The sequence below is a fragment of the Polypterus senegalus genome, chromosome 14 (genome assembly GCF_016835505.1).
Source record: "Polypterus senegalus isolate Bchr_013 chromosome 14, ASM1683550v1, whole genome shotgun sequence".
NCBI classification, from domain to species: Eukaryota; Metazoa; Chordata; class Cladistia; order Polypteriformes; family Polypteridae; genus Polypterus; species Polypterus senegalus.
In genome coordinates this window covers 118,660,032-118,732,120 of record NC_053167.1, presented here as the reverse complement: position 1 = coordinate 118,732,120, position 72,089 = coordinate 118,660,032, and the positions used below count along the sequence as shown (strand labels likewise).

The 72,089-nt window shown below is 39.7% G+C and overlaps 1 protein-coding gene across 1 annotated transcript; it reads right to left on the bottom strand.

Annotated features, from left to right (window-relative positions):
• Nucleotides 1-37,461: 37,461 nt before the first annotated feature.
• On the bottom strand, nt 37,462-71,662 carry uchl5 (ubiquitin carboxyl-terminal hydrolase L5). The gene is made up of 11 exons (XM_039735230.1): nt 71,398-71,662; nt 61,836-61,899; nt 53,908-54,013; nt 52,457-52,582; nt 50,138-50,199; nt 49,767-49,897; nt 49,112-49,175; nt 46,202-46,304; nt 45,498-45,611; nt 41,728-41,826; nt 37,462-37,708 (listed from the first exon to the last, which is right to left on the bottom strand). The coding sequence occupies exons 1-11, from the start codon at nt 71,471-71,473 to the stop codon at nt 37,664-37,666; spliced, it is 990 nt and encodes a 329-aa protein (XP_039591164.1). The 5' UTR covers nt 71,474-71,662; the 3' UTR covers nt 37,462-37,663.
• Nucleotides 71,663-72,089: the final 427 nt, after the last annotated feature.

Here is a 72,089-nt window from a genome sequence, read left to right as displayed (position 1 = left end):
CTGCAATTAGATCCTATCAGACAGTTGTGGCGAGTGCCCTCTTCTACAAGGTGGTGTGCTGGGGAGGGAGCATGAAGAAGAGGGACTCCTCACACCTGGACAAACTGGTGAGGAAGGCAGGCTCTGATGTAGGTATGGAGCTGGACAGTTTGATATCTGTGGCAGAGTGATAGGCACTGAGCAGACTCCTGTCAATCATGGAGAATCCACTGCATCCACTGAACAGGATCATCTCCAGACAGAGGAGCAGCTTCAGTGACAGACTGCTGTCACCGTCCTGCTCCACTGACAGACTGAGGAGATCGTTCCTCCCCCACACTACGTGACTCTTCAATTCCACCATAGGGGGGTAAACGTTAATATTTTACAAAATTATTGTCTGTCTATTATACCTTCATTGTTATCACTCTTTAATTAATATTGTTTTTTTTTATCAGTATGCTGCTGCTGGAGTAATAAAGTATCTATCTATCTATCTATCTATCTATCTATCTATCTATCTATCTATCTATCTATCTATCTATCTATCTATTATTATTAGTGATGCTCGGCCATGCCCCTCCTGCAGCCATCTTCAGCTCCCGCTTGCCCCCTTAGGTTTTCTCTTCAGCATATGGAAGGCCTGCTCAATTGGATTGAAATCAAGGGACTGGCTTGGCCATTCAGGAATTTTCAGGTTTTTAGCTTTGAAAAACGTCCGTGTTGCCTTAGCAGGGTGTTTGAATCATGATCTTCTTGTTAGATGAAGTGCCGTCCAATGAGTTTGGAGGCTTTTAGTGGAACTTGAGCAGATCAGATGTTACTATAAACCTCAGAATTCATTGTGCGACTGCCGTCAGCAGTGTGCCAGGACCTGTGGCAGCCATACATGCCCACCACCATGTTTAACTGATGAGAGGGTCTGCTTTGGCTCTTGGGCAGTTCCTTTTCGTCTCCACACTTTGCTCTTGCCATCACTCTGATGCAGGTTCATCTTTGTCTCGTCTGTCCATAAGACCTTTTCCCAGAATTCTGCAGGCTCTTTTCAGTCCTTTTTTCACAAACTGTAATCTGGCCGTCCTGTTTTTTGTGGCCTCTGTATTTCTGTTCATGAAGTCTTCTGCTGATAGACGTCTCTGACACACGCATATCTGCCCCCTGAAGTCTGTTTCTGATTTGTTCAGACAGGCGTTTGTGGCTTTTTCTTTACCACAGTGAGGATTCTTCTTATAACAGCAGTGGAGGTCTTCCTTGGCCTATAAGTCCCTCTGTGTTTCCTGAGCTCACCAGTGTGTTGTTTCTTCTTCATGATATTCCAGACAGTTGATTTAGGAAATCCTAAGGTTTTTTCGATCTCTCTAATGGTTTTGTTCTTGTTTTTCAGTCTCATAATTGCTTCTTTGTTTTTCATTGGCTCAGCTCTTGTTCTCATGTTGAACAATGGAAGCTACATTTTATTATCACATTTACTACTATTTTAAGTCACATATTAATCAGATCACTAGGACTTCATTTTTCACTTAAGAAATAGAGCAAAAGTGAGATCCCTTATAAATTTGCAGGATGCTGAGAAATTAGTTCACGCTTTTGTTTTCAGTCAGGTAGGTTACTGTAATGCCCTCCTCTCAGGACCACCCAAAAAATACATAAATGAGTGCAGAATGAAGCTGCTAGAATCTTAACTCGAAAAAGAAAATCTGAGCACATCTCTCCAGTTCTGATGTCACTACACTGGTTACCTGTGTCATTCAGAATTGACTTTAAAATACTGTTTATGGTTTACAAAGCCTTAAATAATCTCACGCCATCTTATATTTCAGAATGTCTTACACCTTACACTCCAAACCGTAACCTTAGATCTTCAAATGAGTGTCTGCTTAGAATTCTGAGAGCTAAACTTAAAAGAAGTGGTGAAGCAGGCGGCCTTCTGCTGTTACGCACCAAAAATCTGGAATAGCCTGCCGATAGGAATTCACCAGGCTGATACGGTGGAGCACTTTAATAAACTGCTAAAAACTCATCACTTTAACATGGCCTTCTCACAGCTTCATTTTAGTGTAACCCTGATATTCTGTATACTCATTGAATTATCATTGTTATCATGGCTCCACAATCCCTACTAACCCCTACTTTCTCTTCTGTTATTTTTCTAGTTTTCTGTGATGGCGATCTGCACCACCACCACCTGCTCAAAGCACTACGATGTCCCTACACTGATGGATTGAAGGCCAGATGTCCACATGACCGCCATCATCAATGTGAAGCCTGAACACCATGAGGACTTGAGGATTGAGATCATTGATGTTAGCTAGAATGCCTAGACGGGGCTGGGTGGTCTCGTGGCCTCGGGACCCCCTGCAGATTTTGTTTTTTTTTTCGTTTTTTCTGTCCTCCCGACCATTGGACCGCACTTTATTCTTTGTTATTTAGTATTGTCTAATCTTATTTTTATTTTTTATAAACTTTTCTTAGTGTGACATGGTGGTGCTGCTGCCTCACAGTAAGGAGACCTGAGTTTGTTTCCCGGGTCCTCCCTGCGTGGAGTTTGCATGTTCTCCCCGTGTCTGCGTGGGTTTCCTCCCACAGTCCAAAAACATGCAGGTTAGGTGCATTGGCGATCCTAAATTGTGCTTGGTGTGTGTGTGTGTGTGTGTGCCCTGCGGTGGGCTGGCATTCTGCCTTATGTTTGTTTCCTGCCTTGCGCCCTGTGTTGGCTGGGATTGGCTCCAGCAGACCCCTGTGACCCTGTAGTTAGGATATAGTGGATTGGATGGATGGATAAACTTTTCTTTCTTCATCTTGTAAAGCACTTTGAGCAACATCATTTGTATGAAAAGGTGCTTTATAAATAAATGTTGTTGTTGTTTTATCAGCGTTTAAAAAGGCCGAAGTTGTATAACAATGAAAGGTGAAACCTTCCAGAGAGGTGTAGACAGCCCCTTAGCTATACTAGAGCCAAGCCATGCCGTACGTTTCTGTTTTTCCTGGATTCATCAACAATCATTGCCTTTTATGGCTGTTCTTCGTGACTCGGATGCTCTTTTTAATAAAAAAACACCCACCGAAAATTCTTCTAGAAGGCAGTGATGCCAAAGGGTACATCTACTAAAATTCATCTTCAGGGGCTAAAGGAAATGACTCCCTTTTGACTTCTGGCGCTGTTCACACCCAAACTAACTCGTTCTTAGGAATTTAACAAAAATGTTGCTCTGTCTTCAATAAACTCAGCACACTTTTTATTGTTTCTCTGAGAAATACGAGATTCTGAAAGTTCTAGAAGCTGTAACATGATGTGCGCCCAGGCTGTCCCTGTACTATTTAGTACTTAATCTGACCTTTTCGTATAAGTTGTGTTATCTTTGGGTGGTGCACCGCTGCAGGACTGCCATCCTTGATTTGTGATTTTGCACACTCCCTGTTGTGATGTAAGATTTTGCATATAACTTGATAAATGTTTTGTATGTCTTTATTTGTAATTTAGTGTTACTTTGGTGAGAGGCATTCATGTTTGCCCTCCGTTTACGACTTTTCTTTGTAATTTTACGACAGGATTTGGGGGATGTGTGTGTCTTAAACCAGTTTGATGAGCGTTTCTTTGCTAAAGTCTCTCTCTCATCCGCCACACAAAGCCAGGTTAGCTCAACATATGGTCTTGGGGGGTTGCAGGTGTTAAGATGTTCTGTTTCTCTCTTTGGTCTGAGATATGGCTGTCTGGATTGGCTGTAGGGGTTGGACAGAAAACCTAGAAATTTGCTTGCTCAACCACATTCTCTCTTACTAACCAACATATGATGAAGAAGCATCTCTTGTTAACAACTGAAGAAGACCATCACACCATGAACTGAAGACAACACAATGAAGAGCACAGCTTGGCAGCCATATTGAACAGACATGTGGCTGAAAGCTGAGCACCAATGATGCCTTAACTAGAGACATTTTTAAGTAACTACAAGTCTGTGTGCCACCTGAAACTACACATCACCATTTAATCAGGTTGTATGGTTGCCAATATTCAAATGTACTTTGCATTTTGTTATTTTTAATGAATATTATCAATAATACATTATTTTATGTGTAACTTAACTCCAGCTTGTCTTTTTACTACATCTAATTGCCTGATGTTATAGATATAGAAGGGAAGGTGAGGATACGTTATATAGAATAACACCTTATAAACAGTGGATAGGGGAAAGTAGAGCAATATATATATTACTCTACCAAGATAAAACACTCCCTCATAGTCCTCTCTGCCAGTCACAGCCACACATTTGATGTGTGAGTGTGTGTTAGAGAGTGAGACCCGCCCTGACTTGGTTCCTGCTTTGACTGGATGTGGCATCCCCTCAGGACCCTGAACAGGACGGGTGGGCCTGTGAATGTTATGTGTTATGTTTGAGCGTAGATGCTGTCATGCACACGAGCGTGGGGAGGTGCATTTCTTGACACCTTCACGGGAAAAAGGAAAGGACTGGAAAATAAAACGCAGTCAAGTATAACGCACACGTCATACCCAAAACTGAATAAGTGCATCTCTCATCTTTGAACTGAAGGGTAATCGAGGTCAAGAGACAGAACATAACGTCAAAGCCGCAAAGAATATTCACAAAGGTTAGCTACGGTATCCGCAAACCGGGAGAGAGATGACACTTTGAGCAGCCATCCATCCACAACATGACAACGGGACCTCAAAGTGAAGGCATCCATGTAAGCAAAATGGCATTGTGAGAACGTGATGGGACCAACATAGGACACCGTCATCTGAGAGGTGACAGTTATGAAAGTTAAGGTGCCCACATTCTGGACACTGAGGCGGGTGAGGGAGACAAGAGGGACGAGGATCCCCGTGCACATCAGGGGCTGCTGATACTTGCTGGGCGGCATTTTTGAAAGTAAAAGTGCAGTCTGTGGTGTTACTGAAGGGGCACACACAGTCAATGTCTAATAATTGAAATCAAACAAATCACCAGGCCCAGATAATATTTATCCTCGTGTTCTTAAGGAGGCTAATGAGTACATATATAAACCCTTGACACATATTTTTAGGAAGTTGCTACGCACTGGAGAGATTCCAAAGGACTGGAAAATGGCAAATATCATCCCATTATATAAAAAGGGTGACAGGGCAGATCCAAGCAACTATAGGCCAGTAAGCTTAACAAGCATCACAGGAAAATTAATGGAAGGAATGATTAAGGATAAGATTGAGCAACACATGACAAGGACAGGAGTTATTCTGAACAGTCAGCATGGGTTCAGAAGGGGGAGGTCGTGTTTTACTAACATGTTGGAATTCTATGAGGAGGCAACAAAAGGATACGATCAAAGTGGAGCAGATGATATTATTTATCTGGACTTTCAGAAAGCATTTGATAAGGTGCCACATGAGAGGTTGGGCATCAAACTGAAAGAGATGGGGGTTCAGGGTGATGTTTTTAGATGGGTGCAGAATTGGCTCAGACACAGGAAGCAGAGGGTGATGGTGCGAGGAACCTCATCAGAACTGGCCAATGTTAAGAGTGGTGCTCCACAGGGGTCAGTGCTAGGGCCGCTGCTATTTTTAATATTAATAAATGATTTAGATAGGAATATAAGTAACAAGCTGGTCAAGTTTGCAGATGATACCAAGATAGGTGGATTAACAGATAATTTGGAATCCATTATATCATTACAGAAGGAATTGGAGAGCAGACAGGGTTGGGCAGATGTGTGGCAGATGAAATTTAATGTCAGTAAATGTAAAGAATTACACATAGGAAGTAAAAATATTAGGTTTGAATACACAATGGGCGGTCGGAAAATTGAGAGTACACCTTATGAGAAGGATTTAGGAGTCATAGTGGACTCCAAGCTATCAACTTCCCGACAGTGTTCAGAAGCCATTAAGAAGGCTAACAGAATGTCAGGTTATATAGCGCCTTGATGTGTGGAGTACAAGTCCAAGGAGGTTCTGCTCAACCTTTATAACACACTGGTGAGGCCTCATCTTGAGTATTGTGTGCAGTTTTGGTCTCCAGGCCACAAAAGGGACACAGCAGCGCTAGGAAAGGTCCAGAGAAGAGCGACCAGGCTGATTCCATGGCTATAGGGGTTGAGTTATAAGGAAAGATTAAAAGAGCTGAGCCTTTACAGTTTGAACAAAAGAAGATTAAGAGGTGACATGGTTGCCCTGCCTGGGGTTTGTTTCCAGCCTTGCACCATGTGTTGGCTGGGATTGGCTCCAGCAGACCCCCATGAACCTGTAGTTAGGACATGACAGGTAGGATAATGGATGGATGGATGGATGGATGATTGAAGTGTTTAAAATTATGAAGGGATTTAGACCAGTGGATTGAGACTGTTATTTTAAAATGAGCTTTCCAAGAACACGGGGACAGTCGGAAACATGTTAAGGGGAAATTTCGCACAAACATTAGGAAGTTTTTTGCTTAATGGCCTGTTCTCGTGTAGATTGTTCTAATGTTCTCATACTGACTACCTGCTATGGACAATGATGGGCAATGTCTTGAGAGCCATGTGGTAAACGCAGTCATAAAATCCTGCTTTTACCAGTTGATGCGGCTGTCAAAATTCAACTCAGTTTTGTCTAAACGCAACGCTGATAAATGCTTTTATAACCTCTCGTCTGGATTACTGTAGTGGAATTAACCAGGGCTCCATTGCTCGCCTACAGCTGGTGCAAAATGCCGATGCTCGATTTTTAACTGGTATAAGCAAGCATGATCACGTTTACCCCAGTTTTGACTTCCCTTCACTGGCTTCCAATTTGTTTTCAAATCCATTTTAAGATTCGTGTATTTGTTTTTTTAATCCTTTAATGGTTGTGCCCCATTTTATCTGTTGGAACTGCTGCACCCTTATGTACCGTCCATCTCGCCCTCTCAGGTCAGCAGACCAGATGCTTTTACGCGTTCCTAAGACACGATGCAAACTCCAAAGTGAGCGGGCTTTTTCAGTTGCAGCTCCAAAACTCTGGAATGATTTGCAATTGCACGTTAGGCCGGATCCTTCACTTGCTGTCTTTAAATCCTATTTCAAAACACACTTTTACTCTCTGGCCTTTGACCCAGTGTGAGATGTTGACTATCTGTGTATTTCTTATTATGAATTTCTTCAGCTCTTATGTGTTTGTTTCTTTTACCCTTTGCTTATTGTGTGTCCTATACAGTCAAAAAAGTATGTGAACCCTTTGGAATGATCTGGATTACTGCATGAATTGGTCATAAAAAGGGATCTGAATTATGTTTTTGGACTTCTCTAGCACCTTCAACACCATCCAACCTCTGCTCCTTAGGGACAAGCTGACAGAGATGGGAGTAGACTCACACCTGGTGGTATGGATCGTGGATTATTTTACAGACAGACCTCAGTATGTGTGTCTTGGGAACTGCAGGTCTGCCATTGTGGTCAGCAACACAGGAGTGCCGCAGGGGACTGTACTTTCTCTGGTCCTGTTCAGCCAACATACATCAGACTTCCAATATGACTCAGAGTCCTGCCACTTGCAAAAGTTCGCTGATGACACTGCTATCATGGGCTGCTTCAGGAGTGGGCAGGAGGAGGAGTACAGGAAGCTAATCAAAGACTTTGTTAAATGGTGCGACTCGAACCACTTACAACTTAACACCAGCAAGACCAAGGAACTGGTGGTGGATTTTAGGAGGCCCAGGCCCCTCATGGACCCTGTGATCATCAGAGGTGACTGTGTGCAGAGGGTGCAGACCTATAAATATCTGGGAGTGCAGCTAGATGACAAATTGGACTGGACTGCCAATATTGATGCTCTATGTAAGAAAGGTCAGAGCCGACTATACTTTCTTAGAAGGTTGGCGTCCTTCAACATCTGCAATAAGATACTGCAGATGTTCTATCAGATGGTTGTGACGAGCGCCCTCTTCTACACGGTGGTGTGCTGGGGAGTCAGCATAAAGAAGAAGGATGCCTCACACCTGGACAAAGTGATGAGGAAGGCAGGCTCTGTTGTAGGCACGGAGCTGGACAGTTTAAAATCCATGGCAGAGCAACGGGCGCTGAGCAAACTCCTGTCAATCATGGAGAATTCACTGCATCCACTGAACAGGATCATCTCCAGACAGAGGAGCAACTTCAGCGACAGACTGCTGTCACCGTCCTGCTCCACTGACAGACTGAGGAGATCGTCCCCCTGTGACTCTTCAATTCCACCCGGGGGGTAAACGTTAATATTATACAAAATTGTCTGTCTGTTATACCTTTATTATTATCACTCTTTAATTTAATATTGTTTTTTATCAGTGTGCTGCTGCTGGAGGTTGTGATTAATAAAGTATCTATCTATCTATCTATCTATCTATCTATCTATCTATCTATCTATCTATCTATCTATCTATCTATCTATCTATCTATCTATCTATCGTTTGCCGTCACTTTCCCAGTCTCTTTGAGGCTTTATGCAGACGTATTGCTGTTTGTATTTGTGACCACCAGTTGAGTTTCTTGACACACTTCTGCTGAATGATTTGTTGGCTGAAAGTCCTCAGTGTTAGTGTGTCAATGAGAGGATGTGCAGCATTGTTCATAATAACATTCAGTTTTGTTGCTACGACCTCCTATTACTGAGCCTGCCCTTTTAATTAGCTTTTTAGTTTGTTGTTGGGCTTCTGTCTTGAAGTTACCAGCCCAGCATATTACAGCGTAGTGGCCATCACAGAGTTGTAGAAGATGTGAAGAATGTTACTTCCCATGTTAAAGGACACAGTCTCCTGAAAATAAAAGCCTGCTCTTCCCTTTCTTCTATAGTTCCTCTGTGCTCTGAGACCAGTCCAGCTTGTCAGTGATGTGGTCCCCCAAGCACCACCTCTATACATCCACTCTGTGAACAGTGACCGGACATACAGTTAGAGGCTCTTTGGTGTGGTGAAAGTCAATAAGCAGTTCTCTGGTGTTGCTGATTTTAAGATGCAGACAATTCTCTTTGCACCAGGAAACAAACTTCTCCACCTGATTCATTTCCTCTGTCTGATTCCCCTTATCAGTACACCCCATTAGTGCAGAATCATCTGAGAATTTCTGCAAATAACATGACCTGGTGTTGTATTTATAGCCTGATGGGTACAGACAGGGTGAAGAGAAAAGCAGACAGGCCTGTTCCTTGTGGTGCTCCAGACATCAATTGATTGCAACGAGTGCAGAATGGAGCTGCTAGAATCCTAACTAGGAAAAGATAACATTGGTTACCTGTGACATTCAGAATTGACTTTAAAATCCTGCTTATGGTTTACAAAGCCTTAAATAATCTGCTCCATCTTTTATTTCAGAATCTCTCTCACCTTACACTCCAAATAGTGTAACCCTGATATCCTGTACATCTACTGAAGTATTGTATTTATCATGGCTCCACAATCCCTACTAACCCCTACTTTCTCTGCTGTTCTTTTTCCAGTTCTCTGTGGTCGTGATCTGCACCGTGATGTTCCTACATTGATGGATTGAAGGCCAGAAGTCCACATGACCGTCATGATCAAGTTCTTCCATGTGAACTCTGAATACAATGAGGACTCATCATTGATGTTAGGTAGAATGCCTAGAGGGGACTGGGTGGTCTCATGGCCCTGGAACCCCTGCAGATTTTATTTCTTTCTCCAGCCATCTGGAGTTTTTTTTTGTTTTTTCTGTCCTCCCTGGCCATTGGACCTTACTTTACTCTATGTTAATTAGTGTTCCCTTATTTTAATTCTTATTTATTTTGTCTTTGTCCTCTTTCTTCATCTTGTAAAGCACTTTGAGCTCCATTGTTTGTATGAAAATGTGCTATAGAAATAAATGTTTTAGTTGTGGTTACTCACACACTCCTCGAGTCTCACAAACTGCAGATAGTCCATTATCCAGGACACCACAGGCTCATCCACCTGCGTATCTCTCAGTTGACCCCTTAACAGGGATGGCTGGGTGTTTTAGAAGGCACTGGAGAAATCAAAAAGCAGGATCCTCACAGTGCTGCCAGCTTTGTCTCGGTGAGATTAAACCTTGTGGAGCAGATAGATAATCGCATCTTCTGCTCCCATCTGCAGTGGGTCCAGGTGGTCTACCACAAGAGGTTTCTCAAAGGCCTTCATGATGTGAGAGGTGTGTGTCACTGGCCTGTAGTCATTAGGTGAAGAGGCACCTACTGTCTTTGAACCAGGAGCAATGTAGGACGTTCTCCACAGCAGCTCCACTTTCTGAAGCCTTAGGGACAAATTAAACAGGGGACTCCATAAAGTTTTAGAAAGTAGGAAAGGTTCTAGGTGATTTTTGTGGACAACAGGCCAAAATCCACAAGAGACAATCAAAAGTGGTCAAAAAACATAAGTGCACTGTCCAGTGAAACAGAACCTTTATTGCCTTGCTGTTAATGTGATTCATAACTAAATCTCCTGGTAGGTTTTGAGTCCTGTGAGGATTTTTCTTGATTTTTGTTTATGAGTGTCTGGAATGGAAGAGAAAGTCAGAGATGGTGCAGATGATAAGGCGTGAAGAGCGTGGACTAAACTGTCGTCTCATGAGTGACTTTGGCTTGATTCAAAGTCGCCGTGATGGACTCAGAAGGACAGGCACGTTCATCAATGAGAGTTTGGGCAGATGTGATAAGATCAGCAACAAAGATCAAAGCGTTTGCATTTTGACAAGGATTTCTCACTAAACGTGAGGGAGGAAGTGGGTGTGCTGATGTGGGACTGGAGCTCCATAGTGACGGCGACCACGAGGCCCATAAACAAACGCCGAGCTGACGTAAATGCAGCTCACAGCGCAGTAAGAAGTGGTGGGGACGAGTCTGGCGGGCTTCCGCTGCTCAGCGCAAACTTCTGTTTTTCAAGCTTGTTGTTGCGCGTTTGTGCGCCGCTGAGCCTCAGCCTTAAAAGAGGCGCCTCCCCGTTAGAGACATCCTGCCGACGGCTTTCAGGATGTCGAGGTATTGATCTTTTTTTATTAAGTTATCTCCGACTTCTGCTTCACTACGTGGATTCTTGTCAGAGACATGCGGCCCTAGCAAAACACACACCTGCTTTGATACCCTCAGAATGAGAGGATGGATGACAAATGATTATATCTCTGTCAACATAAAGCCGACACCACGACAGACAGTCTCACACCCTCCACAGACAGGATTCTAACAAAGAAACAAATGTGATTCTTCTACATTACAAGGAGCTTTACAACTTCATGGACAAGTGACTTGTTCAGGGTCACACTGCCAGGCTTGAGTCTGAAACAACAGACAGCAAAACGTCGGCCTAGAAGCCGTGCAGACATGAGAAGCAGATAGCAACCCCAAAACAAACCTCCGCTGACTATCCAGAGTGCCCTCTGGCGCTCCTTGTCCTATTGTGGTGGTCCCCTTTCCGTTAATCACTATTCATCCAGCTCCACTCTAGTGTTGCAGGTCTGCAGTGCCAAAGTCACCGATTAACCTCTTTAACTCTTTGAGGACTGAATATTTTTTCTTAAATAAACAGTTTTCTGAAAAGCACACAAAGCAAAGGGTTTCACACAGAAATCAACATAAAACAGCAGTCGCTGCGTGTCATGGCCGCCAGTTCACCAGGAATGCTCGACAAGCTGGCTACCAGGCCTGGGGCCTCATGTATAAGCAGTGCGTACACACAGAAATGTTGCATACAAACATTTCCATGTTCAAATTGCGATGTATAAAACCTAAGCTTGCCGTAAAGCCACGCGCATTTCCACGGTACCTCATACCCTGGCGTACGCAAGTTCTCCGCTCGGTTTTGCAGGCTGGTGGCAGCCAGCGTCAAATCAGTGCTACTGTTCCTGTTTGGTTACCCTTTCTTTTTTCTATCCACATCCCTGACGCGGCTTTATAAATACACTGAAGTTAACCACATATTGTTTATTAGTTTAATGCATCTGATTGTAATTAACCTGTAATAATATAATGGTCCACAGAATGGTCAAACTATTCTAAATACCATAGCTGCTTTAGCGTTGTTACTCTCACTGCACCTTCTTCTTCTTCTTTCAGCTGCTCCCGTTAGGGGTTGCCACAGCAGATCATCTTTTTCCATATTACTCTCACTGCACCACTCAGAGCAGCTGATCAGAAAGAGAATTATCGGGATACAACATCAAGCACACGCTGCCTCAGCCATGCTGTCTATTTGAACTGCTGCTCACATGGCAAACGCTTCAAACCGTTACTGTACGGACCTCGCGGTTCAGAAACAGTTTCATCCCAAGAACTCTAAACGCACTCAATCAGTCCATCAAGTGCTCCTTGTAGAACTGTTAGTACTTATTAGTACAGTTACCTCACTGTAAACTTGCACTACAGTTATAATATTGCACAACCTGAGCCACTTTATAAAGAGCGTATTAACATATGATGACGATATCATTTTTAAGATGAAATGCAGCAAAATATGTTTATTATATTATACAGATAAAACTTTAACTTCATTTAAATAATCTGTATTGTTAATAATTAAAGGACACGGTGTTGCTACGCTAGCAAGGATCTGGCGCTCCGTTCACGGATTGTTCCTGCCTCGCACTGTACGCTTCACTGGGACTGGCGTGAAGGACAGAATAATTAAACACGTACTACGAAGATATTTCAGTGTTCCTTAAAATTTTTTAAGAATCGGCGTTCTAAGCTTACAGATGGCTTAACGTCTATTACAGAGCTGATGGTGTGGAGATTGGGTATTTGGAGAAAGAAAAGGAAGGACAAGAATTGGGGGTTAGTATGTTTGAAAAAGACAGTACTGCTGCAATAAAGCATTTCATCGAAGGTCGCGTATGGCACAGAAAGCATCTTGCGTAAGACATGAAACAATCACTGTGCCACCGTGTTCCCATATTTAATAACATGCTTTAACTCCTATCATCATGAAAATATCACATATACTTCTCAGTATTTTAGTTATTCAGAGAGCTGTAATATCACAAATGTAATGGACTCTGTGTCCAGTCGGAGGAAGAGAGCCAGTTTAAGAAGCAAGTAGTGATTCGCACACACAGAGCACATAGAAGATCACATACAAAACAAAGCATTTAACGTGCTACTTTAATTACGATGTGATTTAAGAAACTAGTAAATTAAACGATTTTAAGATGAAGTTTATGATGTTCTACTTTAATTACAAAATAAACTACGTGATTAAGGTGGAAATTTCAAGATTAAAGTTGACATTTCGTGCTTTAATCCCCACTGTGTACCCTAATAAGCTTTCATATGACACTCAGACGGTGGGCTACGACTCCCCTTTTCACTGCGACTTTGATATGTGACTTCTTTTTTATTTCCGGCACTGTGCGATTTTGTGAACGTGAGCTTTCGAGTTTCTCTGACACGCTATGTCACTCAATCATCTTCCTTTTGTTGTTTATACCACTGTTTAAACCAACAAATAGTACGTTTTTCTTTGCCTCCACTTAGTATTCGCTGAAATTGTTCTATTTTTCCTTGTGGTTTTCCCATTGCCTTTTCACAGAACGTTGAGCTTAAGGGCTATTTATATTGATTTACATATTCAAAGAGGCGTAATTCTGGGAGGAGTCGGGGCGGGACAGCGTGCGTTACTTTTCACACTGATCGGGATTTATGTAGCGGAAGAACGTGGAAGTTGGAGTACGCACAGATTCCTGCATCTGGATTTTTCTGGCCTTCGTGTGGCAATTGCGTTCACAGTGAATCAAAATCTGGTTTGCCTAGCCAGAAGGGGGCGCTAGCTCCCTGGTTGGAATAAGTTCTTTTGTAATTCCGGCGTGTTACATAACCTGAAACGATAGATATAATATACGCTGTGTGCACATTGTATTTTGGAGGATTCGTTTTAATATGGAACAAACACAGTGCTATCAGTCAATCCAACATGGTAATAAACCTGAAACCTGAATGTTTTACAAAGGAAATGTGAGTGTGAACATTCTCAGGGGAAATACATATGTGTGCACAATTATTAGGCAACTATTAGTGAATAGCAGAATTATTACACACAAATGAAACTTTTCCCATCTCACTTGTTTTGTTTTCATCCGTTAAAGGGAGAATAATAAACAACTCAAAATTTACAAATTTAAAAAAAAATAAATAAAAAAGTCAATGACCAATATAGCGAGCCTTCTTTTCAAGAACAGTCATAAGCCTTCCATTCATGGAGTCTGTCAGTTTTCTTGATCTGTTGACAACGTTTTGTGCAGCAGCAGCCACCACAGCCTCTCCCAGACGCCGTTCAGAGACGTGTTGTCTTTTCCTTCCCTATAAATGTGCCGTTTAAGAAGGGCTTTAGGTCAGGTGAGGAAGGGGGCCATGTCATTTTTCTTTTATGTTTAAGGCCTTTACTGGCCCTCCACGCATGTGATGGAGTATTGTCCTGCATAAAAATCATGGTCTTCTAGAAAGATGCAGACTTTTTTCTTTTACTACTGCTTGAATAAAGTGTCCTTGTCTTCTAAAAACTGGCAGTAGGTTTGGGAGTTGATTTTGAGTCCATCTTAAACCTGAAAAGGTCCAACTAGCTCATCTTTAATAATACCAAACCATACCAGTACCCCACCTTCATCTTACTGGTGTCTGAGCCCAAGTGGAGCTCTGTGCCCGTTACCGATCCAGCCATGGGCACCTCCATCTGCTCCGTCAAGAGTCCCTCTCATCTCTTCAGTCCATAAAACCTTTGAAAAATCTGTCTTCAGATATTTCCTGGCCCAGTCTTGACGTTTCAACTTGTGTGTCTTGTTCAGTGGTGGTCGGGTTTCCTTATCTTGGCCGTGTCTCTGAGCACTGAATACCTTGTACTTCTGGGCACTCCATATAGGTTGCAGTTCTGCAATATGACACCACTGGAGGACAATGGGTTCCAGGTAACTTCACGTTTGATTCTTTTCAAATCATTGGCAGTTAATTTGCGTCTTTTTTTTTCCCCAGCACGTTTCTGTTGACTATTTGCAACAAAGCGTTTGATGGTTCTGTGATCACACCCCAATATGTGAGCAATTTCAAGAGTGCTGCATCCGCCTGAAAGACTTTTTACAATTTTTGACTTTTTAGTGTCGGTTAAATCTCTTTTTTGGCGCATTTTGCCTGAGGACAACAAGCTGCCTAATAATTCTGCACACCTTGATATAGAATGTTGATCTCCTTAGGCCACACCCTCCCGTTACACAAATACACATCACCTGATATGCTTAAATCCAAGAGCTATTCAAGTTTGTACAGCTTAGAGTCGGAATACATAAATAAAAAGGATGAGATGGTCAAAATACTCACTTGCCTAATAATTGTGCACAAAGTGTATAAAGGCAATATGGCGGTAAGAAATCACATAGGAGAAATAACGTAGCTTTCTTTAATGACGATTTACACTGCATAGCAGATGGAAAGCCATGACAAGACTTTGAGTAGAGTCTGCCATTTTCGTTGCTGCGCTGGAAGGATTTTCAGGATTGGATGACATTATCTCCAATCCATCTGTCGGCTTCAAAGGTGTGCCAGGCAATGTTCCAAGACTTTATACTCTTTCTCCATGTTCAGACCCCTGCTTAGGTAAATCATGCCATTCTAATCAAGGGAAATGTCATGCTGTCTTTGTCACACAGAAGTAGTACAGTGCCCATTTTGTTCTGATGCTTACCTAGCAGTTCTAAATGATGAGCCCCTGTGTGCTAAATCTGGCCTTGTGTTAGCCGTACATGTGAGAAGAAGCAGATTTATAAAATATTATTTGTATAAAGCACAGTGACATATTACAACATTGTAATGAAATAGAGTTGGGAAATTGCCACCTATAATCTTTGGTTGAGTTTGGTCCAAACAAATTGAAATAAATCAAACATTCGACGAGAAACAGAATGACTAAAGGGAATAAAATTAAAAGGAAAGAAGAATTCTGACTTGAATGTCCCAGGCACAGTGAGGCTTTATGCAGGTGTATTGCTGTTGGTATAAAGGACCCCCAGTCGTATTTCTTGACCCACTTCTTCTGATGTTGGTGTTGGTGTGTCACAGAGAGGATGTGCAGCATTGTTCATAATGGCACTCAGCTCTGCTCTCCTTTTCCACAATGTCCTAATATTAACCACCTCCCTTCTACTACTACTAATCCACGCCTAGCACTATGTCACCTTGCTGTGCCTTATGGGAAATGCTGGAAATGTCAGCATTCAAAAAACAAAAACACACATACAATGCACATACACACACATATATATATATACAGTCTAACACCGAGTCAGTTAAGCTTCAGGGATCTCGGTCTGTCCAGTTAGGAAACATAAGCGACTGTGAATCAGCGTCACCTGCTTTGGTGCAAATGAAAGTGACAACCGGTGCACTGGACAGGCAACAGTAAGACAACCCACAAAGAGGGAATGCTGGCCACAGACAATTGCTCTCTCCTTATCACTCCTGACTGGTTTTGCACTTTGCCAGTGTCCTTGTCACTACTGGTAGCATGAGGCGGTACCTGCAGCCGATTCAGATTGTACTGGTAGTCCTGCTCCTCTAGGATGGCACATCCATATGTGTTGTTGCAAGATAGTTTGCTGTGCCCCCCCCATGCATAGAGGAGATACCAGGAGAGGGGCCGTTACACTAGGAGAGCCGGACAGGGCCGTAGAAGGGCATCAACCCAGCAGCAATGCCAGCATCTGCTCCTTTGTGTGAGGAGGAACAGGAGGAGCACTGCCAGAGTCCTACGAAATGACTGGTGTGCATGTATCTGACCAAACTATCACAAACAGACTCCATGAGGGTAGCACAAGGGTTCAATATCCTCTAGTGGGACCTGTGCTCACGGCTTATCACTGTGCAGCTCGATTGGCGTTTACCAGAGAATACCACAATTGGCAGCTCCGTCATTGGTGCCCCTTTCTCTTTACAGAAGAGGTTCACACTGAGCACATGTGACAGATGTGAAGATGCCATGGTGACATCATCCAGCATGACCGTTTTGGCAATAGGTCAGTGATGGTCTGGGGAGGCATATCCTTGGAGGGTCACATGGTCCTCTATGTGCTAGGCTACCTTACCCACCATGTTAATGAGAGACAACAACAACAACATTTATTTATATAGCACATTTTCATACAAAAAGTAGCTCAAAGTGCTTTACATAATGAAGAATAGAAAAATAAAAGACACAGTAAGAAAATAAAATAAGTCAACATTAATTAACCTAGAATAAGAGTAAGGTTCAATGGCCAGGGTGGACAGAAAAAACAAAAATAAACTCCAGACGGCTGGAGAAAAAAATAAAATCTGTAGGGATTCCAGGGCCATGAGACCACCCAGTCCCCTCTGACGTCGGATGAGAATGGCGAGCCTGGTCGGAGTTGACACAAAGGCTGTGGTAACTTGGATAACCACCTAGTAGAACATCTCAGAATGCATAACACGTCAAACTTTAAGGCGGATGAAGCTACAACAGCAGAAGACCACATCTGTAAACCAAAAACAGAAAGCTGAGGCTGCAGTGGGCACAGGCTCACCAAAACTGGACAGCTGAAAACTGGGAAAACGTAGCCTGGTCTCATGAATCTCAGTTTCTGCTGAGGCACACAGATGGTACGGGCAGAATTTGGTGCCAACTTCATGAATCCATGCAGCCAGGGCCGGAGTGGGAAGCCTATTCAGGCCAGGAATCCCAAGTCTAACCCCGGCCACACAATATACATTGGCGCAGACTCAAAAAACCAACAAACACCATTTTGTCCTGGAAATTGTTATGAACGAGGAGACAGTAAATTCAGCTTTTATACGTACATTTCACTCTTAAATATTAATCTCAAGGCAATTAGTCTCTGGTCACAGCCCAGTCTGGTGGTGGTGGAATGGGATGGAAATGTTTCCTTGGCACCCTTTGGGCCTGTTAATACCAATCAATCATCGCTTGTAAGTCATGGCCTATTGGAGTAATGTTCATGACCTTCATCGCCACAACTGACCCATTTTCTAATGGCTACTTCCAGCATGATAATGCACCACGTCACAAGGCAAGTCACCTCAGACTGGTTTTGTGAACTTGACAATGAATTCAGTGGTCTTAAGTGGCCTTCCCACCCAGTAGAACACCTTTGGGATGTGGTAGAAGGGGTGATTCACAGCACCACTGTGCGGCTGACATATCTGCAGGAAAGCGTGTGATGCAATCGTGTCAACAAGAACCAGAACTTCAAAGGATCGTTTCCCATCTCTTGTGGAATCCATGCCACAAAGAACTGAGAGAGCCAAAGGAGACCCCAGCTTGTGTTACTGTAGTGGTGCTGATGATTTGCTCCCAGAGTGCTCAGCTCCACGAGAGAAATGTGCTTGCTGTTCCATATGACATGTCTTCTCTGCAGCGCATGCACAGATGTAACAAAACAAACGCTGAGTGAGAAGTCCCATTAGCTTCACCCAATTCCATTCACTGCTATTATAATTTTCAATCTACATGCTTCCGTTAGGTCAGATTATCTCAGGGCATAACGTGAGCTACCACAGCTATGCTGATGACACCCAGCTGTATTTGTCAATAGCCCCTGATGACCCCGACTCTGTTGTTTCACGAACACATTGTCTTACTTGTGTGTCTGAGTGGATGAGTAGAAATTTTCTCAAGCTAAATAAAGAGAAAAATGAAATTTTAGTGATTGGCAATAATGGATATAATGAGATTATCAGAAATAAACTTGATACATTAGGATTAAAAGTCAAGTCGGAGGTAAAGAATTTAGGGGTAACTGTTGACTGTAACCTAAATTTTAAATCGCATATTAATCAGATCACCAGGACAGCATTTTTTCACTTAAGAAACATATTAGAATAAAAAATTAGACCTCTTATTACATTGCAAGATGCTGAGAAATTAGTTCACGCTTTTGTTTTCAGTCGACTAGATTACTGTAATGCACTCCTCTCAGGACTACCCAAAAAAGACATAAATCGAATGCAGCTGCTAGAATCCTGACTAGGAAAAAAAAACCAAACACATTTCTCCAGTTTTGATGTCACTACACTGGTTACCTGTGTCATTCAGAATTGACTTTAAAATTCTGCTTATGGTTTACAAAGCCTTAAATAATCTCACTCCATCTTATATATCGGAGTGTCTGACAAATGAGTGTCTCCTTAGAATTCCAAGAACAAAACTTAAAAGAAGTGGTGAGGCGGCCTTCTGCTGCAATGCTCCTAAAATCTGGAATAGCCTGCCAATAGGAATTCGCCAGGCAAATACAGTAGAGCACTTTAAAACACTGCTGAAAACACATTACTTTAACATGGCCTTCTCATAACTTCACCTTCATTTAATCCTGATACTCTGTATATTCAATTCATTATAATAACTATTCATGGTGGCTCTAAAATCCGTACTGACCCCAACTCTCTTTTCTGTTTCTTTCCCAGTTTTCTGTGGTGACGACCTGCGCCACCACCACCTGATAAAAAGAACCGTGATGTTCCTATATTGATGGATTAAAAGCCAGAAGTCTACATGACCATCATCATCAAGTCCCTCCATGAGAACCCTAAACACAAAGAGGACTGTTCATTTATGTTAGGTAGAATGCCCAGAGGGGACTGGGTGGTCTCATGGCCTGGAACCCCTGCAGATTTTATTTTTTCTCTCCAGCCGTCTGGAGTTTTCTTTTTGTTTTTTCTGTCCTCCCTGGCCATCAGACCTTACTCTTATTCTATGTTAATTAGTGTTGTCTTATTCTAATTTTTACTTTGTCTTTCATTTCTCTTTTCTTCATCATGTAAAGCACTTAGAGCTACATTATCAGTATGAAAATGTGCTATAGAAATAAATCTTGTTGTTGTTGTTGTTATTCAGACCAGGGTGGCACTCCGTACTGTGCAGGGGGCTACTTACTTGCGTACTACACCCTAGAAGGAGGGCCACGCTGCCAACGCCTCATGAACATTTGACAATCGCAACCCAGCTCTGAAAGCCAACAAAGTTTCATGTTTTGCTTTTCTTAACCACAGCTCTCAATCTCTGCTGCTGTCTAATTTCAAACATGAACACTAAGTGTGGTCCGGGCAGCCCCTACTGTAAAACCGTAAATGTCTTAAATGTTCCTTAAAGTCAGTCATATTGCTTATGACTCGGTAAGGTAATAGCTCATGAACTAACACCTTAGGACCTGTCCGGGTCAGGAGTTGACGCCTGCTATCTTGGGCTGCAGCTTATCTTCATGGGAATCGCTTCACTTTACCCACAAGGGCTCTGATCCACCTCTGCATGTGGGTTGACCCCGGTCAAGTGAGCTGAAACACACATTTGCACTCCATGTGTTGAACTTGTGATTACAACCACACCCAAAGTTGAACTGCGTTCACCGTGATCAGCGTTCGGGTCAAAGGCCGTGAGCAGGGTACCAAAGCTAAGGAAAGTCTGACTGACGCAAACTGTGAACTGTGACAGACCCTGGAAAGTTTGAGGCATTGAGGCCTCCCTCTGCTTATGAATCCCATGGTCTCACTCGATGGAGATTTGAAGATATGAAACCGATATGTTCACCAAGGTGACTCCAAGTTCGTGACCTGGGTTACATTCAGCATCAAAGGTGAACACACATGTGTGAGAAGAACGGGAGGAGAAAGGCAAGCAATGCTTGAGAAGAAAGCTTTTGATAATTTTAAGGTTTCCTTTTATCAAAAACAAAAGATTCCTGTGAGTCGGGGTTATAATACATTTTTCTTTAATATTTTATGTCACTGTCCTGAACAACACTGTTAAAGGCTCCATTCACATGTGCATGCTAAGTTTGGCACACAGGGGCTCAGCATTTAGAATTGCCAACCAAGCATTGGATTAGACAGGCAAAGACAACTGGAGGATTGTATAGTCAGCCTAAACACAGAAGAGTATTTCTGTCCTCTGTCAGTTGGGAGAATGAGAACCGGCATGTAGGCATTATGTTATTTCTGTATTTTGTGGAGGAGGAGTTCAGTCCCTACCTGCCCTTGTTTGGAGACAGAGAAGACCAGCAAGTGAAGCAGACAGTATTAAAAGGCTTGGACAAGACCAAAACCCCTTCGAAGCTGTGTCGGACCTTCGTCTGAAAACCCTCTCAGTGTGGTGACGAAAAAATGGCAGACTGCGTAGATCCAGACTCCCACCTGGATAAAAGTCTGTCATATGCTTCCCGTCTGTAGCCGCATCAACCGTCAGTAAATGTAAGTTAAAGTATACAGTGGGTACGGAAAGTATTCAGACCCCCTTCAATTTTTCACTCTTTGTTTTATTGCAGCCATTTGCTAAAATCATTTAAATTATTTTTTTCATATTGACAGACAAAAAAAAGAATTTTTGAAATTGTTGCAGATTTATTAAAAAAGAAAACCTGAAATATCACATGGTCCTAAGTATTCAGACCCTTTGCTCAGTATTTAGTAGAAGCACCCTTTTGAGCTCATACAGCGATGAGTCTTCTTGGCAAAGATGCAACAAGTTTTTCACACCTGGATTTGGGGATCTTCTGCCATTCCTCCTTGCAGATCCTCTCCAGTTCTGTCAGGTTGGATGGTAAACGTTGGTGGTCAGCCATTTTTAGGTCTCTCCAGAGATGCTCAATTGGGTTTAAGTCAGGGCTCTAGCTGGGCCATTCAAGAAAAAGTTCTATCTTGGTCTCATCAGACCAGAGAATCTTATTTCTCACCATCTCAGAGTCCTTCAGGTTCTTTGAAAACTCCAAGATAAAACTTTTTGGCCTTAATTCTAAGCGGTATGTGTGGAGACAACCAGACACTGCTCATCACTTGTCCAATACAGTCCCCACAGTGAAGCATGGCGGTGGCAGCAACATGCTGTGGGGGTGTTTTTCAGCTGCAGGGACAGGACGACTGATTGCAATCGAGGGAAGGATGAATGCGCCAAGTACAGGGATATCCTGGACAAAAACCTTCTCCAGAGTGCTAAGGACCTCAGACTGGGCCGAAGGTTTACCTTCCAACAAGATAATGACCCTAAGCACACAGCTAAAATAACGAAGGAGTGACTTCACCACAACTCTGTGACTGTTCTGAGAAATTAGTTCACGCGTTTGTTTTCAGTCGACTAGATTACTGTAATGCACTCCTCTCAGGACTACCCAAAAAAGATATAAATCGTGCAGAATGCAGCTGCTAGAATCCTAACTAGGAAAAGAAAATCAGAACACATCACACCAGTCTTAGCGTCACTACACTGGTTACCTGTGTCATTCAGAATTGACTTTAAAATTCTGCTTATGGTTTATAAAGCCTTAAATAATCTCGCTCCATCTTATATATCGGAATGTCTGACACCTTATATTCCAAATCGTAACCTCAGATCCTCAAATGAGTGTCTCCTTAGAATTCCAAGAACAAAACTTAAAAGAAGTGGTGAGGTGGCCTTCTGCTGCTATGCACCTAAAATCTGGAATAGCCTGCCAATAGGAATTCGCCAGGCTGATACAGTAGAGCAGTTTAAAACACTGCTGAAAACACATTACTTTAACATGGCCTTTTTATAACTTCATTTTAATCGTAATTTAACTTAATCCTGATACTCTGTATGTTCAATTCATCATAATAACTATTCATGGTGGCTCTAAAATCGGTACTGACCCCTACTATCTTTTCTGTTTCTTTTTCCGGTTTCTTTGTGGTGGTGGCCTGCGCCACCTCCACCTACTCAAAGCTTCATGATGCTCCAACAATGATGGACGGATTAAAAGGAAGAAGTCTACGTGACCATCATCATCATCAAGCCCTTCCGTGAGAACCCTAAATCCAAAGAGGACTGTTTCATTTATGTTAGGTAGAATGCCCAGAGGGGACTGGGCGGTATCATGGTCTGGAATCCCTACAGATTTTATTTTTTCTCCAGCCGTCTGGAGTTTTTGTTTTTCTGTCCCCCCTGGCCATTGAACCTTACTCTTATTCGATGTTAATGTTGATTTATTTTTTATAATTATGTCTTTCATTTTTCTATTCTTTAATATGTAAAGCACTTTGAGCTACTGTTTGTATGAAAATGTGCTATATAAATAAATGTTGTTGTTGTTGTTGTTGTTGTCTACCTGACACTTTCAACATCTGTGCACCGCAAAAACCCCGGGGCTCTGGATTACCGAGGATAAGCACGGTGAGACTGTTTCCTGTTGTGTGGCGAGAGGAGCAAGCCATCATTTAAATCCGTGTAATTTCCATAGGACAGTTTTTCCAGCTGAACCAGGTTCACAAACATTGTCCAATTTCCGGTAAATCTTTTATGTGCGTTTCGTGTTTTCTGTGTGTCTTATTGAGTTTGTGTTCAGTGTGGGGTCAAGGGAGGGTTTGTGTTGTATATGAACTTTGTGCTGCACTTTTTTTTTTAATTATTACTTTCCGACTGACACTTTTGAGGTTGAATGTTATGTCGGAGTTGGTTGGAGTATGATATATATATTGTTTGGAGTTTGTTCATTTCTTATTTTATCAATACTAGGGGGCTTTACCCGATGCTCACTTTGCTCGCCAACCCCTTCCACCCCCCGCCAAGCGCTATGCATCATTGTTAAGAGGGGTGCCCAAGGAGACGCGGTTGCTCCTCCAAAATCCCCTCTTAAATAGTGATACAATGGGAAACAAATACAGTTCTTTTTTTTATCTGCTCTTTGCTCGATCAGCTGCTGGATGGCTGCTGCTCCCGTGCCGCGTGTTCTGCCTCCCCCAGACATCCTCAAACACTATGTGATCTCTTTTCGCTATTCTTTTATTTCACCGAGTAAGATTTTCCGTTTGTTTGCGCTAATGTGATCTTTACTCTCATTTTCTTGAGACTTTCGATTTTCCTACTTCTATTATCTCTAACCTGCTCTGCATGTGTATCATGGGACTTGCTTCCAAAGGTTGTAAGTATGACATGACTTGCCCATGCCACGGGATGTGAAAGTGTATCTCTGTCTCTCTTCAAAAGATCACGGCTCGTCGCGATCTCGTTTTCTTTTTTATAATAGAGAGATATACAGGTAAAATTCCGTTACAACGAACTCCCAGGGACCTAAAAAATATTTCGTTGTAATGAAAATTTTGTTGTAATGAGATTCGGTATTTGTTGCTATACAGTAATACCTCGCTATATCGCGCTTCGACTTTCGCGGCTTCACTCTATCACGGATTTTATATGTAAGCATAACTAAATATATAACTTAGATTTTTCGCTGCTTCACGGGTTCTGCGGACAATGGGTCTTTTTACTTCCTGTATATGCTTCCTCAGTTGGTTTGCCCAGTTGATTTCATACAAGGGACGCTATTGGCGGATGACTGAGAAGCTAACCAATCAGAGCACGCAGTTAAGTTCCTGCGTGCTGAATGCAGTGTTAACCAGGAAGTCTCGTCTCGCTCATTCAACATCAACGTGTTTCTCTGTGTAAAGAGTTCACTTTTGTGCTCTTTTGTGTTTATCTTTGTGTGTAGTCAAGCCCTTCATTGTGGCTCCAAAACGATCTGCTACTGCTTCAGTGGCCGTGCCCAAGCGCCAACGGAAGATGTTAACGACTGACGAAAAAGGTAAACGTTTTGCATTTGTTGAAGGAAGGGAAAAGCTACAGCGCTGTAGGACGCCATTACAGCATCAATGAGGCTACGATTCATTATATTTAAAAAGTAGAAAAGGAATATAAGATCTACGGCCGCAGTGTCCTGTTAACCAGGGTGCAAAACGAGTTGAAGTGGATGTAATAAGGCAGTAGTCTGGATGGAATCTGCTTTAGGGATTTGGATTGAAGACTGCCAGAAGAAGAACAACGGCAGTGCTACACAATCTCCTGAAGTGGCTCCTTTAAGGGCTGTAACGCTCTCCTTTGTTGTGCAGTAAAACTAAACTCCTCGTTATCAGACAAGTCATCGTGTCATTGTTGGTGAGTAACCATAATTCATTTTCTACTTAAAGTACTTAGTACATGTACGTACGTTTAGTGTCACTGTACACACATTTACTGTATACTATTTTTCTTGCATTGTACGTATTTATTGCTGGTGGCCTGTCTATCGTAATGGCTGTAAAATATGTGATATCGGAGACACTCGATATCTTTAAAATAATATTTAGGTTTTACTGTATATAAACAGTGTGTTTATATACATAATTTCAATGAATCTTACCTAATATCTAAGAGAATACAAAGGGTTTATGCTGTATAACTCTGCGGGGAATATTTATAAACAGTGTGGGAGAGTTTATAAGGGCTTAAAATATATAAAAATAATCATACAAACATATGGTTTCTACTTCGCAGATTTTCACCTATCGCAAGGGGGTCTGGAACGCAACCCCCGCGATCGAGGAGGGATTACTATAGTGCTTTCTTTAACGTTTGCAATCATTTCAATAGCTTCTGTCACGTTAATTTTAATCTCTTCCTGCCTACAAGTTATGCTGACAAGAATTTTTCTCAGCATTTCCTTGCCATAATACACTTTCAGGGTGCGAATGATGCCCAAATCCAATGGCTGAAGCACTGCTGTGCAAATGGGTGGGAGGAACTCAACACAAACATTATCTAAATGTTGTGGGCAGCACAGTTATCAATCAGAAGCCGAATCATCCTTTTCTTCTTCATATTGTGAGGTTTCTGAACTCTAAAGTCGTCAGCTTGCCAGGCCATGGGTCTTGGTGGTGTAGCTGCAGGTTTTGAAGAGTGAGTCGGCCGTTACAAGGTTAAAGGCAATTACAACAATGAAATGGCAAGAAGGTTAAAGACACAACTTTTCAGCTGTAAAGCCTTAATCGGCCATGCAACTGAAAAGAAAAAATGGCCGTAACATAGATGGGAAAGGACAAAGCCAGGACAAAAGGTGACAGTAAGTAAACGAATGGGAGTGGTCTCCTCTAAACTCTCTCGTATATTCAGATATGGAGATGGATATTTGAGGAGTAAATCGCAAGACAATGATTATACTTTTATATTATGTACATTAAAGAACCATCAACAACAAATCAAATGAAATGAATAATATATTGAACACTTACTATAAAAGTAAAGTTGAATAAATCAGAGTCTGCAGTTGCATTAATAAAATGTAAAGTACCATTTCCATTTAATGGAACTAGCCCAAAAGTTAATAGAAATCTACGTTTTGTACCTAAAACTTGTATGCAAAATTTCGTTGACCTAAATAAAAGCGTACTCAAATGATCATGTTTACACACACACTCACACACAGAGACAGACACACAGACATAATTCCAAGAATGGTATTTTCAACTCAGGGAGGTCTAAAACATCGAGATTCATCAAAATCTCGACATCGAACTTTTGGATGATTACAATACTTTCCCTATACTTCGTTTATGAGAAAGTAAAAAGTTAATTGGTCAATATGTGATCCCAGGTTGAGCACGAGCTTAGCATCTTCTGTATTCTTTGAAAAGTGTCTTTGATGCCCTGAGGTAGAACACAAACTAAAAGGTCAGTGTGACTTATGATCAAGAGATGTGACGTGATCTACAGTTGACTTTGTGAGGTCTTAATGGCTCAGACTTGCTCCCTGAAACTCTCTGCTGGCCATCCCCCAATTTCACCCGTATAGATGGCAGGACACGTCCCACAAGAAAAGCAGTAAACGACACTGGCAAGGCCCGTAGTTTAACACTGAATGTGCCAGAGGGTATTATTGGAGACATAATTGCAAGTGACACAGCGGCTCCTGTTACAGCCGAGTTTGCCGAGTGTTTTGATTTAGGTGATTTTGATTTGGGAACAGACATACTGTATGTATCAAGACCAAAATATGTGGCTTCGCTTTCTGTATGCCTAATGGTGCCAGGACAGGATCCAGCCACATAACTCAGCACTGCATTGAAGCAGAAGTGACAAATCAGGACAATATACAGTGCATCCGGAAAGTATTCACAGCACATCACTTTTTCCACATTTTGTTATGTTACAGCCTTATTCCAAAATTGATTAAATTCATTTTTTTCCTCAGAATTCTACACACCGCACCCCATAATGACAATGTGAATAAAGTTTAGTTGAGGTTTTTGCGAATTTATTAAAAATAAAAAAAATTAAGAAATCCCATGTCCATAAGTATTCACAGCCTTTGCTCAATACTTTGTCGATGCTCCTTTGGCAGCAATTACAGCCTCAAGTCTTTTTGAATATGATGCCACAACCTTGACACACCTATCCTTGGCCAGTTTCGCCCATTCCTCTTTGCAGCACCTCTCAAGCTCCATCAGGTTGGATGGGAAGCGTCGGTGCACAGCCATTTTAAGATCTCTCCAGAGATGTTCAATCGGATTCAAGTCTGGGCTCAGGCTGGGCCACTCAAGGACATTCACAGAGTTGTCCTGAAGCCACTCCTTTGATATCTTGACTGTGTGCTTAGGGTCGTTGTCCTGCTGAATGATGAACCATCGCCCCAGTCTGAGGTCAAGAGCGCTCTGGAGCAGGTTTTCATCCAGGATGTCTCTGTACATTGCTGCAGTCATCTTTTCCTTTATCCTGACTAGTCTCCCAGTTCCTGCTGCTGAAAAACATCCCCACAGCATGATGCTGCCACCACCATGCTTTACTGTAGGGATGGTATTGGAAAGGTGATGAGCGGTGCCTGGTTTCCTCCAAACATGACGCCTGACATTCACACCAAAGAGTTCAATCTTTGTCTCATCAGACCAGAGAATTTAGTTTCTCATGGTCTGAGAGTCCTTCAGGTGCCTTTTGGCAAACTCCAGGCGGGCTGCCATGTGCCTTTTACTAAGGAGTGGCTTCCGTCTGGCCACTCTACCATACAGGCCTGATTGGTGGATTGCTGCAGAGATGGTTGTCCTTCTAGAAGGTTCTCCTCTCTCCACAGAGGACCTCTGGATCTCTGACAGAGTGACCATCGGGTTCTTGGTCACCTCCCTGACTTAGGCCCTCCTCCCCTGATCGCTCAGTTTAGATGGCCGGCCACCTCTAGGAAGAGTCCTGTTGGTTTCAAACTTCTTTCACTTACGGATGATGGAGGCCACTGTGCTCATTGGGACCTTCAAAGCAGCAGAAATTTTTCTATAACCTTTCCCAGATTTGTGCCTCGAGACAATCCTGTCTTGGAGGTCTACAGACAATTCCTTTGACTTCATGCTTGGTTTGTGCTCTGACATGAACTGCCAACTGTGGGACCTTCTATAGACAGGTGTGTGCCTTTCCAAATCATGTCCAGTCAACTGAATGTACCACAGGTGGACTCCATTTAAGCTGTAGAAACATCTCAAGGATGATCAGGGGAAACAGGATACACCTGAGCTCAATTTTGAGCTTCATGGCAAAAGCTGTGAATACTTATGTACATGTGCTTTCTCATTTTTTTTATTTTTAATAAATTTGCAAAAACCTCAAGTAAACTTTTTTCACATTGTCATTATGGGGTGTTGTGTATAGAATTCTAAGGAAAAAAATGAATTTAATCCATTTTAGAATAAGGCTGCAACATAACAAAATGTGGAACAAGTGATGTGCTGTGAATACTTTCCAGATGCACTGTAGATGGCAGTCGTGCTTAGAATGAGTAGCTCACCAAACTGATTCTCCCTCTCAAGGTCTTCTCCTTAAAGTAGGTGTGAACACACACACATTTACCATCATCCTCTCGTACCCAGAGCAAAACTTTATGGTGGCGTTAGATCTCAAGTGCCTTCAAATGGGGGTCTGGGTGGTCTCATGACCTTGGAACCCTTACAGATTTTGTTTTTTTTCCCCAGGCCTCTGGTGTTTTTCTTGTTTGTTTTTCCTATCCTCCCGGCCATCGGACCTTACCTTATTCTTTGTTAATTAGTGTTGCCTAATATTATTTTTATTTTTTTTCCTTTCTCTTTCTTCATCTTGTAAAGCATTTTGAGCTACATCATTTGTATGAAAGCATGCTATAGAAATAAACGTTGTTGTTGTTGTTCAAGGAAGCCTTAAATGGGAAGGAGACACGGCTCACTTCTTGACACTTCCCATCATAATCAATGTTAATGTGTGTTGGGTTTCCAGATTAGCATAAGCAGTACACCGAAATCTGCACGTCTCTGGACTCGTGGAGGAAACCAACGGAGACACGGGCAGGACAAGGAAACGTCACATGCAGGGAACACCGAGGCAGCAGCAGCAGCAATCCTCACACTGCACTGCACTACAAAAAATGAAATCTGGACAAGGATTATATATCATAACATTAAGTCTCGTTTTCCTTATTAGTGAAGTCTTGTCAAGTGGATTCTGCTTACGCCTTGAACAGATTCTTTCTTTGTTAAATAAAAGCAACACCACTGCAGTTTGAAGTTTTTTGTCTAGTTTTTCGATACACGTTTTTCGTATGTCTGATTTCATCTTAAAAAATCAGGAGTGGTCTCCCCTCGACTTTCTTGTATGTTCAGATATGAGGATGAACATTTGAGGAGTAAATCGCAAGACAATGATTATATTTTTATATTATGTACATTAAAGAACAATCAACAACAAATCAAATCAAATTAATACTATATTGAACAGTCATTATAAAAGTTAAAGCTGAATAAATCAGACTCTGCAGCCGCATGAATAAAAGGTAAAGTACCAATTCTGGTTAACAGAAATAGCCCAAAGGTTGACAGAAATCTACGTTTTGTACTTGTATGCACAATTTGGTTAACCTACGTGAAAGCGTATTAAAGTTAACACGTTTACATACACACATAATTTCATAAATGGTATTTTTGGGCTCAGGGAGGTCTAAAACGTCGAGATTCATTATAATCTCAAAATGCAATTTTTGGAGGATTCCAATACTTTCCCTATACTTTGTTCATCCATCTATCCATCCGTTATCCAACCCGCTATATCCTAACTACAGGGTCCCGGAGGTCTGCTGGAGCCAATCCCAGCCAACACAGGACTCAAGGAAACAAACCCCGGGCAGGGTGCCAGCCCACCGCAGCCTATACTTTGTATACAAGAAAATAAAAAAGGGACATTAAGACGCTCTCTTCCAGGAATGGCTTGAGATTTCTTTAAAATTTGGTAACTTTAATGCTTGACCTTTGCTGCTGTTTTAATAAAGATGAGGAACCACACTGGGACTTTTTTTGTTTCTCATATAACTGTCCCATGTAACGGGGAAAGAAGTTGTGTGGATTTTTTTTTAGCTGACTGGAATTTATTTTTTTTCTTGGAATAAAATGACTGGGCTGCTGTATTGTTTAATCGAGAGTACGTTTGACTAAAGTACGTGGTATTGTACCTGCTTGATTCTCTTCATTGAAGTGGCTGAGCACATTGCCACACCAAACACACATCCAGGATTGGTACCCGAGCACAGCGGGTGACACCTCCGCACCACACTGGGGTCATGTGAGGTTTTTTTTATGGTAGCTGGACAGCCAATCCTGCCACCCACCCCCAAGTTCGCCCTGTAATTTGGAGGATCCAGTCACAGGACTGGATGCAGATTAACGTCATACCCAGGACGGAGCAATTGCAGGTTAACGGCAAGGGCCCAACGGAGTGGAGTCACCTCGGGCGTTTACGGAACTCGAACCGGCAGCCTTCCAATCGCCAGTGCAAATCCCTAACCTCACAGCCACCACTCACCCCACTCTTAAATAGAAATTATATATAAACACAATGCCCTCCATAATGTTTGGCAGAACGACACATTTTTTCTTGATTTACCCCTCTGGTCCACAATTTAAAATTACAAATTAAACAATTGAGATGTGATTAAAATGCCCAATGCAGACTTTCACTTAAGGGGATTTACACACGTCAGTCACAGCATGTAGAAACAACAACACTTTCATAAGTGGGCTTCCCATTTCAGGTCACCATAATGTGTGGGGCATAGCAATGGCAGGTCTATTACCCTCCTTAGCGGTAGGCCCAAGCGTCACTCGGGCTGTCGAACAAGTGCTTAAGGGGCTAGTCCCGAGGGTGACTCAGGCAACAGTATAGACACGTCTCGTGTAAGACCTGAGGATTACTCGGGCTGAAAAAGTGCCAACAGTGTAGGCATGTCTTGTGTGTGCGTCACCCGGGTTGTAAAACAAGCGCTAAACTCAGTATAGACACATTTTGTGTAAGACCCAAGGCCTACTTGGGCTGTAAATGTGGCAACAGTGTTAGTGCCAAGTGTCACTTGGGTAATGGTGTAGGTGTGTCTTGTGTGAGTGTCACCCGGGCTGTAAAACAAGCACTAAAGGCGTTAGTCCTGAGTGTCACTCGGTCCAACGGTATAGCCGCGTCTAGCGTAAAACCTGAGGTTTACTAACCAGCATTAGTGGTGAACGTTACTCTGGCAACCGTGTGGGCGTGTCCAGTGTAAGCATCAGGCCCGAGTGTTACCTGGGCAACAGTGTAGAAGCATCTTCTCCTAGCCTCTTAATGGCGTCTCATAATAAACGCCTTTCATCAGCAGTGATGACGAAGTGAATTTTTCTTTAGGCAGTGAAACTGAAAGCGGTGATTGTGTCACTGTCACATATTATTACCCATCATTATTATTATTTGTATCATTATACTTTCAACAATTCTGATTGTGTACTTTTAGTATTCTGCACCTTTAACAGTAGAAAGAATAAATGTAATAAAAATGCAAGCGTTTTTACACATTTTTTTTGAGAAAAAACGTTAACGTTAAGGAGGCTACAGCAGTCATATTTAGTATCTTGTTGCAAATCCCATTGGTGTCCCTCAGCGTCCGTAGGATCTCCTGGAGCAAATGGTCTTTCCTGCTCCCAGGGTGGTCTGCAGTGAACCTGATGCTCTTTTTTTCCTTTTCCTTTTAACCTCCGGACTCTTTCTTTTGTCTCTGTCCTCCTTGGGCTCCTGTATACTGTAGTGGTTACTGTAGATGCTTTCATTACGATGCCCGGAGTGCTAATGAGGAAACTGGCTGAACTGAGTGTCTCTGCACGTGAATGTGCAAAAAGAAAATGACCCCATCTACACCCTGGGGCCACTAAGCTACGCTACACCCCACAGTCTTAGAGCATACCTGCACACTGCCATGGACCCCAAACACACATCACCACACTTCTTCCAGGCACCCAAGTGAATTTTGGATGTCATGTCCACTTTTCAACAGTTGCTTTCTCTCACAAAAAGCTGTGACTGGTGAAGCTTGCGGACAGACATTGTTGCCTGCACAGCCAGCCATGCAATCAAAGTCACTGTAGCTTGTAACTCCTTAAGAGTTCTCACAGGTCTCCAGCATCTGGAAATGGCAGCTTGTCTCAGATTTTCATAGTCAGGGGCAGGCAGGGCCCCTGATTGCTCAATTAGAAACCAATCTTTACAGATAACCAATCTTATTCAATTGTATGGCTCGTTAGTGGCATCATCTCATTTTTATATCACAATTTTTTTTTCCAATCCAAGGATGTTACCCTAATGATTTGTCATTCTCTGTCCTTCACATTTTTCTCTTCAGTTTCCTTCCAAATATTTTATTAAACCAGATTGGTCCACCATGAATACACACAGGTGGAAATTCAAACACATGAAGGTGGGAACCTGCTGGTTCCTTTGTCTTATTGCTAACGAGGATCCATTAAAAACACCTAATGCAACCACTTAAAGCTAAAATATGCAATTAAGGATGGGAATCTCAACAAGCGAGATGACTAAAATGAAGACAATTGTTAGTTTGGGCAATCAGTGCTTCGACAGCAAGAATTGACTTATCATCAAGACATTTATGGTTGGAACAAAACCCTGCAGCCATGATGGCCCTCCAGGACCACAGCTTGATAGTCTTGAGACTTTACAAGTGAGTCGGTCAGGTCCATGGTATCTGGATAAACCAGCACAGGATGGCCAGATGTGTCCAGGTGAAGAGAAAGCCCACAAATACTGGCATGACAACTCTGTACAACAGCGGTCTAGAAGAAGCCATCTCTCAAAACGGGCCGGCCACAGCAGCAGAGGACCATTCTACAGTATGTTCTGTTCTTGTCTGGTGGATGCAGCCATAATGGAGAAGTGAAGACTGAAAAAATGTCCCCTGATGTGTTGAATCTCAATTTCTCCTGCAGCACAGAACTAATTAAGATAATAGTAGAATGACAACCTGCAGCCACTGCAGTCCTCCAGGAAATTTAGAGGAGACATGACTGAAATGTTTGAAATTATGAAAGCTGTTAGTACAACAGATTGAGAGTAGGACTTTAAAATGAGTTCATCGAGAACACGGGGTCATGGTTGGTTAACTTCAATTCTGCAAAAACTAGGTTTTTCTTCACACCAGGGACTACAGACACATGGAATAAGTAACCAAGTAATTTGGTTGATTGTAGGATTTTAGAGACCTTCAAAACTAAATTTGATGTGGTTTTGAATTAAAAAATGTTCAAAATGCTGCACTGTTCTAAAAGTTAGCAAAAACCAAGGCGTGCTTATAGCTCTTTGATGAATCTATTGAAGAATTCAGGCAAAAGGGATCACACCTTGTAGTAGGTAGATGTACCCGAAAATGGCCGGCAAGGGTATAGAAAACAAGTTTATCAAAAGAGAAATCTTCAAAGGCTACCCAAGTAGAGCTCCTACAGACCACGGCCCTCTACCACAGAGATGAATGTGTGTGTGTGTTATTGTGCCCAGCAATGAGCTGGCTGCTACCAGGACAGGCTAAGGTTCCCCAAGGTCCTGCAGGTGAAGAGGCCGGTTCAGAAATTGTGTGAACAGATACAAACTCAGATAGCTTAGAGAGCTCCATAATTTTTGTCAATAGACACTGGGCTACTCAAAACATCATATGTCATAATTGTTTATGTTCTTGTATTCTTTTGAGCAAGTTTACCAAATATGGTGACAAATGGAGACACTCAGGATATTCAACATGAAAACACAAACACAGAGTTTAATGATTACTGTAAGTCCTGTGCCCCAGCACTGGGTACAAGTTTATCGTTTAGAATTTCTAGACGTGTTTTTAGAGTTATTTCGCAATTTGAACATACCGGTTGTGAGCTTCCTGCAAAAATAAAAACAAACCTCTTAATATCTATAAATGGCACAAGTGGCTCAACCTGTTTAGGCGAATGTTAGATAAGCCGTTTCCTAAGGCGCGCAATCATTCATCTCTACAAGCAGACGCTGCATTGTTTGATAGCCAGCAGAGGCAGTCAGCCTCTTGTAACACTCCTGCCTGCCGTTTCAATAAGGTTTGCCGTTTGAAAATTAATCATTGCTGATGTCAAAAAATAAACAAGTTTACATAAGCTGACTGAATTCCTCTAATGGTACTGTGGTACCAAAAATGCTGATAAACTGTACAAAAATGATTGCAAAAAAGTCCTGTGCAAACTGCCTTGAGAAAGAGCATCTTTCTGTAAATCACCTCAACACAACTGAAACTGTAGGTCACGGTGTTCTCATTACTTTCATGTGGTCGTTAATAAGCTCTCTTAATTCGCTCTAACACTTAATAAGCTCTCTTAATTCGCTCTAACACTGCTGGTTTTCATTTGACACTTTCAAATTATCTCCATGTTTAATTAAATCCATTGTTCCTGAATAAATGCAGGGTGCATATTTAATCCGAATAACAAGTCAATGTCACTTTATACGACTTCTAGTCGTCGGAGATGTCAAACGTGACGACTGAAATTGCTGATGTCGTTGCCTGAGCATGTCATATTATGGCCATGTCACACTTTCCAGCAAGCTTAGATAACTTAGCAACTCGGAGGCAACATACCCAATGATTCACCCCATTAAAATCAAACATCTTCTGAAAGTACAATGCAGCCATCAGAAATAAGGAATATTTTGGCCCTCACAAACAAAACAGAAGCTCGTCTGTCTGATGGCTCATGTTTTACATACCATTGCAATGGGAAAAAATGGGAAAATTTGTGCAAGACTGCTACTGAACTTGCCGTACCTTTTTACAGCACCAGCTCCATTGGGCAGTACTCCAAAAAAAAAAAAGGTGTACGCAGTACTGCTCCAGAACGTTAGCAGACAGTTGCATAATGTGAAATACACAGCCATTTTCAGTCATTTAAGCAGACATGGTCCAGCAACAAGATCAGCCTGACATACACCATGACTAGAAGCCATGGAATGCAACATTGGCATTACACAACTAGAAATTGCAAGATATGTGAAATTAAGGCCCTGTCACGTTATACGCTTTTCCTGCAATTTTCAGTCATAGGGTTCATTTACATAATCTTGGGTGTAGACATCTGCAGCATGACCCCATAAACGTCAGTTGTGTAGTTAGTCATGACCATCAACTTAGTCCAATCCACGTGCAACCCATCCTGATAAAATCAAACAGGTTTATGACTAAAGGTGGGCTTGTGCGTTTGTGTGTGTACTCGGCTGGATGTACAATGCATATAGTGCAGCTACGAGAAATAAGGGAAACTGTGATTACTAGTTGTGTAGCATTACATGTTCACCACCCGCAGTCCTCAACACTGACATCCCCTCTGGCTTTTTACAGAACTTTGGAAAGATACATATGGTTCAACTGTTGTCCTCCCTGTGAAAATTTTTAAATGCATGAACAAACTGGGAGGGCATTGTGGCTGGCTCTGATCTCTACTTAATCACAATCTCTGTGCAGTTTGCTCATTTTCTTCTTTTCCTCATTGGTTTCAAGTATTACTTAAAACATTTTACACAGTTACATGTACGTATGTGTGCGTCACATCCATAGACCTCTTGATTCAGCAGCTTGCAATGACAGCCACCTTTCAGTGATAATGCCACCTTCTCCAAGTTTTAAGCCAAACACATTTTAGACAGTATCATGTTGAACTGGCCTTTGTATCATTCAAGCAAGAGCCAAACGCACATCAACAAATCTCCTCTTGACATCAGAGGTTTTTTTCTAGTGTTTGTAACCAGGGGAAATGGCAAAAGGGCCTCTGCATTACTTTGACACATGACCCTAAGCATGGCGAAACAGAAGTTCCTTATAACATCCGCGTGCAAGCAGCAGCTTTTAGTAGACAATGACATTCTTTTGCTCTGGTGGCATTTTTACATCTTAGGCCACACCACACCAACAATATATTTTAAAGTGTAGGAAACAATGAATAACAAAGCATACATAGCCACTGTAGAAATACAAAACCCTATAACAAAGGCAAACCTGCATAAATGTAGCTGGCAACAACTAAAACAACAAAAATAATAAGCCGGTCCAATGAATTTAAAAGGGCCTTCGAACAGAACACCAAAACATGAGCTTCCTAATTTAAAGTTAATTTGTGGAACTCATAGTAGGAAAAAGCAGGACAATGTCTGGTGCATAGTAATACAACTGAAGTATTGTTAAATCTATTATTAATAGTTGAAGGGCAGGACAAACTGCTATGCTGTTTCAGGAAACAGCAAAAGATCTCCAGAGTCTAGAATTTATTTTTAGCAGAGTGTAGTTCACAATAATAAGTAAATAATGCTACAACTCTTAAAAAAGCCAAACTGTGCTCCATTGACTGTAGAACTTTTCAATTCAAAGAGTACTGCAGAAATATTGTTTCTTAAGTAGCATGATGTGTGCGACATTCCTTTATGAGTCTACTACTGAACAAACAGAGACCCCCACTGGACAAACTAGTTCCTCGCAGAGAACTTCTTCATTGAAACAAATACCAACATTCATGAGAGATGGGAGAATTTTTAAGTACAACTTTCCTTTTGCCTGCTGCTCACACAGAACCAGTGTCGGGTTGGAGAAATAGAATGAATAAAAAGATGACAAACTGTTGAAGACCTACTTATGAGAGGAGTAGCATTTTTAAAAAGCAGTTAAAGCGGTTCAGGGTGATATAAGGCTGAAATTGTCTTTGCAGACAAATGGGTTGAGGAAGCAAGGCTTAAAAACGGCAAATGAAAAGTAAAGGACTGCTTAAAAGGCAACGCATGGAGTCCAAATAAAAATAAAACAAAATACTGCAATATTTATCCAGCAGTGAAATAAAAATTAAAATGCTGCTAAGCTCTTACAGGAAACTGATGACATCTTACTGTTACTACACAAAATGAAAAACAGAGGTGACATGAAGCTGCTCACAACAGTAAATGAAGAAAATAAAAAACACAAGGAAGTTTACAGAAAAAGAATCTGTTGAGTCAGGAATGAATTACAAGAGACAACTTAACAGGGGCTCTTTAAATTCTAAAAAAGGAGAAAGATGATGAAGTTAATAAATGGATTATCCCCAAGACGAAACGAAGGTTTCAACCAGAATAATTGACTGAAACCAAATGACAAACTTAAAACAGAATCTAGTCATACATTTTCATTTATAACCAACTGTGCAGACTTTCTGCAGAACAAACAAACAATCTTGTGAAACACTGACAATTTTTGTGAAATAAAAATCCTTTCACCTTTAATATCAAATTTGGTTCTTAATTATTTGTACTGGAATGTTCATGATGGGGCTTTATGCTTTTAAATTTGAAGCACCATATCATATGAAACTAACCTGACCACTTGCTTTCTGTGTATATTGTCAAATTAAGCTTTCCACCTCAGTTATAACTAAGAAAATGAAGACAACCAATGCTTTTTGAATTTTTGAGAAAAAAAATTCTATAAATATATATAAAAAAGTTTAGATTTATTAGACAACTTTGCATGCATTAATTGCAAGTGATCAACATTCGGTCAACAGTGCATGTGAAACTAATAGCAATACAAATCACATTACTCTCTGTACAGATTACAGTTGGCTATGAATTTTTTCACAGATATAAATACAACAGATATTTCTGAGGAATAATCCTGCAGTGCATCATGATTATTTGGCTTCTTGGGCTTTCTTAGAATTCTGTTTTTCTTTTGCCTATTAAAAGAGAGAGAAAACGGGTTTCATTTTAAATAAAACAGCAACATCTAGTGGCAGTTTTCAATTAGTACAGGGAAAGGGGGAAAAAAAACCCACACATACACTGCATTATAAACTTTTTTGCTTTTTGTAAGAATGGTCACTTCTTAGGCATTCGAAAACAAACATCCCACAAAAACAAAAAATATTCATCACTAGTTTAATGGAGCAAGTATGTTTAGTGAGCTACTGAAATGTTTTACACAAGGGTAAGGTGCTCAGTTTACTTAAGGAGAAATTATACTAAATGGTTGTATGAAAGTAGTTGGGAGATGGTATAAAAATACCTCACTTTTCTCTGAACACTGCTTAATGATAATGAAAAGCAGCAATCTAGCTGCAGAATGTAACAGAACGGGGTCTTAAAATGCTTCAAGTATTCATTCAACCAAAGAAATACAATTTTTAGTAAATACTTTCTAAAGAGGAAATTGAGCAGTAGTGAACACTGGTAAAAATCCAACTTCCACTACAACTAAGAATACAATTTTTATATATACACCTGTGTGTGTGTGTATATATATATATATATATATATATATATATATATATATATATATATATATATATATATATATATATATATATATATATATATATATATATATATATATATATATATATATATATATACACACACACACAGTGGTGTGAAAACTATTTGCCCCTTCCTGATTCTTATTCTTTTGCATGTTTGTCACACAAAATGTTTCTGATCATCAAACACATTTAACCATTAGTCAAATATAACACAAGTAAACACAAAATGCAGTTTTTAAATGATGGTTTTATTATTTAGGGAGAAAAAAATCCAAACCTACATGGCCCTGTGTGAAAAAGTAATTGCCCCTTGTTAAAAATAACCTAACTGTGGTGTATCACACCCGAGTTCAATTTCCGTAGCCACCCCAGGCCTGATTACTGCCACACCTGTTTCAATCAAGAAATCACTTAAATAGGAGCTGCCTGACACAGAGAAGTAGACCAAAAGCACCCCAAAAGTTAGACATCATGCCTAGATCCAAAGAAATTCAGGAACAAATGAGAACAGAAGTAATTGAGATCTATCAGTCTGGTAAAGGTTATAAAGCCATTTCTAAAGCTTTGGGACTCCAGCGAACCACAGTGAGAGCCATTATCCACAAATGGCAAAAACATGGAACAGTGGTGAACCTTCCCAGGAGTGGCCGGCCGACCAAAATTACCCCAAGAGCGCAGAGATGACTCATCCGAGAGGTCACAAAACACCCCAGGACAACGTCTAAAGAACTGCAGGCCTCACTTGCCTCAATTAAGGTCAGTGTTCACGACTCCACCATAAGAGAGACTGGGCAAAACGGCCTGCATGGCAGATTTCAAGACGCAAACCACTGTTAAGCAAAAGAACATTAGGGCTCGTCTCAATTTTGCCAAGAAACATCTCAATGATTGCCAAGACTTTTGGGAAAATACCTTGTGGACTGATGAGACAAAAGTTGAACTTTTTGGAAGGCAAATGTCCCGTTACATCTGGCATAAAAGGAACACAGCATTTTAGAAAAAGGAACATCATACCAACAGTAAAATATGGTGGTGGTAGTGTGATGGTCTGGGGTTGTTTTGCTGCTTCAGGACCTGGAAGGCTTGCTGTGATAGATGGAACCATGAATTCTACTGTCTACCAAAAAATCCTGAAGGAGAATGTCCGGCCATCTGTTCGTCAACTCAAGCTGAAGCGATCTTGGGTGCTGCAACAGAACAATGACCCAAAACACACCAGGAAATCCACCTCTGAATGGCTGAAGAAAAACAAAATGAAGACTTTGGAGTGGCCTAGTCAAAGTCCTGACCTGAATCTAATTGAGATGCTATGGCATGACCTGAAAAATGGCGGTTCATGCTAGAAAACCCTCAAATAAAGCTGAATTACAACAATTCTGCAAAGATGAGTGGGCCAACACTCCTCCAGAGCGCTGTAAAAGACTCATTGTAAGTTATTGCAAATGCTTGATTGCAGTTATTGCTGCTAAGGGTGGCCCAACCAGTTATTAGGTTCAGGGGGCAATTACTTTTTCACACAGGGCCATGTAGGTTTGGATTTTTTTTTCTCCCTAAATAATAAAAGCCATCATTTAAAAACTGCATTTTGTGTTTACTTGTGTTATATTTGACTAATGTTTAAATGTGTTTGATGATCAGAAACATTTTGTGTGACAAACATGCAAAAGAATAAGAAATCAGGAAGGGGGCAAATAGTTTTTCACACCACTGTGTATATGTATGTATATTTATTTATTTAAGAGAGAGAGAGAGAGAGAGAGAGAGAGAGAGAGAGAGAGAGATAGAGAGATAGAGAGATATATATATATATATATAGATAGATATAGATAGATAGATATAGATAGATAGATATAGATAGATAGATATAGATAGATAGATATATAGATATATATATATATATATATATATATATATATATATATATATATAGATATATATATAGATATATATATATAGATATAGATATATATATAGATATAGATATATAGATATAGATATATATATCTCCTTTGACTTATATACCAAACAGGACGTAGACCAAACAATTTTTTCCCATAAGAAAATGGGGAAATGATTAATCCGTTCCCATGAAAAAAAATCCGTTATTGGCATATTATACATTGATGGGATTGTTTAAAATAATTTAAACACTGCTTAATATTAAAATACATAAATACAAAAGCAATTAGATGAAATAAATGAAAACTTAACCTCACTTTACATTTTAATAACGTCTGTTTTTCACAATCGTAGATACCATCGTTCTCAGCATACAGTATGCAGCAGCCAAGTCCCAGATATGCATGCCACCTTCATACTTTTCAACAATCAATTCAAATTTATGCAAAGAACCACAAAAATCACGTCAAAATTCACATAGAGTTATAGCGCGGGTTGTTCACTGAATGCTAGCAACTGGCGTACTGATGCTCATGGGCAGTCGTGGCTTTGTCTCGAGAGAGAGGTATGCAAGGGTAGCGCGCGGTGTTCTAGGATGCGAGTCGTATTCCAAGCAAAATTTTTTACGTGCAAACAGGACCTATACCAAGTTGAACTTATTCCAAATCGGACGTGTACCGAGGTACGACTGTGTGTGTGTGTGTGTGTGTGTGTATATATATAGTTTAATAAATACATACTGAAAGTGTATTTGTAAACTGACATATAGCTGACTGCAGATTGCAAATGCAGACTTGTCTAACACAACTGAGCTTACTGTATTAACATTCACTTCACTAAAGAGAGACTTAACATAATGCAAAATTCAGGGAAACAAAATACGATGCATTTGTTTAGCAAAAACAAATCATAAAAGGAGCAGCATCAAGATCTGTGTTTGGGTTGGTTTACATCTTCCTCACACTACTTGTGTATTACTTGTAATGCTGAGACAAAATTAACATATAAAAATTACCACTGCCTGTATGCTCTACTTGAAAATATATATATTTTTTTAAAGTTTTACTAGTTTATAAAAGAGTGAATGTGTTAATGCCAGTATATGTGTTTAATAATAACCTTGAAGTATCAGTTTTAAATTCAAGGTGTAAACAAAAACTTTCTTCACAAGAAAGCAATGAACAACCAATATTGATTAAATGTAATGAAGAACTGTTTTGGGGACGACTGCATCACTAAAAGTACTCTTTGTAAATATACAACTAACTTGAAAAAGCTGTACCAATAATCACATAAAGGTGACCTATTCAGGCATTATATTCGGTTTCTTATGCCACCCCACCAAAAAACATCAATATCGATATTACTACTGTGGAGTTTTTTGGGAAAACTTTAGTGCCCCCAGGGCATTGAGTGCAAGCACAGCAGCTTGTAATGCATCATGGATTTCATATTTCCTTATTATGTAGACTCTTACTGAAACTCTTCACTGTACTGCTTAGAACCTTGGATCAGTATAAAGCAAAACAAACCTGTACCTTTTCAACTAAAGGTATTAACTGTTGAAATTCAGCCAATGTCTTCAAAAGTTCCATTATAAAGGGAAGGTAATTATGCTTTCTCCTAATATTTTCAACCTAATTTGCAAAAAGAAAAAAAAAAATTTCTTTTAGCAGAATATTTTTCTACACAATGAAATGTTCAAACATGAGGATAATATTAATAATACATTTTATCTATATAGCGCTTTTTCCATGCTCAAGGCACTTCAGTTTAAGAACGAACGACAGGGTATACAGTATATAGCATTGTACTAAACCAGATAAAGAGTAAGATAGTAAATTCAGAGGAAAAAAAGCCTAACAGGCAACATAACTGATTGTCTAGCACGTACACACACGCGCACACACACACAGGTTACATGAGCATCTTGACAGAGAGCTAAACAGAGAAGGGTAGTAAGTGTCAGGTAGAGCTAAAAGCCTTCCTGAACAGATTAGAGCTTTTTTTTTTTTTTAAAAGAATACATGGAGTCAGCTGATCTGATTAATTTCATTAGGTCATCCCAGAGTCTTGGCGCTATACAGCTGAAGGCCCTGTCACCCATGGAGTGGAAATAAGTGTGGGGCACAACAAGATTGCCAGAATCAGAAGACCTTAGTGGGCAGACAGGCACATAGTGATGGAGAAGGTCACTTATGTAGTTTGGCGCAAGGTCGTTTAAGGCTTTGTAGGTTATTAGTAGGATTTTATATTCAATTCTGTAAGACACAGGGAGCCAGTGAAGGCGGAGCAGGATGGGTGTTATGTGCTCACTGCTGCCGGTCAGCGCAAGGACTCTTCCAGCCGAGTTTTGAATAAGCTGGAGCTGTGATGTAAGATTAGAAGGGGCACCTGCCAGTAGGGAATTACAAAAATGGATGTGGGATGTGATAAAAGCATGGACAAGTTTCTCAGCGTTAGAAAAGGAGAGGAAGGAGTGAACACGTGATATGTTACGGAGGTGAAAGTAAGAATGTTTCTTAATGTGATGTATGTGGGCAGAATAAGACAGGGAGGAATCAAAAATGACACCAAGATTCTTTGCAGTAGAGGCAGGTCTGTTGAGATCACCGCCAAGATTTACTGGGAAGGAGCTCATTTTATTAAGTTGCACTTTAGTCCCAATTTGCAGGAGTTCAGTTCTGTTGCAATTTAATTTTAAAGAGTTCTGCTCCATCCAGGTTTTAATTTCACTGAGGCAAGATGTGAGCTGAGAAAGCTCTGATGAAGTTCTACTTTTAACATTGAAATAGAGTTGAGCATAGTCTGCATAAAAATGATAACCCAGTCCAAAGCTACGAATAATATGGCCAAGGGGAAGCATATAAATACAGAAAAGCAGAGGACCGAGGACACAGCCCTGAGGATCTCCTTGTATGACTGGCACTGTGCTGGACCTGCTGTTGCCAAGACTAACAAACTCTTGTTTATTAGTCAGATAGGACTTGAACCACTGGAGGGCAGTGCCAGAGATACCCAGCATGTTCTCCATTCTGGACAGTAGAATGTCGTGTGTGACAGTGTCAAATGCTGCACTGAGGTCTAACAGAATTAATATGCTGGTTTGTCCACAGTCTGCTGCCATAAGCAAATCATTGGTTACCCGTAGCAGAGCAGTTTCACAGCTGTGCCGCAACCTGAAACCAGACAAAGGGTTCCATCAAATTATTAGAAGTTAAGTAGTTGGTGAGGTGGGAAGCTACAACACGCTCAAGAACTTTTGACAGAAAAGGCGAGTAGGAAATAGGCCTAAAATTGGTAAGATTGTCAGTATCAAGACCAGACTTTTTTTAATATTGGGGTTACAGAAGTGGTTTTAAAAGTGAGCAGCACAAAGCCAGTGTCAATGGATGAGTTTATTATTATTGTAATAGTCGGGATTATGGCATGAAAGCAGGATTTAAGTAGTGTGCTGGGGATGTGGTCTAGTACACAAGTAGTTGGCCTCATCTTACAAAGCAGGTCATTAACAGAAGCAGATGTGACTGGTGAGAACTTAGAGAAGGAGCTGAATGGAGTGGGAAAACAGGGAAAGATATAAACAGATGGTGTTGGTTAAATTATTTAGATCTTTAATTTTGTTACAGAAAAAGTGGAGGAATGTCTCACAGAGTTCAGTAGAAGAGATAGTTGGGCCAGATGCGGGTTTGAATAGTTTATTAACTACAAAGAACAAAAACCTTGAGTTATCATGGCCACTTTCTATTATTCTGCCATAATGGGTGTTCTTGGCAGCAGTTAGTACTTCTCTGTAAGCACTTTGGTGGTCAGAGAAAGCCTGGATGTGCACGGTGAGGCCAGACTTACATGACATTCTCTCAAGGCGTTGCCCAGTTGCTTTCTTAGATCACAATTCTGAATTATACCAAGGAGCTGAACGCTTAAAGGAAACCTCATGTTTTAAAGGAGCTGTTTTATCTAATGCTGAATGAAGGGCTGTGTTATAGTGGGCAACAAGACTATCTAGTGTTGATGGAATAGGCGAAGACAGTAAAGATCAGAAATGGATCCAGAAAGGATAGAGGGACAGATATTTTTAAGTTTTCTGTAAGAAATTTGTCGGTTACAGGTAAGAGGAGAGAGAGGTAATGAGATAGTGTAAAGCACTGCTTTATGGTCAGAGAGTCCCAAATCAGTGCTGTAAATGTTGGTAACAGATTGGGAAAATGAACATGTTTTTTTCAAGTCAAAACAGTCCAGTAAGGATAGGAATTCATTTCTCAGTTTAGATGTGGGGATGTCAATATGGATGTTCAAATCACCAAGAAGAATGACTCTCTGGGAAAAGGAACTTAAGTGGGGTAATAGTTCAGTCAGATCAGATAAGAAGGTTGTACTGTATTTTGGAGGACGATAATGAACAATGCGAAAGACAGGACCTGATTCCGTTATCAGTTTAAGAGCCAGAAACTCAAAAGACAATGGACAATCAATTGGGATTCTTTTGTTGTCTAAATCCACTCCGACAATTACTGCAAGTCCTCTGCCTTGTCTTGAGCTACGAGGCTCTGTGAGGAAAGTTTAAGCAGGTGGTGTCACCTCCGTGAGAGACGTAAATTTATTCGGTTTTTGCCAAGTCTCCGCTAAATACAGCATATAAAGTTTGGTGTCAATGATGAATTCTGACAGCACCAATACTTTGCCATTAAGAAATCTTGAATTAAACAATGCAATATTAGAATTAGGCTTCTTTTTGCACAGAGCCATGACTGGAGTTTATTTTCATATACTGTAAATTTGGCACACTGACACTTTTATTTCCAGGGCCATGAGTAGGACGGTGTATTCCTTAGCAGATACTGCCTGTAATCTTTTTATTCGCAGCCAGGTGGTGGTGGTGGCGGTGACCTGACCCACGATGTACATATTTCGGGCGCCGCAAAATACCAGTGTCTTTTAGGATATTCCAGCTAGACCATTCGCTCTGGACAAACTGTTTAATATGTAATGTAGTAATAACAACATGTACATAAAGTAGCCTACAGTGTATTTTTGAATGTGTTCTTCCATTGTTTAGTAACAGGATTATAATCTATCCAGGATTCAGGTTCAAGTTTTTAGTCAGGTGGACAATGAAATTCTTACCAAGTCGTTTCTTTAGAACAACTGCAACATGTACCAACAAAGAAACACACAAACAGGAACTTGTCTGATATGTTAATGGTAATTTACTATCACCATTTTAAACTATAAAGTCAGTAACAGCACATCTTCATACAACTTTACCATCATGACTGCAAAAAAGGGAAAAACCAAAAGCACTAACCTTATACCTCTTCAACTTTTGATTCTCTTCATCAATTAACATTTGGTATTTTGCAATTTCTGACTGTATTGAACTTAATAGATTGCTACTCTGGTCTGTATCCATTGGCTCCTCCTGCAATTATAAAACAAATTGAAGATATATGCAACCTGGAAAAAAAACCAAATGAAATTCTAAAAATGACATTACTTTCAATTTGTTTTTATAAACTGTTAACCAAACACATTTTTGGGTGAGTATAATTTAACCACATTAACTTTTCACATTGTTACTCAACAGCCCTACTTTAAAATGTATCAATTTCTTTAATAACCAATCTGCAAACAATGCACCATAATAAAAAGCAAAAACATTTTAACAATTTCGTAAATGTATTAAAAATAAAAAACTAAAATAAATATCAACATAATTATAGACACCTCTTGCTATGACACTCCAAAACTGACTTTGAGTGCATCCTGTTACGAAAGAAAAAAAAAAAAAGGGAAAAAAGTGGTTTGCATATTTGGACTGTACTTAATCATGAGAAAATGAAACACACTACTGAAACTTTCAAGTTTAAATAAAATCATTCTCATATCAAAGGCTCATTCTTCTGTTAATTATAATTATTAAAATGCATGTGGCTTCAGTAGACAGAAAGACAGAAAAATGCTTACTAAAACCCTATAAGCGCAATTTAGGTGTTTTTTAAAATCACTAACTTCAGTAAGCTGACTTTGAAGTTCTGAGATCTTGCGTTCATAAATCATTTTTCTGTCTGATACAATTGCCATCAGGTTAAATCTTATTTCACCTTCACTGTACCTTGGGAAGAAAAACAAAACACCTGTGAAATCAACATTCTCTAAATGAAAAATTCAGCACACATTAACATTATAATGATTATACCAAACCAAACAATTCATAAAATTCAGCAACAAACAACATATGTTTGACAACATCCAACAAAAAACGTATAATGTTCATGCATTTAAAAGTAACAGACACAGAACTATGTATAAAATTGTGCAGTTTAGACAGAATTTAGATAATTGTTTAATTAAAACACATTTGTAGGCCTAAAACAGAGTCTAATCTGTTATGATTTTTAACCTACTGTATATCTTAATTTAAGACAAATTTTTTGTATTAATTAAAATTAGTTTCCCATTGAAAATAAAACTAAACTCAAGTTATGGGTTTCTGCCACCTGGGAAAAAGTTATTTGTTCACTATATATTTTCCCTCCATCAATTTAAAGGGAATGCTTTCAAAACACTGCAGAAATGCACAACTTGTTCAGAGTATGCTACACATTATTTGTCATTAGGGCTGTCAAATTATACAAAAAGTGGGGTTTGAATACTCCTATTAAAAATAAATAAATATTTCAATATACTAATGTGCCTTTGTATGCTTCATCATTACTATCGTCTTTTTGCTCATGGTACAGCTTCATATCATGCTGTGCTTACAACTTATACACTGATACAGCTTTACTTGAAAACAAAGCCTTTCCCAAAAACAAGATTTTTGGTACATAGAAAGGGACATGATCAAAGAGGAAAGTGGAACCAGGACATTTCCTTCTGCTTATAATGCATATATGAAATATACAAAACCTCTTCTAATTACTTACAATTCATACATACTCATTATTTTAGTCCCTCGCACCTTGTCCTCTCCTCCACCCCTTTGTGCCACTATATGCCTTTCTGGCCCTTGGGTGCTAAAGACATGATGTCGGGGCCCATCTGTATTTTACAAATTGAAAGAATCTTAACTAAGTCTATTCATGTTTCACAAAAGGATTTACTGAAAAGTACTGAATATTACATTGTAATAATCTTTAGGTATTAGCTCCTCATATTTATTTGGAAAACACTTTCATTAGTAGCATCTTAAAAATATTGCTAAGTAAAATACCATACATAGCAAAAGTTTAAAACAAATTGCAAGTGTAGGGTATAGCTTATTATTTTGTTATAATAACAAAATGAAAATCAGAAATATGGAAGTTATTTACTATTATGTGTAATGAGAAAAGAAATAAGCTTTGTGCTATGATGACTGCTCAAGGGTTTTAATAACAAAAGAGCAAATCAGGTATCTCAGGTTCAGAAGTGAAACCGAACAGGTACAGGAGGAAAGAATTATACTTTTAGTACATTGAACAAGCCTTTAAAATCTGTTAGTACACTTGTTAATTAAAAATGCAGAGCAGTGTGGTAGAAAAGTCAGTCCACTTTATAAAAATAGATATAAACCAACAATTATAAATATGATTTATAATTGATCATGGAGGTAATGTGCAAAATGCACACAAAATCTATACATATAAAGGAAAGTCAGGATCTGAGAGACTGTGTTTGTGGAGGGATGGAGAGTCATTTGATCATCTCCCCTCTCATTCACCTCATATCATTCACTTCATTTCACTCCGAGCTGATTTCCGCAGCTGACGCGGTCTTACCGTTCTTTTTCCTTAGTGTTTAGTCCTCTCTCCTTTACTGATTTATATAAAGGAGAGTTGGGATCCGAGAGACTGTGTTTGTGGAGGAATGGAGAGTTAAGGTGGGTGGGGGAGTCACGTGATCATCTCCCCTCCCATTCAACTCATTTCATTCACTTCATTTCGCTCCAAGCTGAGCTCCGCAGCTGACGCGGTCTTGCCGTTCTTTTTCCTTAGTGTTTAGTCCTCTCTCCTTTACTGATTTACTTTTTACTAGACGCAGTACTTACTGAATAGTATTTTTTCAATTAGTGTTTCTACTTAGTGTTTCTTATTGTTTAGTAGACGCGGTGTGCCGGTGTTCCCGGCGGTGTTGCAGTTTACTGTTACCTTCCACTTCGTTTTTGTACTTTAGTAGACTTACTTTATCTCATTTACTGTTGTTTTTTACTGTTGTTCCCGGTGGTGTTGCCCTTTTTTACTCATCTCATTTAGTGTTTGGTAGACTTTTACTTTATCTCATTTACTTTTGTTCCTGGTAGTGTTGCGGTTTTTCCCGTTTCTATTTTCTATGTAGCATGTTCACGAATTAGTCATAGAGAAAATTTATATATTTTGGCTCCAGGAGGACAAACCAAAAATGTTGTATATAAAGAAGCTCTATAAGTCGCATGTAGATATATAATTATTCCAACTACACAGACTACAGCAAAGTGCACAAGGTCTGCTAGTACAGAAGTATAGCAGCATAGCATTTCTAAAGTAACAGATTCCTGAAATGAGTGGAAGGTAAAAAAAAATTAAAACGTTTACAATCAATGTTTACCTTTAAGGAAAAACTTTTTCATATAGATTTGAAATTTATTCGAATAGTTATGTTCACTCTGACAGCCCTACTTGAAAATGCAAGAGTACAGCAGCTGCAAGAAGGACTGTTAATTTCCTAGTATCCTGTCATCAATAGCTTTTTACCATGTTCATCTGAACACATTGTAATATTTTTCAAAGTATGTCTTCTACGTAAGTACCTATGCTACTCCAAGAACACAGGAATCAAAGAGATAAGCATTTATCAAAAGAAAATTTTCTTGGCCCATTATTAATTTACCCTAACAGAGAATATTTGAAAAATAGATATTTCTAAATTACAGAAAATTAGAAATGTAAGAAACTGCATTACTTTTGAATTCTTTTCTCTATTACTGGTCGTACAGCACTTATCCAGTCATCCTGGTTGCAGGCACCTAAAAGAGTGATATTAAATAAATAAACCCAGTAATATAAACTATACAAAATATATTTAACATCTTTCTATGATTTAAGAGGTAAATTGGTTCTAACAGACATTTGTAAAAATAGAAAGGGTGAAGGCTATCACTTCAACATAGTCAAATAATTACAAAGACAATGCATTCATAAACACTCTTAATTTTTAAGATATACAGTAGATAAATATATGTGTATATATAAATATATATAATACAAAAATAGAACTTAAAATTGAGGCAACTATGTATTTACATTCAATTATAATGTTATAATGCCTGAATACTAGAACAGTTACATTAAGAATAGTCACTTTAAAGAAGCAGGTGGTTGGTTTAATTACAGAGAGTGAAAAAAGAAAATTGACTGGATGAAGACATTTGTAATAAGACACAGTATGTGGCCATAAATGTGTAAATAAGTGATAGCAGGTGATATCACACTATGTTTCGTAACTAATTCCGTGGAATGTGGAAAAAAGTAAATCTGTTGTGTAAACATTGGGGTTAAGTTTAGTTAAAAAAAAAAAACAAAATAAATTTCTGATTACCAGAAATTGCCATTTATACCTAGGTCAATTGGGCCTTCACGCAGACCATCCAATTCATAGAGACGTCCACTGACTGGAACATAACTCACAAAGTGAAAGGCATCTTCATCTTTTGCAGTTGATTTTGCATCAAACTCAAACATCTGCTGCCTGTTAATTAGATCAAAGTATTCAATGTCCTCATGAGCTTTTGTTTCCACTCAAAAATTTGCAAGAGTAGCATAAACAAATCTCTTTTAAATAAAATGCTTACATTCAACCCAACTATGGCATGGCTATACAAATGTCTCAATAATTAAACATTTAATGAATGCAATTTAATGCCCTCTTATTAAAAAAAAATAATAATTCATTGATAGCATTCAAACAAAGACTGTTTTCAATATGTACCTGGCAAAACCGTTGTGAACTTGGCGAATGACTTCAGAGTTGCTCAGTGCCAAACCCTTCATCTGGTGAAAAGAATTTAGCATAAATATACACTTAAGTTGACATTACTACTAGAAGTACATATTTGGGGAAAAATGCAAAGGACCTCTTCATAACCCTCTCTCTATGGCAACTCATCACCATTTATATAAAATTTGTATCAAATGAACTAAAAAGACAGTGACACCTATAACAGTTACATTATCTTGAAAAAGGTGAAAATCCAAATTTTAACGTTTGCTCAAGTGGTTTTTAAGGGGTACATATTGTCACATATGAAAAAAGTCATCTGGATGGCTCAATAATCCTGTCAAAGCTTATGCTGATGCCAATGGATATACAGAGCACAAAAATTGTAACTTTCCTGTATAAAAGGGCAATCCTCTGCAATTTCTTTATTCAAGTGTCTACTGCATCATCTCGCTAAAAACCATCAGTCCAAAACTACTGACTCAATTATTTCCTTAAAACCATATTTTTGATAACCAAATAATTACAAATTATACCAGGTTAACAAGTTATGCATTGCTTATTATGTTACAGAACTATATACTGGCTCTCAACTTTCAAGGAACTGATTGGAATGTAAATCTGTAGTCCATCTATCCTCTACCAGAATCTGGAATGAATATGATTATCTAATGATGAGAAGAAAAGTGCTAGTCCTTTGAATATGAAGAAGATTAGTGCAAAAAAGTTTGTGTTTAAAATACTGCCCCCTTCTTTCTACTGACTGCTCTGAACACTGAGCTTAATGAAGAATGTCAACAAAATGCTACAACTACAAAATTATACTTTGGAGTACTTTGTGGCATATGCAAAATTATATTTTTATGATGTATAGCTTTATGTAACTTAAGTGGCTTTTTGTCTTATTATCAGGAAATTAGCAAGTCATTTGATTAGCCCTGTGATTAACCATGTATTTAAATCACTACTTCGTCTTGTTATTTTAAATGGAATACTAGTATGCTTGATTAACTGTAGGGGATTCCCACATTAATATAAAGGAGTCTAAAGAGGACAATACAGGAGAAAAGGAAGGAAAGAAAGAAAGATGGTAGGTTAAATGGAGAGGAAAAACAGAACAGAATAAAAGTCAGCAAGGATCTGCAGACAGGAGGCCTAGCGATCAGAGAAGGTACTCCATGGGGCAGGGTGGCTCCTGCTAAATGATGTAGAATAGCAGGTGCAACCATTTGGTTCGAGAATCTCATGGACAGTGAGGGACAACAATCGGAGAAGGGAGCAGAGCTTGCAGGGGCCCCCGTGGAGGTCGAGAGGTGGCGACGTGAATGTGAGCGAACTAAGGTTGATCATGCTTTCCAGAAAATGCCTCAATTTTCTGAGGAGACCTTATTAGGAGGGAAAAGGAGATAATGTTTTAGAAGGAGGCACAGAGATTCATAATTTGTTTTTAATTGAAGATCCTGACTGTGTTTTAGATTTTGATTTAAAACCTGTTGTTGGAATTTAACACTACTTTTATCATGGATTATTTATAAATTGACTGCAATTGCAGTATTGAACATTTGTTTGAAATAAAACCACGGAGTACTTTACACCACCTCTTGCTGTATATGTGTGCCCTCATTGCCCAGTCAATCCGACCACCTTAGTGTCACCTATAAGCCTGTGATCGACAGCAGCAGCTCTTATTCAAGCCAGATGTTTTTAAGTGTGGGTATTTTTTAAATCATTATATTTTACCTGAACTTTCACAACAATTTGTACTATATTTATTATTGTATGTGATATAGTTAAACTGCGATAAAAATTATTCTCCCAGATGGCAAATTTCTACTGGTGTACTGTACACCAAAAATTAAACATACTGTATTGGTGGTCTCATGAATAGAACTATATGAAAACTAAATAAATGATTGATTACAATAATGTGACCTTGAGTAATTCTCCAGGTTTACGAAATTATACGCACGATGCAAAATAGATTACCATGAAGACAACATTAAAACAAAATTAATATAAAAAAAGATTTTCATTGTATGTGATAATACACTAAATAACAGTCACAAGGGCAAAATATCTATTATATAAAGACAACTTACATTTCAATCACAGCTATAAAAATGAAATTATACTGAATGTATTTATAAACATAAGTAACAAGGCGTCTGGACCAGATTAAGATTTTTGAAGTTTGCCATAGGCTTATTTGAATATTAGTAGCTGAATTCTGAGTTAAGTAGCTAAACAAATTCCAATATATTACTTTTCAAAGTAACACTGAATGAATAATGTTCAAAAATGTATACATACTGCAGCATCAAAACTCTGTGTGAATTCCTTAAACTCTGTTAGTGTTTCACCCAGTTCCATGTCCGGATGACTGCTATTTAATAACACACTAACAATTGCTTGTGTAGCACAAGCATTATTAATAACCTAAAAGGAAAAAAAAAACAAAAAAAAAAACACACATATCATTAAAAATTACAAGCAAGTTAACAAAACATATGCAATGGCAGGACATTTATTTTTGCATTCAGATATACAGATATTTACATTGGGGCTTTTGTGACTTTAATCTAATCGGTTTATCATGCTTTATCACCCAATGCAAAGTTAATTTAAAAATTGTTATTTCCTCCAAAACATTTGTTTGATATGTATGGTTACCCTATTTATAGGAAATACAATCGTTTCTGTCATCAACTGGTACTTTTATTAGCAGGTCTAACAGCACTGAGCTACACCTTAAATTCACATTACAAAGAAAATCCAAGTTTGTAGGTGCAAAATTAGGTGGCAGTAAAAGCGTATTAGAAGTTGTTGTTACTTAAATATTATATGCAGTTGGGTTATGTGGGAGCTAGAGACATGAACTAAAGTGAGAAGCAGAAAATCCAGAGTCATAAAGCTAATTTACAGGATTGCTGCTTACACACATAAGAATTAGGAAGAGGCTAGGAGTGAGCAGTATAACCAAAAAAACATATCATAGTCTTACTAAAAATTCTGATGGTTTTGGTGGATATTGGTATAAGGTATTTATACATTTCAGACTGAAACTTGTTTTAATAACAGATTAATGTAACGTGTGCCTGTTACCCACTGAAACAGATGTTAACAATCTGCTACTTTGATCACAAGTATTCACATCTCTTGAACCAACAAAAATAGAGCTTTACCCTCCCTTCTCCTTCACAGTATTTTTGTACAGTCAGTGAAAACTTTACATCATCTTAGCTTAAATAGAAACTGGCTTAAACTAAATATTTTTCACACTGAAAACAATAAAAAGAAAAAGTTACCAACTAGTATAGTATATAGTAGTATTTTTAAGACTATAACTAAATAATTTCCAAAAGAAGTTAAGTAAGCACTTGCTAACTGTATTGGACTGAATTGTCTTTTCTTGTCAAACCTTTTATGTAGTTATTTTAATGGACCTGTTTAAAATGATTCCAGCCAAATGGAAAAGAGTTGATTCCTTAAAATTAATTAGGATTTTTACAGCTGCAGAAAACTAGCACATTAGAAATAACACTTAAACTATCAGCCACATAAAAAAAGGTTTTCACGAGAATGTATTCATTTATCTTTTAAGACTATATTGTATGAGCTATACAGTAATCAGTTTTAGCCATGCTTGTATTCTGAAGGGTCATAGAGAAATAAGAAAAAATTCTAACAAGACAGGGGATACCGTAGAGATTCTTACAAAACAATTCAGGAAATTTTGTACATTTAAAGGTAAAATATTACACCTGTTTAGCAAAGAAGATATGATCAAGTCTTGAGTCTTGAACTATAGATCCAGCAGGTTCTTCACCTGGCTGCCACTTAAAAAGGAAAATCAATCCATGAACAGGTCTGCAAAAAAATAAAACATTATCAACCCAACTTAATCCAATTCAGTTGCAAGGCCTAAAGCCTATTCTAACAGCAATGGCCACAAGACTAGAAGCAACCGCAGTTATACAAATCTGGAACCACCAATCAAATTAAATTAATGGAGTTCCTCACTGCAGGCGCTGCATGATCACATTACACACATCTTTGGACAGATTAAGGAAAGTAGCGGATACAAGGCTCGAAACAGCCCTAAACAGGGCACCAGTATACCCACCCACCCAAATTCTCACAGGACTAATTGGCATCACCAAGCAACTAACTAGCACATTTTTGCAGATTACCATGCAGGCATGAATAGAATGAGCATCACACAAACAATGACATGGACATTGTATTTGAACCCAAGATGATAGATCTGTAAGAGTGCAGCACTATACACTGCCACCAGTATGCAATACCTTTACAAAATATATATGTCACAATGGAAGAATGGTTTTGCCCTTTTCATTATATATCTGAATATTAAAATTAGAGCCATCAGTATTAACAATTTAAAAGTCTTGACATGTTAAAATTACACAAATTAATCGTGACATGCCAGAACCCTCCAAATGTGTGCACGTATGTAATGCAGCGAATGATGGACAGGCATACAAAAGTGAAAAAGTAGCAACTAACATTCTCCAAATGGTCATGGATACCTTTTACCCACTCTTCCTTTTCCTGCATCTATCAATATGAAATGTAGTACAAAATACTAATAATTAACAGGCATACAAAACAAAAAGCTGTGATTTGGTTGGCTGCCACTGAACCACTTTTTCAGCCTGCCCCACCCCAATAGAAAGCAGTAGCATTATCAATTTGTTCAGGATTACATTTTTAATGTAAAATGGCAAAGACACCTGTAACTTTTCCTGGCAGAAAGTGTGAACTCACTGTGTGAAAACAAAGAAATGCGCACAATTTGCAACAAAGAGTTTGTCTACCACTACTTTTGAGTTTGCCACAGCCAAATATATGTGACAAACACCATGGATCAATTTAGCCAAACCACAAGCGGACCAATATCAGCTACACTAATTGTTGCCATCACAAAGTGCAGTGCAATGAACTGCCATCCTATCAATATCAAGGAAGACCAGGGTTTTAATATTGTTATAAGGATTGCCACTCATGACTAAACTTACCAGCTATCGTCAAGAACTATAATCATCAGCTGGGTACATGAGTTAAACAAGGATGAAGAGAAATGCAGACTGGAACAACTAGCACAAGCAAAATATATTACATTGACTGGGGGCATCAATGGACATCGGTAAGCAATGATAATTACTTAGGCACAACAGTGCATTTCATTGAAGACGACTGCCGTTAACATTCATTTGTTTTAACTGTTTTGAAAATAGAGAGGCATTTTGCTAAAGCTTGTGCTGAACAATTTGGGGCAGTAGTGAGGGAATGGGAGATTGAAAACAAAATCACTACAGTTGGCCTGACCGCCTCAAAATAGGATTGCTGCAGTGAGGCTACTACCATACCAGCATATGCCTTGTACGGCACAAATTATACAGAGAGTAAACATTGAGGCTTTTCATTATGGTGGGTTTGCAGTCAATTTGTAGAGCATTACAAACATGGCCCTTCTAATATGACAGGATTAGGGTAGGGGATTATAGCCTGAAGGCTGATGCATGGGTACACTTGCTCTATCTATAAATCCAATATTTTAAGGAAAACACCCATTCTATTAATTATTTATTAAGCCTAAACCCTTTAAATCTGTCCTAACCATATCCAACCGTTCAAGTTTCCACATATCTACAATATACTACATTTTTGTTCTAAAATTCTGATGCCAAGGGGTTCAAAATTTAGCGCCCCCTACTGGTCAAATTGAAAATCACTTCAAATGCAAATATAAATAGATACAGTGATCCCTCGCTATATCACGCTTCGACTTTCACGGCTTCACTCTATCGCGATTTTTTTCTCATACACGCTTACGTCACTACACATGCGCTTTCTGAGAACTTTTATCTAAGCCCTACGATGGCTCCTAAACGTGCTGCTTTTTCTAAGCCTTCTGACAATAAAACTAAGCGCCGGAGGAAGATGCTTACTATCCAGGAGAAGGTGAAACTCTTGAAAATGATTAAAGATGGCAATACCTTACAAAAGCCTCCTCACGCATATGAAAAGACAGCGCCAGCAACTGCCTATCAATATGTTCTTCAGCCGCGCACCCAGACACCCACTGTCTACTCCTAGTACTCCTTCAGCGGAAGAAGACAACAACGCACCTGCTGAAGATACTGCACCACCTCTGAAGACTCTCCTACTGAGGTTGTGCCTTCATAGGTTAGTGGTTGTGTGTAAGAACTGTGTGTGTTTGTGTGCAATTAAATGTACAGTACAATAATCTACTATATAAAAGCATTCGGGATTGTCCTTCCGTCCCGTGAGTGCAAAGCGTAGCGGTATTCCGCTTATTACAGACTTACTACTTGTGGCTTGAGGTATGAAGTGACGCGATGTGAGCAGAGTTCTGGTGCTGTCACCGTTCCCTTGCTTTTGTGCGCGATGCGCTGGAAAAAATAGACAAAATAATGTCTCTGAAAATAATGTTGATGGAGTACAAATGCCTCACCGCGTAGTAAATATCAGGGGAGATGGTGCTTGCTTATTCACATCTATAGCTTATTTAGTGCATGAAACTCCGTCTTTAGCGGTACAGATTCGGGCTGACATTGTACGACTTTGGACAGGCACTTGAGGGGATAAAAAAAACTTAGGTTTTCGGGAGATGTTATGAATGGGCACTTTGATGTTCTCATTCCCTACACTTACATGCCTGATGTACACATGGAGCGCACAAAAATTGAGGATAAAAGTCGGTCGCATTAAAAGGCGGGTGAGCCTAGTAATATGATATTTGTAACGTCTAATATGTGTTATTTTCTCTTATTTTGTCTAATATATTGGGTAATACGAGTGTAATGGTGACTAAAGGGTGTTACTTCATGTCTAGAGGGCTCTAATAATGTTAAAACACGTATTTAGAAGGTCGTAAACAGGTTTTCTATACTCTAACTGTGAAAATGTTCAATTTATAAATAAAGAATCCTACTTCGCGAAAATTCATTTATCATGGTAGAGTCTGGAACGGATTAACCGTGATAAACGAGGGTTCACTGTATTTTAAACATTGCTCATAATGGACATTAAAAGGACACTACAAACAGGTCATAAGGCTATTCCCTAAAGTGGTAAGGAAGTATTTGAATGTTATATTAAATCAAGAGCAGTACAGGAGAAAGCTGAAGCAGAAGTTGCAGAATAACTGCATGAAGGAAGTGTGGGATGGGATAAAGATCATCACTGGCTGCAGCTCGAAGCAGGGTGCCACCATCGAGACAGACGTGGAGAGAGCAAACCAAATGAACAACTTCTTTAATAGGTTTGATGACCCTAACTCACTCTCACCTTGGATTACTGCATTCTTCAACCATCCTTCTGTTGATACCAGCATAGGTGAGACATCCCCACCCACAATTACAGCAGCCCATGTGAAGACTGAGAAGACTTCGTGCCAGCAAAGCAGTGCGTCCAGATGGTGTATCGCCACGACTGCTGAAGGCCTGTGTGCTGGAACTGGGGAGTCCTCTACAGCGCATCTTCAGCCTGAGCTTGGAACAGGGGAGAGTACCAAGGCTTTGGAAAACATCTTGTATCACCCCAGTCCCAAAGGGATCATGTCCTAGTGAGCTGAATGACTTCCGGCCTGTTGCTCTAACGTCACATCTGATGAAGACCATGGAGCGGCTGCTGCTTCACCACCTGAGGCCACAGGTCCGCCACGCCCTCGACCCTCTGCAGTTCACATACCAGGAGAAGATGGGAGCGGAGGATGCCATCATCTATATGCTACACTGATCCCTCTCCCACTTGGACAGAGGCAATGGTGCTGTAAGAATTATGTTTTTGGACTTCTCGAGCGCCTTCAACACCATCCAACCTCTGCTCCTTACAGACAAGCTGACTGAGATGGGAGTAGACTCACACCTGGTGGCATGGATCGTGGACTATCTTACAGACAGACCTCAATATGTGAGTCTTGGGAACTGCAGGTCTGACATTGTGGTCAGCAACACAGGAGCGCTGCAGGGGACTGTACTTTCTCTGGTCCTGTTCAATCTATATACATCAGACTTCCAATACGACTCGGAGTCCTGCCACGTGCAAAAGTTAGCTGATGACACTGCTATTGCGGGCTGCATCAGGAGTGGGCAGGAGGAGGAGTACAGGAAGCTAATCAAAGACTTTGTTAAATGGTGCGTCTCAAACCACTTACACCTTAACACCAGCAAGACCAAGGAGCTGGTGGTGGATTTTAGGAGGCCCAGGCCCCTCATGGACCCTGTGATCATCAGAAGTAACTGTGTGCAGACCTATAAATATCTGGGAGTGCAGCTAGATGACAAATTGGACTGGACTGCCAATATTGATGCGCTGTGTAAGAAAGGTCAGAGCCGACTATACTTTCTTAGAAGGTTGGCGTCCTTCAACATCTGCAATAAGATGTTGCAGATGTTCTACCAGACGGTTGTGGCGAGTGACCTCTTCTACGCGGTGGTGTGCTGGGGGGGCAGCATAAAGAAGACGGATGCCTCACACCTGGACAAACTTGTGAGGAAGGCAGGCTTTATTGTAGGCATGGAGCTAGACAGTTTGACATCCGTGGCAGAGCGACGGGCGCTGAGCAGGTTCCTGTGAATCATGGAGAATCCACTGAACAGGATCATCTCCAGACAGAGGAGCAGCTTCAGCGACAGACTGCTGTCACTGTCCTGCTCCACTGACAGACTGAGGAGATCATTCCTCCCCCACACTATGTGACTCTTCAATTCCACCCGGGGGGTAAACGTTAATATTATATAAAATTGTCTGTCTGTCTGTTATACCTTCATTGTTATCACTCTTTAATTTAATATTGTTCTTTATCAGTATGATGCTGCTAGAGTATGTGAATTTCCTCTTGGGATTAATAAAGTATCTATCTATCTAGAAGAAGGGAGAACCGATACCACATTCATCTGACACTGAATTTCAACCACCAAAAAAGAAAATGGATCTCCAGCTGCTGGCAACAGTTTCAGAGTCTTTTGATGAAGCACCACTAGAAACTAGCCCTCTTCCCAGACAGACAGACAGACAAAGCCCAGCATCAGCCTTGAACACTGCCCACTACAATGGTGATCTGCACACAGAAGAGCTAATGGTAAATCATCCAGCAATGCACAGAGATATCTAGCAATTCATTTTTCAAGTGTGCCATGTAAAATATCTTTCACTCGCTAGACACATTGAGCACAAAAAGATATCTGTTCTGGCATCTGAAAATGTGAACAAACTTCTGTGCCTCAGAAGCTGGCTGACTATTAAGTAGGAATAATGATGACAGTGGCCAACAGCAATGTTAGAGACATGTCCAAAATACTGTGCTTTATCATAATTTTGACAATAAATGGAATTTATGAAATTCTCTAAAAATTATTTCCATACATCACAATACTGACATAATATTTATATATGATACTGATGATGTAGTTCATAGGCTATAACAGAGCCTTGAAATATGGCGTGTGAAGTACAAATAAACAATTTCATAGCTAAAGTGTGTCCAATTACAAATAAAAAAATTAATCTACTGACGGCCCTAATAAAATAATGAACTTTACATAACTTCAAGCACAAACTAAGGATCAAAGTATTACACTCTTGCATGTAAAAAGTTCTGACCAATACATATAGAGTAGGAAAAAGATTCATACAATAAAAACTGCCCAATGTAATTATTTGTGTTAAACATGCATTCCTCAAGCCTATTCTTAATGTATGTAAAATCAAGTACTTATTTTTTTTTTTTTTTTTTAGTGTTCCTTGCTGTTCTAGTGTGGTACTGAGGTATCACCCACTGCACACGGGTCCCAATCAAGGTGGTTTGTCATGTGGTGGCTGCAGCAACACGCTATCAGTGCATGCTCCAAATCTGGAGGTACATAACATTAGCAATGAAAATTCTAATGTGTTTTCACAGTAAATTATTAAACTTTCATGCAGAGTGAACACCACTGTATGCAAAGATTTTTTTTGTGCATTTGTTTACGTCACCTGGAAAACTATCCATACCTAAATGAAACTGCAATAGGACAAACAGAGATCACGTATCACTAAAACTCTTGTAATTCATTACCTTCACAGGTATTTCCAATTAAAACATGATCTTTTGCATTGTTTTGTATTCATAAAAAATGTATATCTAGGTAGTGGTCTTCCAGTCAGAAACCCTCCATACCTAATAATGGTGCTTCTAGATGCTGTGCATGCTGGGAAATGGAACAGTGTTATATACCAGTGGTTCCTAAAGTAGGTGATGGAGATGATTTCCAAGAAATCAAATAATTTTTTTAAACTTTTTAGAAATTAATTAATTTAATTTTTTAGAAATAACATTTTATCCATAACTAACAAAAGATAAAAACTAGTAGTTAATAGTTACATTTAAAAAAAACATGCAAATTAAAAAGCCATCAGCCTTTCAAATTTCTTTCCATTCGATCGCGACCCCTGAGGTGATTATGACAGTTTAACGACACAGCAATGGCGTCAGTTGCAGCAGATCAATTTACAGCACCATGTTAAACATTCCGACATGTGCACGTAATGTGTAGGTAATTTTCATCGCTTTATGCTTAGGATATTATTTTTGTTGAAATGAAACGTTGGTTAATATCAACCAATGACAACGCAGATAGGCCAGTGGAGGAAAGCGGAGAAGCACCACCGTCAGAAAGCCCATCGTCCTCAGGTACGGAAAGACACCGGAGTGTGCATAAAGAGGACATCCATAAACAAATGAGTAAATTACTATTAAAAAAAATTATATGGTTGTTAGACCATTGTGTTCTTTCGTGTTGTCATGCTCATGTTTGGATAGGCCTATTGGCGCATGTGCACCATTGCACGCAACATTTGTATATTTTAAGAGGATAGTGGGGGGTCACGAGTCACTGGCACGGTTATTTTGGTGGTCGTGAGCTGAAAAGTTTGGGAACCCCTGTTATATACAACACTAAAACCTGGAGCTATAGTGCTTATACAAATAATTTCACACTTTATTATTATGGATTTAGTTTGGAGTTTTGACACTCTTTAATGACAAAAACTCTTTAATGACAAAAACTCTTTAATGACAAAGCAAAAGGAGATCTCAGGAAAATTATCTAAATTAAAAATATTAAAAAATAAACAAAATAATCGCATAAGCGTTCACTCCCCTCAAATCAGTATTTAGTAGGTGCACATTCGGCAGCCATGAAAGCCTTGAGTCTGAGTGCACAGGTCTCTATCAGCTTTGCACAAGTGGACCCTGTGATTTTCCCCATTCTCTTCTGCCACACTGCTCAAGCTCCGGCAGGTTGCATATGTAACATGAGTGAACAGTCCACCCACAAACTCAATTGGACTTACATTTGGACTTTGAAATGGCCACTGTGTTTTACAAGGCACTGTATAAAAGTGAGTGATTTTATTTGTATTAATCAAGACCCTTTATTAGCAAACCTCAGAGTTTATGTTTAAGTATTATGTGGTCACAATTACCTAATTTTTAATATAATACATTTATTAAGTCATATTAATATTTTATCCCTGCATGGCCCCTGTTAATATTTCTTACAAATTTCAAAACACTGTATATTTTTCTACCAAGTATGACCACTTTCTGCCATTGTTGACTTACTAAGGATTTTAGAATTGCTCTTTGATTTATACTTACTTTAGCTTTTCAAAGTTTTCTGGCTCCATGCTCCAAATTTCTTCCACCTGTGCACCTTTGCAACCTAAAATTAACATAAAACAACAAGCTGCTTTGTATATTGGATATTGCAACATATACTATAACAAACAAATATTGGAAATGTCCATGTGTAATCTATATGTGCATTTAACCACAAGAACTTTAAGTACAACAGAACAAATTTACTACAATTTTTGCTTATACTGATTGATGAGTATTTAAAATATCTATAATTTGAACTCTTTGCCAGTACTTTATCAATTGATGGTGTCCACCTCAAATTCTAAATACAAATTACAGTATACAGCTGACAGCAGCATTTTTTAAAACTGTGTTGCCTCAGAATTTGTTGCTAGGCAGTTAGTGCAATATGAACAGTGCTTGGAGAAGGGTATGTACTTTTTCTGTGCAAAACTTAAGATTTTTCACCTGTACCACAACCATCTTCAAATGCCTTCTTCCCAGTAACAGTTGAGTAATAATTGTTAAATTTACTGGCCACAAAGAACAGTGGTTCTCAAGTTCAATCCTTGAAATGCCCTCTGGCCTCAGGTTTTAGTCCCAACCCACTACTTCTCTTCCCATGACTCCTACTTTAATCAAGCCAGTATTTCACCGTTTAAGTTTTTGCATCAGTTCAGAAATTACAAACTTGTTTAAGCTATTATTTTACTCAATGTAGCAGAAATTTGTGTTATATAGGTAAGAATTGTTCTTTTTCATTTTATCGCTATTTACACAGTTATTTGCTAATAAGCATAAAAGTAGGTAGCACTACAGTAGTTGAGACATGTGTAGTGGTGTCTGCTGTGATCATCATTAATTGCTGGCATTCAGACAGAATTAAGAAAGCAAACTCCACAGAAAAACAGGATTTAAAAAAAATGAAAAAAAGTAAGCATTTAAAGATTCATGAAAAAATACAAATATGCCTTAACTCCCCATAAATGTAAATCTGAAACTACTGCAGTTTTCTAAATACCAAAATGAAAAAAAAAGATCAGCTAACTGAACAATATGATCAATTAAGGTAAAAATTACTGATTAAGGAAATCCTTGTGGGGGGAATTCAGTCACAGGGGCTCCCCTGGACTGAACTTGACAAACAATGATATAAAGCATTGAAAAATTGATTTACAAGAAGTAGTGTTTTCCAAGCTATGTGCTATATGACAGCAAGTTTTCTGTCACGTACATTTTTGATAGAACAACGTTTTCATATAGGCCATAACATTACACTGAGAGAAACCGGTGAGATTTTAACTATGAAAAATTAAAAATAGGTTTTAATGAACATGAATATTCAAATTGTTCCCCATTTTGACTAACTTTTGCAGTGGGCAAATTGGTAAACTGGACATTTAAAAAATAATTTTTCAATGCTGAACTACCAAACTATAGACTTGCCAAGCCCAGCGAACTACCAGATGTTTCAGATCGCCCGTCAATGCAATATATTCCAAATCCAAAACAATCTGATAAAAAAAGACCTAGTTCTTCATGTATGAAATTAACATTGCTGTTGCTTTGAAAGCTGCTTATAGTGCGCTAGATTGCCATAGCCAGTCTGTGGTTATTGGTCACGCAAAAGTGAGCAATACAGTGAAATTGTGCAGCAAATCTATAAAATAAGCAAGAGAAACAAGAGTGTTAACAGTAAAAGCAACTGGGGTAACAAGGAAAGAATGCCAAAAGTTAATCTGATCTTCATGTCATTTATCGTGATACAAAGTAATAATTATAAAGAGAGGTGGACAAAGCAAACACTTCCACTATTGCTTCAATATCAGTTACAAGTAAAATAAATCAAAATTACAAGCAGAATTATGACAAAATTAAATGGAAAATAACTTTTCAAATACTGAATTAACTTTTTCAACAGACTAAATATGGAGGATATTCCTTCAAGTAGCAACCAGTGACTGCAGGGTGGGGACAGAATTACAACCAAATCAGAGAATGAGCCATGGCTATATGCAGAGAGCACCCAGAAACCACATATACAACCGGTCTTTTGTTTTCAGACAAAACTACTTTTAGCATTGAAAAAGGTGAGAAAGCACAGCAATATTAGACCATTTACTACACTATTCAGCAGGCAAGATCTAACAAATGCTTATGCAGTGCAAAGTCATTTCATGAGTTGTACAACATAGAAACAAATGTACACTGTTGGAGCAGGTAACTCTTTTCAATTGACAGGGTCCTTCTATTGGAGAAAAAGTACCTAAAATTTACAGCAACTTGTTAATCACAGAACGGGAACAAGAGAAATCGCACAAAAAACTAAGATGTTCACCATTAATTTGTATGAACTCTGGGCTCCTGCAGTAACAGGCATACTTAAGGTTGTGAAAACACTCCTTACTATTAGACCAAATTCTTCAGAGTGTGAACATGCTTTGTCAGGTCTAAACCTAATTTTACTAACATGAGGACCTGCTTCATTGCACAAGCGTGACAAACTTTAATGCGGCTATACAAACAGAACAATGGATGTAGTCAGCCAAAGATGTATGACACTAAAGTACGTATTTCACCTCAAAATAACTTGAAACTGATTATGTTTTTGACAAAGAAACTAATTCGTGGGTTCTAAATTAGGTCTGAAAAAAAATTTGAGAATACAACATTAATGTAGTATTTTACCGATTTCTTGGAAAAAGTCTATGCATCAACCTGACCTAATCTATCAACAAGAAATACTCTCTAACATGCTAAAGTACCAATTGTGTTTGCAGTAGAAAAGAGTGCTATGCACTTGTGTATAGTATATATTGTGTAAAGTTTGCTGACGACACTGCTATCGTGGGCTGCATCAGGAGTGGGCAGAAGGAGGGGTACAGGAACCTAATCAAGGACTTTGTTAAATGGTGCGACTCAAACCACCTACAACTGAACACCAGCAAAACCAAGGAGTTGGTGGTGGTTTTAAGGAGACCCAGGCCCCTCCTGGACCCCGTGATTATCAGAGGTGACTGTGTGCAGACCTATAAATACCTGGGAGTGCAGCTGGATGATAAATTGGACTGGACTGCCAATACTGATGCTTTGTGCAAGAAAGGACAGAGCCGACTATACTTTCTTAGAAGGCTGGCGTCCTTCAACATCTGCAATAAGATGTTGCAGATGTTCTACCAGACGGTTGTGGTGAGCGCCATCTTCTATGCAGTGCTGTGCTGGGGAGGCAGCATAAAGGAGGATGCCTCACGCCTGGACAAACTGGTGAGGAAGGCAGGCTCTATTGTAGGAATGGTGCTGGACAGTTTGACATCTGTGGCAGAGCGACGGGCGCTGAGCAGGCTCCTGTCAATCATGGAGAATCCACTGCATTCACTAAACAGTATCATCTCCAGACAGAGGAGCAGCTTCAGCGACAGACTGCTGTCACTGTCCTGCTCCACTGACAGACTGAGGAGAACATTCCTCCCCCACACTATGCGACTCTTCAATTCCACCCGGGGGGGGGGAAACGTTATTATATATTATTATTTTCTGTCTGTTATACCTTCATTGTTATCACTCTTTAATATTGTTCTTATCAGTATGCTGCTGCTAGAGTATGTGAATTTCCCCTTGGGATTAATAAAGTATCTATCTATAACACACCTGTACAAATAAACATTTCTGTAAAAAGCTGAAGGTAACTGTCAACCCCTTACATAAAGCTTGGCTCTCAGAAAGCGTACCTAGACTACCAGGTTTGCAAAGTGGGTAGCTTACCACCCCACCAGGTCCATTTACAATTTTCCATCCCCAAATCTTCTATAAATTAAAACAAAGTAAACGTTTACAAAAGAACATTATTCTTTACATTCATAAGTGATCAATAGGAGGATTGATTTAAAAATATTTATAACAAAAGATCTAATGTGTCTATGTATACAAACAAATTTTCTATAAATAGATATTTATATATCTATCTATTGTGGCAGATGGCTGGGGTCCATGACTGGCCAGGACGCCTCTGTCATATGCTCAGGGGGAGCAGCCATGGACTATGCAATACCTTCCCCTGGATGGCAGATGGCCGACCCCTGGGTTGGAGCAGGGCCTTGGTTTCCTGCATGGCTCCATGGGAATTGGAGTTGGGTGCAGCCCTGTTGGGTCCTGCCGGCACTGCCAGGGGGTGCTGCAGCTGGAACTCCCGAGCCCTCATGGACAGTATTTTCACCACATCCAGAAGTGCAGCCGGAACTCGTCAGTCAAGCACCTGGAGCACTTCTGGGTGAACTATAAAAGGGGCCACCAGCCACCACTCTGGAAGAAGGAGTCAGCTGGAAGTGGACAGAGCTTGCCTGGGAGGAGTTGGAGGCGACAGGAAGAAGAAGATGGAAGTTGAAAGGACTGTGCGTTTGGGTGGTTACTGCACTGGGGGTTGGACTTGTAAACAGGTGTTGCAAATAAAATGTGCGTGTTTAAGACGTTCTGTGTCTGCCTGTGTGTGTCAGGTCCATGCAATTCCACACTATATATATATATATATATATATATATATATATATATATATATATATATATATATATATCTCAGTATCTACCTATATAAAATGCAAAGCTGACCGACTCACTCAATCTTCTATCAACAAAAACTATTTCTTGTTTAGTTAAAAAGCTAAAATTTGTCAGGATGGTACAATTTGGAAACTAGTAATATGCCACACAAGGGCATATATTAATATTTAGGGGTAAAACAACAGAAGTTAATCTCAAAAATACTCCAACTGATTTGATTGAAATTTAGTTATACAAAAAGGAAAATTAAAAACAATACATCATTTTTACATTGGTTGATATTTATTAATATTATGCAAACTGCTCTGTGCTGCGCAAACAGTGTTTATGCAAATGAAGGATGGAGCAGAAGTGAAAGAAGAGCCAAACAGCACCAGTAACTAATAGGAAGGACGAACGACTGAAGAGGAGGGGGGTCTCCTGGACTGGAAAATAAAAAACAGACAGGTAATTAAATGTTAAATCACCACCCTTTCTGACCTCATCATCACAGAAATTAACAAAACATGGCATGCTGGTTTGGTCATATGAGTAACACATGACTGAAATTGCACGTCTTGGATCAATATTATGGGAGATTTAAGTTAAAGTTTGAACTTGGGATGGGGTGAGGGATTATGACTTTAACTGGCTATATCTTCCTAAATAGAAGATGCACTGAAATTGTTTCCATATTGTTTTAAAGCTTTTCTCCAGCTCTATATTTTGTGTAAATACAGTGGGACCTTGAATTGCAAGTAACTTGGTTTACGAGTGTTTTGCAAGACAAGCTAAAATGAATAAATTTTGACTGGATAAACGAGCGATGTCTTGCAATACGAGTAGTACGTATACGCTTTGTCTGCCAAGCGTCACATGATCACAACTGAGCTGATGGTGGTTCTCTCTCTTGCTGAGGGATTGTGGGTAATCATCTCCCATTCTCTGTCTGAGTTGGCGTGCCTCACTTATATAATCAACATTCGTACGAGCATATACTGTTTACTATAGAATGGTGATCACGTGTGTGTGTGTGTGCTGTAATGTACGAGTCCCTATCTTGCACCCCAAAACATGAAGCCGAGTCACAGCACTTTAGCTACACCAGCTTTATTCAGCTTGAAACAGGAAGAGCACAGTTATTTATTGTTGCGGATTCTGCCACTAACTATACACAGACACAGCAGCAGGGCAGGGTCGGGGCCAAGTAATACTGTGCCCTGCGCATTTATAATGTTCCTGTATTACCCATCAACGGCAGGCACTTACAGCATGTCCGCGATCTTTTCAGATTTGCTTTTACACCGAACTGCTACAGTGCTTGGAGCCTGCGGTTGCTTTGGGACGCTCTTCCGCCTGTCGTCCCGTTGGGTGGAATCCCAAGAGTTTAGAAACTCATTCACACCAGCCATGATTCTTTTTAAAGGTAAAGTGCAGGTTAATTTGTTTTATGTATTTTTACTTTAAATTTTGTATTAAATAATTTGTATATGAATAGTTTTTGGCTATGGAACGAATCATCTGAGTTTCCATTATTTCTTATGGGGAAATTTGCTTTGTTATATCAGTTCTTTGGATTTCGTGCATGTTTCTAGAATGAATTATGCTCGCAAACCAAGGTTCCACTGTACTATGATAACCCTTAAATGTAAAATTACCATGTTATAAGTGATTGCAATATTAAAAACTGAATAGCTAAAAAAAACTATTTTAAAATTGGTCAATTTTTACTAAAGCTAGATTATAATGCCATGAACATCGTCAGATAATTTGATGTTGGGTTCTTGCGTAGTAAGTTCAAAATTTGCTAGCTTATACTGCATCTCCCTAATATTGATCGAAGACACATGTAAATGCCCGTTTTGCTAAAATCTGTAACAATGAGGTCCAAATGTGTGATGATTTGATATAGATTTCCCCAAACACACACATTTGGTGTCTAGTCAGTTATGAAATGGAAGGGGAAAAGATCTGCGAAGTTGTGGAAGATGTTATGGTCAACAGTTAGCAACCAAGCTAAACTATGAGTGCCAGTGCTAACTACTGTCACTGTGACTAAGTGCTGCTTTGCCAGAAACAAAAAAGGGAGTGTTAGAGTAGTATAGGCGCAAGTGGTGTCCTCCAAACCTTAAGCCACTGATCTATTCCATTCAAAACCTGATGTTTTTCCGTTATATACAAGATAACAGCAGTAAGCCCCCGATTCTTTTATCGACCGTATACAACATAGTCCATGATCAGTGTTACACAATTATATGAACATTTGCAAAGCCAAAAAAGCTTTTATATACATGTAAGACCATAAACAACAATCACACACCCTGATACCTGCAAACCCTAGAAACTCCCCTGGATGGACAACATCAGTTAAACTTAATGGGTCTCCCACAAACAGCATTGTTAACTCCGCGACGACATCCCTCCCTGCCAAATCTTCGATCGTGCTGCTTTAACCGCACGATACACCGAAACCATTCTAAGATCAAAGTGCTTTAATTTTAACAGGGAAGCCACAGAAATTGTGTCACAATGCTCGAAGCTACTGCTCCATACTCTTAACATTAATACAACACTATAACAGAAAGTGTACCAGCTCATATGTATATCCACTTCATGCACTTTACATATACATTCGCACCTGTACACATTAGAGGGACCACATACAATTGATGTAAACCACAAAGATTATTTTCAATTAAGTGAACAATGTGGACAAATAAAAATCATAAACTTCTAATAATGATAACTTAAATTTCACATTAGTCCTACTAAATTACCATTTTAATTCAAAATAACTGAAATGGGTGCTAAATAATTGAACTGAAATGAGTTATGTTTTCGGTTATTTCTTTCTGTATTTAATTATTTCTTCATTTTAGTTATGACACACACAATATGAAATATGCAATGAAATGAAGACTGCAATTTTAATCTGTTGGAGTTGACAGGGTGGGCTCTAGCAAGTACTGTGTTTTGACTTGGGAATTGTCAGTGAAGCTAATGCTCAAAGTTCTGACTGTGCAAGTCGGTCACGGACACGTGCGCATGAAAAACTGGCCAGAATTTACATGCAAAGCGTAACTAACTGTAAAGCTCCAAATTCATCATCAAGAGTTTGAATCTGAATTATCCGAGGTAAATGTGGCTGAAGATTTACCTGCTCTCCAACAACAACTCACCAATCAAATAATAGACCTCACTAGAGCCCACTCACTCAGCTTTGACAGGTGAAAATAACAGTTTCCATGTCACTGCTTATTTCAGTTGGATATGGTGTGCCCGAAATACATAAAATATAAGCAACAAAATGCACATTTATGAGAATTATTTATGCTTACATATAATTTTGTTATCATTTGTTTCTTTTCATCGTTCCATCCATCTTCACAATGCTTTTATTTATTTGCTTACTTAGATTTTGACAAAAAAGTCCTCTATACAAATAATGATTCAGATATAGGCTTTGGGGGTTTGCATGGGCCTAACCTTCTCTCTCAGTACTCCAGCATCCCAAAGATGTGCATGTTACATTGACTTACCCAGTAGGAGTAGTGTAAGGGCATGAGGGCCAGTGTGACCAATAAGCAACTGTTCATTGCGGTAATATGCAAGTTGTCATATACTACATTGGAGACACTAATCAGTTAGGTAATTCAACTCTCCCCTAATAAAAAGACATACCAATCCCACAGCTTCTGGAGTTCCAAAAAGCAGCTTATATCAAGACGTTTTATAATACAACTTAAAACACTCATTTTTTTTCACATATTGTTACAAATGACTTTAGTACTGTACATGGACATATTAGAATGTTAGACCCCACACTTCCTCCTCCAGAAACATGGATACAAAACACACACCCAAAAACTTATTCACTTCTGAAAATAACAACAGGAGGAGGATTTGTTTTACAACTTATTAGGAGCCTAGCTCCTGCAAACTTGATAATGCTGTTACTTCAAAATATTTTTTGGGTGGAAGACCTTTGGATGGTCCCACGTGGAGTTTTTGTGCAGTCGTTGATGGATGACAGAAAACAAAACTGGAGGAAGAAGGGCTAAGCACATAAGATTATTGACCAGAGTGATAGGGGGCTCTCAGAGATCTGGGGTTGGACACCTGTGATCAGGGACTAAAGCCCCAGAAGCCTCCCCTCCAATTCGCCTATGGATGTTAACTACTAAATACAATAATAATATAATGTATTGCCAAGATATGGCATAGCCCCAGAAAATGAAGGATTGGTTTAAGCTAGTCCAATAAATGGCTGGATGTACTGTATTTATAGTAGATAGGGGTAATGCCTCATGTCTCCTGGAGGAATAAAGCCATCTTGAGTTGTTGTTTCACTTTACTATTTACATTTTCCTCAGGCTTCTGTAAAGTTCTAATTTGCCCTTAGGGACAAATAAAGCAAATCTATCTGTGAGACGTTTGTTCATATTTCATTGTTTATGTATTTTTGCTCCTCTCCACGCTTCCAAGATACTTCATTGGCATGCAATACTGGTCCCGTATTAACTGGTCCCGTATGGTGTGTTTGCCATGGGATGAACTGGCACTCGAACCGGACTCTGCTTCGGCTCCCCGCAGTACTAGAAGCAGGTTATAAACGGCTTCAGAAGTAGATGGCTGCAACCTGCCTCAGCAAGTTCCACTGGCAGTTAAAATATCACTTTCGGAGTACGTTTGTGTCGGAATTCTTCTACAGAACAAAGACTGTGCAATTAATTTTGCAACGCAAAGTGCTCAAAGACGGGCTCGTGAAATCAAAAAACGACTGTCCCATAGAAAGACAACAGGACGAGCCACGAGGTTACTGGGCGCCAACTGGGCTTGCCGGGCCTGGCGATGCACAGGCGGCACTGCAGCCCTCCACGTCTCCGCCTCACCATTTCAAACACTGACCCTTTCTTTTAGCTTAAACGCCACTGCGCCCTCCACGTTTCCTGACACCCACCCCCACGTGTCCGAGGCGATGCGGGCCTGGGCGACTGCGAGCATCCGTCTCTTTCGTTTGAGAGAACTACTGGTGCAGAAGCACTTACCGAAGCCTTTAATGAGTTCCGTAAACACTCCAGGGTCACTCTCCATAAGACACCATTCTCCCGCGCTTCCTGCCATTACTGTTGGCGTTCAAATGCCCTGCTAATACCAGCGGGCGGGGATGACGCAGTGAGCGCAACGTGGAATCTCAAACCTTCTGTCTGCCTGCCTGACTGTCTCACACTGAGACCGCCCGCCTGCCGTCGCGTCGCAGCTGCGCCAAATCCATGGACTCTGCCTCCTTCCCGACATGCCTTGCGCAAAGACAAAGCGGAATACTCTTCGTCTCCATAGTAACCGAAGCCTTACGCAGGCGGGATGTGTCGCTGTTACGTGTGTGGCTGGAGGAGTCGCAGCTCGATAAGGTTGTGTTAAATTTAAAGTGATAATGTTAGAATATTGTTTGTGGCACGTTAGATATATATAAAATAAAGCATCGTTAATGAATGTAAAAGTTTCACTTGGCAATTAAGCAGATGTTAGGTTTATGGTGACATACCGCCTGTTAACGCTGCTACTGCCGAGGTCTCCTAGCATAATCATACAGTATGTGCACCCACCGGGATGAGGTGAGTAACCCGGTTAAGAAAGAATCCTGATTTCTTAAAAAATGTTTTCATGAATTATATTATGGAAGTCTCTTATGGCAAAACGCTCCGATGTCATAAAAATGCGCTAGAAAAAGATTAAGCAT

Coding starts and splice junctions, on each gene's coding strand:
- uchl5 (XM_039735230.1), bottom strand. CDS start 71,473: ATGGCAGGAAGCGCGGGAGAATGGTGTCTTATGGAGAGTGACCCTGGA. Junction 49,898..50,137: donor GTTCACAACGGTTTTGCCAG/GTACATATTGAA, acceptor TCTAATTAACAG/GCAGCAGATGTTTGAGTTTG. Junction 45,612..46,201: donor TTCAAAGTCAGCTTACTGAA/GTTAGTGATTTT, acceptor TTATAATTGCAG/GAGGAGCCAATGGATACAGA.